At 44.6% G+C, this 59,447-nt stretch overlaps 13 non-coding genes across 13 annotated transcripts; all 13 read left to right on the top strand.

Annotated features, from left to right (window-relative positions):
• The first annotated feature begins 2,378 nt into the window (after window positions 1-2,378).
• Window positions 2,379-2,492, top strand: LOC140308104 (U5 spliceosomal RNA). Its single transcript, XR_011916080.1, has one exon. It is a non-coding gene; the product is annotated as a U5 spliceosomal RNA (small nuclear RNA).
• Window positions 2,493-2,777: 285 nt separating this feature from the next.
• On the top strand, window positions 2,778-2,968 carry LOC140308191 (U2 spliceosomal RNA). Its single transcript, XR_011916159.1, has one exon. It is a non-coding gene; the product is annotated as a U2 spliceosomal RNA (small nuclear RNA).
• Window positions 2,969-3,379: 411 nt separating this feature from the next.
• On the top strand, window positions 3,380-3,493 carry LOC140308103 (U5 spliceosomal RNA). The gene has a single exon (XR_011916079.1). It is a non-coding gene; the product is annotated as a U5 spliceosomal RNA (small nuclear RNA).
• Window positions 3,494-3,801: 308 nt separating this feature from the next.
• Window positions 3,802-3,992, top strand: LOC140307882 (U2 spliceosomal RNA). The gene has a single exon (XR_011915906.1). It is a non-coding gene; the product is annotated as a U2 spliceosomal RNA (small nuclear RNA).
• A 411-nt stretch (window positions 3,993-4,403) lies between these two features.
• On the top strand, window positions 4,404-4,517 carry LOC140308259 (U5 spliceosomal RNA). Its single transcript, XR_011916222.1, has one exon. It is a non-coding gene; the product is annotated as a U5 spliceosomal RNA (small nuclear RNA).
• A 28,510-nt stretch (window positions 4,518-33,027) lies between these two features.
• LOC140308102 (U5 spliceosomal RNA) lies at window positions 33,028-33,141 on the top strand. The gene has a single exon (XR_011916078.1). It is a non-coding gene; the product is annotated as a U5 spliceosomal RNA (small nuclear RNA).
• A 285-nt stretch (window positions 33,142-33,426) lies between these two features.
• On the top strand, window positions 33,427-33,617 carry LOC140307881 (U2 spliceosomal RNA). Its single transcript, XR_011915905.1, has one exon. It is a non-coding gene; the product is annotated as a U2 spliceosomal RNA (small nuclear RNA).
• A 411-nt stretch (window positions 33,618-34,028) lies between these two features.
• On the top strand, window positions 34,029-34,142 carry LOC140308258 (U5 spliceosomal RNA). The gene has a single exon (XR_011916221.1). It is a non-coding gene; the product is annotated as a U5 spliceosomal RNA (small nuclear RNA).
• Window positions 34,143-52,021: 17,879 nt separating this feature from the next.
• LOC140308380 (U5 spliceosomal RNA) lies at window positions 52,022-52,135 on the top strand. The gene has a single exon (XR_011916332.1). It is a non-coding gene; the product is annotated as a U5 spliceosomal RNA (small nuclear RNA).
• A 291-nt stretch (window positions 52,136-52,426) lies between these two features.
• LOC140308117 (U2 spliceosomal RNA) lies at window positions 52,427-52,617 on the top strand. Its single transcript, XR_011916092.1, has one exon. It is a non-coding gene; the product is annotated as a U2 spliceosomal RNA (small nuclear RNA).
• A 411-nt stretch (window positions 52,618-53,028) lies between these two features.
• LOC140308101 (U5 spliceosomal RNA) lies at window positions 53,029-53,142 on the top strand. Its single transcript, XR_011916077.1, has one exon. It is a non-coding gene; the product is annotated as a U5 spliceosomal RNA (small nuclear RNA).
• Window positions 53,143-53,450: 308 nt separating this feature from the next.
• On the top strand, window positions 53,451-53,641 carry LOC140307880 (U2 spliceosomal RNA). Its single transcript, XR_011915904.1, has one exon. It is a non-coding gene; the product is annotated as a U2 spliceosomal RNA (small nuclear RNA).
• A 411-nt stretch (window positions 53,642-54,052) lies between these two features.
• LOC140308257 (U5 spliceosomal RNA) lies at window positions 54,053-54,166 on the top strand. Its single transcript, XR_011916220.1, has one exon. It is a non-coding gene; the product is annotated as a U5 spliceosomal RNA (small nuclear RNA).
• The last annotated feature ends 5,281 nt before the right edge of the window (window positions 54,167-59,447 follow it).

Here is a 59,447-nt window from a genome sequence, read left to right as displayed (position 1 = left end):
GCTTTTGATGATGTATGGACCGGCATTCTTACCTTTTCTAACACATTTTTCAGCAATTATGGTCGGAGATTCACACCTACTCAGAGCCGAACACCTCCGTTCCTCACTTCCTAACTTTTCTTAACTGCTTTTTACAAACTTTGGTTGGACGTTCAAACCTTCTTGTAGCCGAACACATCCACAGCTGCTTTTGATGATGTATGGTTGGGTATTCGCACCTTTTTTTTACCCATTTTTCAGTAATTATGGGTGGACATTCACACCTTCTTGCAGCTGAACACCTCCTCTCCCACTTATGATCATGTGCGGTTTGATTTTCAAAATTTTTACTTTAATTTTTTCTAGCAATTATTGATGGACATTCAGACCTTCTTGCAGCTGAACAACTCCGCTCCCGCTATTGATTGTGTACAGTCGGGTATTTTAACCTTTTCTTACCCGCTTTTTACCAACTATGGTCGGACATTCATAACTTCTTACAACGGAACACCTCCGCTCCTTATTTTGATGATGTATGGTTGGGCATTCAAACCTACTTGTTGCCCGCTTTTCATTAATTATGGGTGGACATTCACACCTTGTCGCAGCCAAACACCTCCGCTCCCTGTTTTGATGGTGTATAATGGTGGACATTCGCACCTTTTCTCACCCGCTTTTTACTATGGTCGGCCATTCACAGCTTCCTCTCCACCATACTTGTATGGTGGGATATTCACACCCACTTGCATCCGAAGACCTCCGCCCCCACTTTTGTTGATATTTAGTCGGTCATTCGCACCTTACCCGCTTTTGGCAAACTATGGCCTTCTTGCAGCCAAACACCTGATCTCGCTTTTGATGATGTAAGGTTGGGCATTCAGACCTTGCTTCACCTACTTTTCACCAAATATAGTCGGACATTCACACATTCTTGCAGCCGAACACTTCCGCTCCACTTTTGAGTGTTCTATGTAGCATTCACACCTTTTTCTTCACCGCATTTTATAGATAATGGTTGGAAATTCTCACCCACTCTCATCTGAAGACCTCTCCTCCCGCTTTTGTTAATGTATAGTCGGGCATGAGAACCTTTTCTTACCCGCTTTTTACAAATTATGGTTGGACATTCACACCTACTTGCAGCCGAATACTGATACTGATCCTCCCGTAATAAAATGGTCGGATCTTATCAAACACACTTTGTTTCTTGTGACAATCAAGTCAGCGAAACAGCGTATACACGTCAAGACACTGAATCAAGTTTGCCACAAGAACTCATAAGTTTGGCAGTATTGCTCTGCCGTCAGCAATCATACACCCATTTTATTTTCGTGAGACATGTGCAGGCACCTGTTCATCTACTGTTCTATCACTATGAATTAGTTTATCTATTATCAATAAGGATACTTCTACAACTACTATCAAAGTATGTCCGGACTTCTTATGTTGTCAGTTGCTATATATGAATAAGTGGGTAGCTACTGACAAGCATTAAGCATGTCACACAGCCCAAACATATAACATTTCAGGACACACCACACAGTTAACAACCACAGTGAAGCGTGTCAAAGCCCAAACATGTAACATTCAACGGGACACTTACACAACACATTCAAATCAAACAGTCAGACAACATACAAGAACATATACCCCAGCCGGCATTGCTCCCTGCCTATTTTCCTACAGCTCACTATGTGTGCGCACACCTTTATTCACAAACTCTTCAACTTATACTCTTTTACCAAAGCTGCTACAGCTCGTTTGGCCGAATACCCTTAGATCCTATTTCGGTGAATTTGACATCTGCCTTACATGTAACAGATTAGCGATTTAGTTTGAGTGAAGGAATTCATTTTATAGCAAAATCCCAAATCGTGAAGAACTCATGAAAGTAAGCTTATTCTCGGATTCATGAAACTTTAGATTTGCTCTGTCTTTTACTGCAAAGTACAACGTTGTTTTTTTTGTTTAAATCTTTCTAGACATGGTAAATATGAAGGACAAAGCAGTTTTAACATAGTTTGAGTGAAGGAATTCATTTTATAGATAAAATCCCAAGAGTCTGCTGAGAATCAAGAATGAATGCGAAGTAGACTTTAACACGGCTCTAGGAGCGAGCCGAGTGTGGGCTAACCGGGAGAATTGCTTGAAAGAAACGCGACACCGAATGAGCGGTCAGAACAAAGCCTCAATACGGTTTTCCCGTGGTGTTTTTGTTGCTGCCTTGTCTTTTGCACAGAGTAAAAGACAAGGCAGCCATCGAATAGGGCCCGATTGTTCCTACTTGGTCAGCCGAGGAGCAAGGGGGGGAGCAAGCGTCTCAACCAAGCAAAGCTCACCATGGGGAAGGTGGCTATGCCAACTAGCCTGATGCCCTGCTCCCGCAGTGATGGATAATCGTACTCTGGTTTCTCTTCATAACGTACAAGTCTTTCGCCTTTTACTAAAGACTTCCGTGGAAAGCAGCACTAATGAGTTGTTTCTATTTTTGGCAGGCTTTACCTTTGCGGGTGAAGCCCTTTCCGTCTGTGCAAAAGAAATCTTGTTACTGTGCAGAGTGACTTCTCTGAGTAGAGTCGCCTTACTTGTTGCAACTGTGCCGATGTTGCTTGGATGGTGCTTGCTGGAGCGTGCGGGAGTGCAAAGTTATACCATTTAAAAGGGCTGAAGAGTGCTCAGTGCAGCGGGTGGGCGGAGGTGCAAAGTGACACTCTGGCCACCTATGGCCATAAAAAGAACACCGCTACAAGTGCGCATTGTGCCAGGAAGGGCCCTTGGACGTGAACCAGTGGACAGATATCACTTCTCGGCCTTTTGGCTAAGATCAAGTGTAGTACCTGTTCTTATCAGTTTAATATCTGATATGGCCTTTGTACGAGGACTACATATTAAATTGATTTTTAGCAATAGGAGTTGAAAAAGGAGCTTGCTCCGTTCACTCCAAGCATCGACCCGGTACTGCAGTGCCGCTGGGAACGGTGCGCTCTTCTCTGCTCTTGTGAAAAAGCAAACAGTGCTGCAGGATGGAAGTTTCAGGGAGCCCAAGATGAAACTTTCTTTTAGTCTGCTGAGAAAAGAGAGTGAATGCGAAGTAGACTTTAACACAGCTCTGGGGGCAAGCCGAGTGCGGGCTAACCGGGAGAATTACTTGAAAGAAACGCGACACTGAATGAGCGGTCAGAACAAAGCCTCAATACAGTGTTCCCGTGGTGTTTGTGGCTGCCTTGTCTTTTGCACAGAGTAAAAGACAAGGCAGCCATCGAATAGGGCCCGATTTTTCCTACTTGGTCAGCCGAGGATCATGGAGGGGGAGCAAGCGTCTCAACCAAGCAAAGCTCACCATGGGGAAGGTGGCTATGCCAACTAGCCTGATGCCCTGCTCCCGCAGTGACGGATAATCGTACTCTGGTTTCTCTTCATAACGTACAAGTCTTTCGCCTTTTACTAAAGACTTCCGTGGAAAGCAGCACTAATGAGTTGTTTCTATTTTTGGCAGGCTTTACCTTTGCGGGTGAAGCCCTTTCCGTCTGTGCAAAAGAAATCTTGTTACTGTGCAGAGTGACTTCTCTGAGTAGAGTTGCCTTACTTGTTGCGACTGTGCCGATGTTTGAAGCTGGAGTGCAACGTTGTTGCTTGGATGGTGCTTGCTGGAGCGTGCGGGAGTGCAAAGTTATACCATTTAAAAGGGCTGAAGAGTGCTCAGTGCAGCGGGTGGGCGGAGGTGCAAAGTGACACTCTGGCCACCTATGGCCATAAAAAGAACACAGCTACAAGTGTGCATTGTGCCAGGAAGGGCCCTCGGACGTGAACCAGTGGACAGTTATCGCTTCTCGGCCTTTTGGCTAAGATCAAGTGTAGTACCTGTTCTTATCAGTTTAATATCTGATATGGCCTTTGTACGAGGACTACATATTAAATGGATTTTTAGCAATAGGAGTTGAAAAAGGAGCTTGCTCCGTTCACTCCAAGCATCGACCCGGTACTGCAGTGCCGCTGGGAACGGTGCGCTCTTCTCTGCTCTTGTGAAAAAGCAAACAGTGGTGCAGGATGGAAGTTTCAGGGAGCCCAAGATGAAACTTTCTTTTAGTCTGCTGAGAAAAGAGAGTGAATGCGAAGTAGACTTTAACACAGCTCTGGGGGCGAGCCGAGTGCGGGCTAACCGGGAGAATTGCTTGAAAGAAACGCGACACTGAATGAGCGGTCAGAACAAAGCCTCAATACGGTGTTCCCGTGGTGTTTGTGGCTGCCTTGTCTTTTGCACAGAGTAAAAGACAAGGCAGCCATCGAATAGGGCCCGATTTTTCCTACTTGGTCAGCCGAGGAGCAAGGAGGGGGAGCAAGCGTCTCAACCAAGCAAAGCTCACCATGGAGAAGGTGGCTATGCCAACTAGCCTGATGCCCTGCTCCCGCAGTGACAGATAATCGTACTCTGGTTTCTCTTCATAATGTACAAGTCTTTCGCCTTTTACTAAAGACTTCCGTGGAGAGCAGCACTAATGAGTTGTTGCTATTTTTGGCAGGCTTTACCTTTGCGGGTGAAGCCCTTTCTGTCTGTGCAAAAGAAATCTTGTTACTGTGCAGAGTGACTTCTCTGAGTAGAGTTGCCTTACTTGTTGCGACTGTGCCGATGTTTGAAGCTGGAGTGCAAAGTTGTTGCTTGAATGGTGCTCGCTGGAGCGTGCGGGAGTGCAAAGTTATACCATTTAAAAGGGCTGAAGAGTGCTCAGTGCAGCGGGTGGGCGGAGATGCAAAGTGACACTCTGGCCACCTCGAAAACCGAGGTTACATCCAGTACCAGGGGCAGCCCAAGCTCTGCCGCAAGTGTGGTGAGCATGGGCACCTGGTTGAGGCTTGTACCAAGGTGATATGTGGGAAGTGCAGAGAAATTGGGGACACTTTTGGAGAGTGTCCAAATGGCAGGAAATGTAATCTCTGTGGAGAATTAAATCACCTCTTCTGAGATTGCCCTAAATCTTTTGCCAACAAATTAAAGACGGTAAAGCCACAGTCAAGCCAACAAAGAGAAGGACCAGAGGTGGCAGTTGGTGAACAAAGTGAAGAGGTTGACCCAATAAATTCAAACTTCCCGCTAAAAGCTTGGATTGGAAGTGAGGAGCAAAAAGGAGAGGGGCCTGTAGAGGCCTCACCACTCAGTGCTGAAGTCTGTGAGAATTCACAGGCAGAGGGTGGAGCTAAGCTAAATGAGGAGGAAGAGCAGACAGGTGAGTCTAGTGAAGGTACTCACCTCCCCGAAGGTCAACAGCCGAGGAGGACGGCATCTGAGTTGTCCTCTGATTCCCTTTAGCTCTGCAATCAACCCCCAGGGACTCAAAGTTAAATGCAACATTGCATCAGAGGCCAACACGAGAGTCCGAAAAGGAGAGCTATTTTCCCAAGAAATAACCTGAGTGTGTAATTTGTTTTGATAACTTAGAAAAACGAAAATGACATACCTACTTTCCTTTATCCTTTTAATGGTTCTCACCTTCTCAACACTAAATGTGAGAAGTGTGAAATCAAAGACAAGAGCCCAGAGTATTATATCCTTCTTAGACTCCATAAAATCAGATGTGTTTTTAATACAAGAATGTGGACTACCTTTTTTGAAAAACCATAGACAATGGGAGGAAATGTGGCCCAATTTATCGATATGGAGTGGCTCAAATCAAATTAAAAATGATGGTGTGGCCATTCTAATTAAAAATCCGCATGTTCTGGTGCGAGACGGACGGGCACTTTTAGCACACTTGAATTTTATGGGGCAAGACTTTAACCTCTTAAATATTTATGGTTTCAATGGAAAAAATGACAGGTATGACCTTTTAGAAGATTACTCACAAACGGGTAAGAAATGGTAGTATTGCCAGACAATACATGATCAAAACAGGGAGCGGAGGTGGTTCAGCTGCAAGGTGTGAATTTCTGACTAAAGTTTGTAAAAAGCGCGTAAGACAAGGTGCGAATGCCCAACAATGTATGATCAAAAGAGGGAGCGGAGGTTTTCGGCTGCAAGGTCTGAATGTCCAACCATAATTTGTAAAAACCGGGGAAGAAAAGGCTCGAAAGCCCGACTATACACCATCAAAAGCGGGAGCGGAGGTGTTCAGCTGCAAGAAGGTGTGAATGTCCGACCATAGTTGGTAAAAAGCGGGTAAGAAAAGGTTAAAATGCCCGACTGTACACCATCAAAAGCGGAAGCGGAGGTGTTCGGCTTCAAGAAGACGTGAACCTCCGAACAAAGTTTGTAAAAAGCAGTTAAGAAAAGGTTCGAATATCCAACCAAACATAATCAAAAGCGGGAGCAGAGCTTTTCGACTGCAAGTAGGTGTGAATGTCAGATCATGATTTGCAAAAAGCTGATGAGAAAGGGTGAGAATGCCCGACTATACACCATCAAATGCGGTAGCGGAGTTGTTTGTCTGTGAGTAGGTGTGAATCTGCGACCATAATTGCTGAAAAATGTGTTAGAAAAGGTAAGAATGCCGGTCCATACATCATCAAAAGCGAGAGAGGTGGTGTTCTGCTGAAAGTAGGTGTGAATGTCCAGCCATAATTACTCACAAACGGGTAAGAAAAGGTAGTATTGCCAGACCATACATGATCAAAACAGGGAGCGGAGGTGGTTCAGCTGCAACGTGTGAATGTCTGACTATAGTTTGTAAAAAGCGGGTAAGACAAGGTGCGAATGCCCGACAATGTATAATCAAAAGAGGGAGCGGAGGTGTTCGGCTGCAAGGTCTGAATGTCCAACCATAATTTCTAAAAACCAGGTAAGAAAAGGCTCAAAAGCCCGACTTTACACCATCAAAAGCGGGAGCGGAGGTGTTCAGCTGCAACGTGTGAATGTCTGACTATAGTTTGTAAAAAGCGGGTAAGACAAGGTGCGAATGCCCGACAATGTATAATCAAAAGAGGGAGCGGAGGTGTTCGGCTGCAAGGTCTGAATGTCCAACCATAATTTCTAAAAACCGGGTAAGAAAAGGCTCAAAAGCCCGACTTTACACCATCAAAAGCGGGAGCGGAGGTGTTCAGCTGCAAGAAGGTGTGAATGTTCGACTAAAGTTTGTAAAAATCTGGTAAGACAAGGTATGAATGTCCGACAATGTATGATCAAAAGCGGGAGCGGAGATGTTCAGCTGCAAGAAGGTCTGAATGTCCATCAATAATTGCTAGAAAAAATTAAAGTAAAAATTTCGAAAATCAAACCGCACATGATCATAAGTGGGAGAGGAGGTGTTCAGCTGCAAGAAGGTGTGAATGTCCACCCATAATTCCTTAAAAATGGGTAAAAAAAAGGTGCGAATACCCAACCATACATCATCAAAAGCAGGTGTTAATGTCAGATCATAATTTGCAAAAAGCTGATGAGGGTGAGAATGCCCGACTATACACCATCAAATGCGGGAGCGGAGTTGTTTGTCTGTGAGTAGGTGTGAATCTCCGACCATAATTGCTGAAAAATGTGTTAGAAAAGGTAAGAATGCCGGTCCATACATCATCAAAAGCGAGAGAGGTGGTGTTCTGCTGAAAGTAGGTGTGAATGTCCAGCCATAATTACTCACAAACGGGTAAAAAAAAGTAGTATTGCCAGACCATACATGATCAAAACAGGGAGCGGAGGTGGTTCAGCTGCAAGAAGGTGTGAATGTCTGACTAAAGTTCAAATATATTAACAAAAGCGGGAGGAGAGGTCTTCGGATAGATTGGTTGAGAATTTCCAACCATAATCTATAAAATGCGGTGAAAAAAAGGTGTGATAGAACCCTAAAAGGTGGAGCGGAAGTGTTCGGCTGCAAGAAGGTGTGAATGTCCGACTATATTTGGTGAAAAGCAGGTGAAGCAAGGTCTGAATGCCCAACCTTACATCATCAAAAGTGAGATCAGAGGTGTTTGGCTGCAAGAAGGCCATAGTTTGCCAAAAGCGGGTAAGGTGCGAATGACCGACTAAATATCAACAAAAGTGGGGGCGGAGGTCTTCGGATGCAAGTGGGTGTGAATATCCCACCATACAAGTATGGTGGAGAGGAAGCTGTGAATTGCTGACCATAGTTTGCAAAAAGCGGGTGAGAAAAGGTGCGAATGTCCAACCATACACCATCAAAACAGGGAGCGGAGGTGTTTGGCTGCGACAAGGTGTGAATGTCCACCCATAATTAATGAAAAGCGGGCAAGAAGTAGGTTCGAATGCCCAACCACTCATCATCAAAAGCAGGAGTGGATGTGTTCGGCTATAAAAAGGTTTGAATGTCCGAGCATAATTTGTAAAAAGCGGGTAAGAAAAGGTTCGAATGCCCGAACATACACCATCAAAAGAGGGAGCGGAGGTGTTCCGCTGTAAGAAGGTGTGAATGTCCGACCAGAGTTGGTAAAAAGCGGGTAAGAAAAGGTTAAAAAACCCGACTGTACACAATCAATAGCGGGAGCAGATGTGTTCGGCTACAAGAAGGTGTGACAGTCCGACCATGGTTTGTAAAAAGCGGGTAAGAAAAGGTGCAAATGCCCGACAATGTATGATCAAAAGAGGGAGCGGAGCTTTTCGGCTACAAGAAGGTTTGAATGTCCGACCATAGTTTGTAAAAAGCGGGTAAGAAAAGGTTCGAATGCCCGACTATACACCATCAAAAGCGGAAGCGGAGGTGTTCCGCTGTAGACGGTGTGAATGTCCGACCATAGTTGGTAAAAAGCGGGTAAGAAAAGGTTAAACTACACGACTGTACACAATCAATAGCGGGAGTGGAGTTGTTCGGCTACAAGAAGGTGTGAAAGTCCGACCATGGTTTGTAAAAAACGGGTAAGAAAAGGTTCGAATTCCCGAATATATACCATCAAAAGCGGAAGCGGAGGTGTTCGGTTGCAAGAAGGTGTGAACGTCCGACCAAAGTTTGTAAAAAGCAGTTAAGAAAAGGTTCGAATATCCAACCAAACAAAATCAAAAGCAGGAGCAGAGCTGTTCGACTGCAAGTAGGTGTGAATGTCCAGCCATAATTACTCACAAACGGGTAAGAAAAGGTAGTATTGCCACTCCATACATGATCAAAACAGGGAGCGGAGGTGGTTCAGCTGCAACATGTGAATGTCTGACTATAGTTTGTAAAAAGCGGGTAAGACAAGGTGCGAATGCCCGACAATGTATGATCAAAAGTGGGAGCGGAGGTGTTCGGCTGCAAGGTCTGAATATCCAACCATAATTTCTAAAAACCGGGTAAGAAAAGGCTCGAAAGCCCGACTTTACACCATCAAAAGCGGGAGCGGAGGTGTTCAGCTGCAAGAAGGTGTGAATGTTCGACTAAAGTTTGTAAAAATCTGGTAAGACAAGGTATGAATGTCCGACAATGTATGATCAAAAGCGGGAGCGGAGGTGTTCATCTGCAAGCAGGTCTGAATGTCCATCAATAATTGCTAGAAAACATGAAAGTAAAAATTTCTAAAATCAAACCACACATGATCATAAGTGGGAGAGGAGGTGTTCAGCTGCAAGAAGGTGTGAATATCCACCCATAATTCCTGAAAAATGGGTAAAAAAAAGGTGCGAATGCCCAACCATACATCATCAAAAGCAGCTGTGGATGTGTTCGGCTACAAGAAGGTGTGAACGTCCAACCAAAGTTTGTAAAAAGCAGTTAAGAAAAGGTTCGAATATCCAACCAAACATAATCAAAAGCGGGAGCAGAACTCTTCGACTGCAAGTAGGTGTGGATGTCAGATCATAATTTGCAAAAAGCTGATGAGAAAGGGTGAGAATGCCCGACTATACACCATCAAATGCGGGAGCGGAGTTGTTTGTCTGTGAGTAGGTGTGAATCTGCGACCATAATTGCTGAAAAATGTGTTAGAAAAGGTAAGAATGCCGGTCCATACATCATCAAAAGCGAGAGAGGTGGTGTTCTGCTGAAAGTAGGTGTGAATGTCCAGCCATAATTACTCACAAACGGGTAAGAAAAGGTAGTATTGCCAGACCATACATGATCAAAACAGGGAGCGGAGGTGGTTCAGCTGCAACGTGTGAATGTCTGACTATAGTTTGTAAAAAGCGGGTAAGACAAGGTGCGAATGCCCGACAATGTATAATCAAAAGAGGGAGCGGAGGTGTTCAGCTGCAAGAAGGTGTGAATGTTCGACTAAAGTTTGTAAAAATCTGGTAAGACAAGGTGCGAATGCCCGACAATGTATGATCAAAAGCGGGAGCGGAGGTGTTCAGCTGCAAGAAGGTCTGAATGTCCATCAATAATTGCTAGAAAAAAATAAAGTAAAAATTTCGAAAATCAAACCGCACATGATCATAAGTGGGAGAGGAGGTGTTCAGCTGCAAGAAGGTGTGAATGTCCACCCATAATTGCTGAAAAATGGGTAAAAAAAAGGTGCGAATACCCAACCATACATCATCAAAAGCAGGTGTTAATGTCAGATCATAATTTGCAAAAAGCTGATGAGAAAGGGTGAGAATGCCCGACTATACACCATCAAATGCGGGAGCGGAGTTGTTTGTCTGTGAGTAGGTGTGAATCTCCGACCATAATTGCTGAAAAATGTGTTAGAAAAGGTAAGAATGCCGGTCCATACATCATCAAAAGCGAGAGAGGTGGTGTTCTGCTGAAAGTAGGTGTGAATGTCCAGCCATAATTACTCACAAACGGGTAAAAAAAAGTAGTATTGCCAGACCATACATGATCAAAACAGGGAGCGGAGGTGGTTCAGCTGCAAGAAGGTGTGAATGTCCGACTAAAGTTCAAATATATTAACAAAAGCGGGAGGAGAGGTCTTCGGATGAGAGTGGTTGAGAATTTCCAACCATAATCTATAAAATGCGGTGAAAAAAAGGTGTGATAGAACACTAAAAGGTGGAGCGGAAGTGTTCGGCTGCAAGAAGGTGTGAATGTCCGACTATATTTGGTGAAAAGCAGGGGAAGCAAGGTCTGAATGCCCAACCTTACATCATCAAAAGCGAGATCAGAGGTGTTTGGCTGCAAGAAGGCCATAGTTTGCCAAAAGCGGGTAAGGTGCGAATGACCGACTAAATATCAACAAAAGTGGGGGCGGAGGTCTTCGGATGCAAGTGGGTGTGAATATCCCACCATACAAGTATGGTGGAGAGGAAGCTGTGAATTGCTGACCATAGTTTGCAAAAAGCGGGTGAGAAAAGGTGCGAATGTCCAACCATACGTGATCAAAACAGGGAGCGGAGGTGTTTGGCTGCGACAAGGTGTGAATGTCCACCCATAATTAATGAAAAGCGGGCAAGAAGTGGGTTCGAATGCCCAACCACACATCATCAAAAGCAGGAGTGGATGTGTTCGGCTATAAGAAGGTTTGAATGTCCGAGCATAGTTTGTAAAAAGCGGGTAAGAAAAGGTTCGAATGCCCGAACATACACCATCAAAAGAGGGAGCGGAGGTGTTCCGCTGTAAGAAGGTGTGAATGTCCGACCAGAGTTGGTAAAAAGCGGGTAAGAAAAGGTTAAAAAAACCCGACTGTACACAATCAATAGCGGGAGCAGATGTGTTCGGCTACAAGAAGGTGTGACAGTCCGACCATGGTTTGTAAAAAGCGGGTAAGAAAAGGTGCAAATGCCCGACAATGTATGATCAAAAGAGGGAGCGGAGCTTTTCGGCTACAAGAAGGTTTGAATGTCCGACCATAGTTTGTAAAAAGCGGGTAAGAAAAGGTTCGAATGCCCGACTATACACCATCAAAAGAGGGAGCGGAGGTGTTCCGCTGTAAGAAGGTGTGAATGTCCGACCAGAGTTGGTAAAAAGCGGGTAAGAAAAGGTTAAAAAAACCCGACTGTACACAATCAATAGCGGGAGCAGATGTGTTCGGCTACAAGAAGGTGTGACAGTCCGACCATGGTTTGTAAAAAGCGGGTAAGAAAAGGTGCAAATGCCCGACAATGTATGATCAAAAGAGGGAGCGGAGCTTTTCGGCTACAAGAAGGTTTGAATGTCCGACCATAGTTTGTAAAAAGCGGGTAAGAAAAGGTTCGAATGCCCGACTATACACCATCAAAAGCGGAAGCGGAGGTGTTCCGCTGTAGACGGTGTGAATGTCCGACCATAGTTGGTAAAAAGCGGGTAAGAAAAGGTTAAACTACACGACTGTACACAATCAATAGCGGGAGTGGAGTTGTTCGGCTACAAGAAGGTGTGAAAGTCCGACCATGGTTTGTAAAAAACGGGTAAGATAATGTTCGAATTCCCGAATATATACCATCAAAAGCGGAAGCGGAGGTGTTCGGTTGCAAGAAGGTGTGAACGTCCGACCAAAGTTTGTAAAAAGCAGTTAAGAAAAGGTTCGAATATCCAACCAAACAAAATCAAAAGCAGGAGCAGAGCTGTTCGACTGCAAGTAGGTGTGAATGTCCAGCCATAATTACTCACAAATGGGTAAGAAAAGGTAGTATTGCCACTCCATACATGATCAAAACAGGGAGCGGAGGTGGTTCAGCTGCAACGTGTGAATGTCTGACTATAGTTTGTAAAAAGCGGGTAAGACAAGGTGCGAATGCCCGACAATGTATGATCAAAAGAGGGAGCGGAGGTGTTCGGCTGCAAGGTCTGAATATCCAACCATAATTTCTAAAAACCGGGTAAGAAAAGGCTCGAAAGCCCGACTTTACACCATCAAAAGCGGGAGCGGAGGTGTTCAGCTGCAAGAAGGTGTGAATGTTCGACTAAAGTTTGTAAAAATCTGGTAAGACAAGTTATGAATGCCCGACAATGTATGATCAAAAGCGGGAGCGGAGGTGTTCAGCTGCAAAGAAGGTCTGAATGTCCATCAATAATTGCTAGAAAACATGAAAGTAAAAATTTCTAATATCAAACCGCGCATGATCATAAGTGGGAGAGGAGGTGTTCAGCTGCAAGAAGGTGTGAATGTCCATCAATAATTGCTAGAAAACATGAAAGTAAAAATTTCTAAAATCAAACCGCACATGATCATAAGTGGGAGAGGAGGTGTTCAGCTGCAAGAAGGTGTGAATGTCCACCCATAATTCCTGAAAAATGGGTAAAAAAAAGGTGCGAATGCCCAACCATACATCATCAAAAGCAGCTGTGGATGTGTTCGGCTACAAGAAGGTGTGAACGTCCAACCAAAGTTTGTAAAAAGCAGTTAAGAAAAGGTTCGAATATCCAACCAAACATAATCAAAAGCGGGAGCAGAACTGTTCGACTGCAAGTAGGTGTGGATGTCAGATCATAATTTGCAAAAAGCTGATGAGAAAGGGTGAGAATGCCCAACTATACACCATCAAATGCGGGAGCGGAGTTGTTCGTCTGTGAGTAGGTGTGAATCTCCGAACATAATTGCTGAAAAATGTGTTAGAAAAGGTAAGAATGCCGGTCCATACATCATCAAAAGCGAGAGAGGTGGTGTTCTGCTGAAAGTAGGTGTGAATGTCCAGCCATAATTACTCACAAACGGGTAAGAAAAGGTAGTATTGCCAGACCATACATGATCAAAACAGTAAGCGGAGGTGGTTCAGCTGCAAGAAGGTGTGGATGTCTGACTATAGTTTGTAAAAAGCGGGTAAGACAAGGTGCGAATGCCCGACAATGTAAGGCAAGGCAAGACAAGGCAAGTATATTTGTATAGCACAATTCAACAACAAGGTGATTCAAAGTGCTTCACAGAGACATTAAAACAGAAGAAATAAAAAGCATGATTTAAAATTTAAACAAAAGAAGGAAATAAGAACAATAGATAAAATCAGAAAAAATTATATATATGAAAGATAAAATCAATAGTTAAAACATGATTCCGTTTTGAAACTCAAGCTTATTCAAATGCAGCTGAAAATAGATGTGTCTTCAACCTGGACTTAAATACACTGAGTGTTTCAGCTGATCTGAGGCTTTCTGGGACTTTGTTCCAGACATGTGGAGCATAGAAGCTGAATGCAGCTTCTCCATGTCTGGTTTTGACTCTGGGAACTGATAAAATACCGGATCCAGATGACCTGAGGGGTCTGGAAGGTTCATAGTGGGTCAGGAGGTCACTGATGTATTTTGGTCCTTGACCATTCAGAGCTTTATAGACCAGCATCAGAACTTTAAAGTCTATCCTCTGATGGACAGGCAGCCAGTGTAAAGACTTGAGAGCTGGACTGTGATGTGCTCCACTTTTTTGGTCTTAGTGAGGACTCGAGCAGCTGAGTTCTGGATGAGCTGCAGTTGTCTAACTGACTTTTTAGGCAGACCTGTAAAGATGCTATTACAATAATCAAGCCTACTAAAGATGAATGCATGGACTAGTTTTTCCAGGTCCTGCTGAGACATCAGATCTTTTAGCCTTGATATATTCTTAAGGTGATAGTAGGCTGACTTTGTTAATGCCTTAATGTGTTTGTCCAAATTTAGGTCTGAGTCCATCACTACACCCAGATTTCTGGCCTGGTTGGTCGTTTTTAGATTTATAGATTGAAGCTCTGTGGTGACTTTCAATCGTTTATCTTTGGCTCCAAAGACATTTACCTCAGTTTTGTTTTTGTTTAGCTGGAGGAAGTTGTGGCACATCCAGTCATTAATCTCCTCAATGCATTTTCCAAGGGCCTGTACAGGCCCTCTGTCTCCTGGTGATATTGTTATATACATCTGTGTGTCATCTGCATAGCTATGGTAGTTTATTTGGTTGTTTTTTATAATCTGTGCCATTGGGAGCATGTAGATGTTAAACAGAAGAGGTCCCAGGATGGAACCTTGGAGAACTTGTGATTCTTGTCTGCTCAGATGTAAAGTTACCTATTGACACAAAGTACTTCCTGTTCTCTAAGTATGTTTTGAACCAGTTTAGTACAGTTCCGGAAAGACCAGCCCAGTTCTCCAGTTGTTTGAGTAATATATTGTGGTCAACTGTATCAAAGGCAGCACTGAGATCCAGTAAAACTAAGACTGACATTTTTCCACTGTCTGTATTCAGACATATGTCATTAAACACTTTGGTCAGAGCAGTCTCAGTGCTGTGGTGCTGTCTAAAGCCTGACTGGAAGGTATCATAGCAGTTATTTTGTGTTAAAAAGTAATTAAGCTGTTGAAAAACCGCTTTTTCAATGATCTTACTTAAAAATGGGAGATTTGAGATGGGCCTGTAGTTGTTCATTTGCGTCTTATCAAGATTGTCCTTTTTCAGCAGAGGTTTAATTACAGCTGTTTTTAGTGGCTCTGGAAACACACCTGACGTTAAGGACAGGTTCACAATCAGTAACAGATCTGACTCCAAAGTCTTTGAGACCCCTTTGAAAAAACCTGTTGGTAGGATGTCTAAACAGCAAGAGGAGGACTTCAGGTGACGTAAGATGTCCTCCAGGTCTTTACTGTTAATGGGTTGAAATAGTGTCATGGTGTTTAAACCGGTTTTCGGTGGACACAGTACATATGCTGAACCTGCTGCTGATGTACCAACTGCTTGTCTAATATTTTGGACTTTGTCTATGAAGAATTTGGCAAAGTCATTGCAGGCCATGGTGGAATGGAGTTCATTTGCCACTGACACAGGAGGGTTTGTTAGCCTGTCAACTGTAGCAAATAAGGCCCGAGCATTATGACTGTTTTTGGTGATGATGTCAGGGAAGTAGGATTTCCTTGCATTCCTCAGTTGTAAATTATAAGAGTGAAGTTTCTCTTTATAGATGTCATAATGAACCTGGAGATTTGTTTTTCTCCATCGGCGCTCAGCTTTCCGACACACTCTTTTCCCATTTTTCACCAGTGTGGAATTTCGCCATGGAGACTTCTTCCTTCCAGAGATAACCTTCACCTTAATGGGAGCAATAGTATCCATAACATTTAACATTTTAGTATTAAAGCTACTGACGAGCTCACTGACTGAACCCCCGGACAGGGCAGGTGCTAAGGAGAAAACCTGGTTAAAGATCTTACTACTGTTTTCAGTTTTGAGATCACTGCTGTTGAGACATTTGTGTGCACTGAAATCGTACTCTCAAAGAAAACACAGGAATGGTCAGACAGGCCCACATCAGACACAGTAATCTTTGAAATGCTTAGACCCTTGGAGATCACTAAGTCTAGAGTGTGCCCCCTATTGTGCGTAGGCTCTGTTATATGCTGAGTCAGCCCAAAGTTGTCCAGAGTGTTACTCAGGTCTTTAGTCCCTCTGTCCTGAGGATTGTCCATATGGATGTTAAAATCACCAACAATAATTATACAGTCAAAATCAACACAGATCATAGACAGCAGTTCACTGAGGTCTTCAGAAAAATCTGAACAGTATTTAGGGGGCCTGTAAATATTCAGAAACAGGACACTGGGTGAGGCCTTCACCTGTATAGCCATATATTCAAAGGACTGAAAACTTCCAGGAGATAACTGCTTACATTGAAAGGATTCATTGAATAAGACTGCGACCCCTCCTCCTCTCCTGCTCACTCTGGCCTCGCTGATAAAACTGTAACCAGGAGGGGTTGACTCAATAAGAACAGCAGCACTGTTATTTTGTTCCAACCAAGTTTCAGTTAAAAACATAAAATCCAGGGTGTGCTCAGTGATAAAATCATCAATTAAGAATGTTTTCCCAGCTAAAGACCTAACATTTAATAAAGCCAACTTAAGTGTTTTAGAGGTATTATTTGCCCCCTCGTGTTTGGGTGCAGTCTGTGGCACACAAGGTATGTTTACTTTATTTAAAGATCTTTTTGAGTGCAACTCTCTGTGTTTTGACTGGGTCACATTTCTCCTTCTGTCACCTAAAAGTACAGAAATTTTAAGATCTTCTAATAAACAGGGTCCCAGCTTGTCCTGGGAAAAGTCACGACTGTCAGAATTCACACAGCCTGGACCCCTCACACATCACACATCAGACTGCGGAGACAGTACATGGTGGCAGCGTGAAGGGACAGAAGGGGGTGGGGCTGGGCTCCGTCGCTTCGGCTGCTCTAGTAGGGGCGGGGCTCGGCGGGGAACCTTTGGCCGCTTTGGTGGGGGGTTTATGGGGGATAAAAAGGGATTGGGCTGGGGGGTAGATCTAAGCCCAGCATTGACCCGTTCCATCATCTCCTCAGTGAATTTCAGGTGAGGGGAGGAGGAGGGAGAAAGGGAGGGTGAGGAGCACAATGACCTGTCAGGGGTTTGGGGGGCTGGGGAAGGTCCTGGTCCTGGTCCCTGGTCCTGGTCATTAGTGCTGTTGAGAGGGTTTGGGGCAAATAAAGACCTCTCTTCTTGCCTCTGATGTCTCTCCTTTCCAAAGTTCCTCTTGGGTGGGGGCAGATGGAGTTCCTCCTCAAGGTTTCTGCTGGGATTTGTTTGTTCCTCTCTATGAGATAACTCCTTGTTTATCTCAGCCTTGGCCCCGAGCACAGATGGATGACGTAGGAAATAAAATATGTTGGAGGTGAACAGTTTCACCCCTGACTTGTTAAAATTAAATCCATTTGCCATGTATGATCAAAAGAGGGAGCGGAGGTGTTTGGCTGCAAGGTCTGAATGTCCAGCCATAATTTCTAAAAACCGGGTAAGAAAAGGCTCGAAAGCCCGACTTTACACCATCAAAAGCGGGAGCGGAGGTGTTCAGCTGCAAGAAGGTGTGAATGTTCGACTAAAGTTTGTAAAAATCTGGTAAGACAAGGTGCGAATGCCCAACAATGTATGATCAAAAGCGGGAGCGGAGGTGTTCAGCTGCAAGAAGGTCTGAATGTCCATCAATAATTGCTAGAAAACATGAAAGTAAAAATTTCGAAAATCAAACCGCACATGATCATAAGTGGGAGAGGAGGTGTTCCGCTGCAAGAAGATGTGAATATCCACCCATAATTCCTGAAAAAAGGGGAAAAAAATGGTGCGAATGCCCAACCATACATCATCAAAAGCAGCTGTAGATGTGTTCGGCTACAAGAAGGTGTGAACGTCCAACCAAAGTTTGTAAAAAGCAGTTAAGAAAAGGTTCGAATATCCAACCAAACATAATCAAAAGCGGGAGCAGAACTGTTCGACTGCAAGTAGGTGTGGATGTCAGATCCATCCATCCATCCATCATCTGCCGCTTATCCGGGGGTCGGGTCGCGGGGGCAGCAGCTTGAGCAGAGAAACCCAGACGTCTCTGTCCCCGGCCACTTCCTCCAGCTCTTCCGGGGGGACCCCGAGGCGTTCCCAGGCCAGCCGAGAGACATAGTCTCTCCAGCGTGTCCTGGGTCTTCCCCGGGGTCTCCTCCCAGTGGGACGTGCCCGGAACACCTCCCCAGGGAGGCGCCCAGGGGGCATCCTAACCAGATGCCCGAGCCACCTCATCTGACTCCTCTCAATGCGGAGGAGCAGCGGTTCTACTCCGAGCCCCTCCCGGATGACTGAGCTTCTCACCCTATCTCTAAGGGAGAGCCCAGACACCCTGCGGAGGAAACCCATTTCGGCCGCTTGTATTCGCGATCTTGTTCTTTCGGTCACTACCCACAACTCGTGACCATAGGTGAGGATGGGAACGTAGATTGACCAGTAAGTAGAGAGCTTCGCCTTCTGGCTCAGCTCCCTCTTCACAACGACGGGTCGGTGCAGAGCCCGCAACACTGCAGACGCCGCACCGATCCGCCCGTCAATCTCCCGCTCCATTCGTCCCTCACTCGTGAACAAGACCCCGAGATACTTGAACTCCTCCACTTGGGGAAGGATCTCATTCCCGACCCGGAGAGAGCATTCCACCCTTTTCCGGCTGAGAACCATAGTCTCGGATTTGGAGGTGCTGATTCTCATCCCAGCCGCTTCACACTCGGCTGCGAATCGCTCCAGTGAGAGCTGAAGGTCACGGCCTGACGACGCTAACAGAACCACATCATCTGCAAAAAGCAGAGACCCGATTCTGAGGTCGCCAAATCGGACACCCTCAACGCCCTGGCTGCGCCTAGAAATTCTGTCCATAAAAGTTAGGAACAGAATCGGTGACAAAGGGCAGCCCTGACGGAGTCCAACTCTCACCGGAAACGTATCCGACTTACTGCCGGCAATGCGGACCAAACTCTGGCACCGGTCATACAGAGACCGAACGGACCCTATCAAGGGGTCCGGCACTCCATATTCCCGGAGCACCCCCCACAGGACTCCACGAGGGACACGGTCGAACGCTTTCTCCAAGTCCACAAAACACATGTAGACTGGTTGGGCGAACTCCCATGCACCCTCCAGGATCCTGCCGAGGGTATAGAGCTGGTCCACTGTTCCACGGCCAGGACGAAAGCCACACTGCATCTCCTGAATCCGAGGCTCGATTATCCGACGGATCCTCCTCTCCAATACCCCCGAATAGACCTTACCAGGGAGGCTGAGGAGTGTGATACCCCTATAGTTGGAACACACCCTCCGGTCCCCCTTTTTAAAGAGGGGGACCACCACCCCAATCTGCCAGTCCAGAGGCACTGTCCCCGATGTCCACGCGATGCTGCAGAGGCGTGTCAGCCAAGACAGCCCTACAACATCCAGAGCCTTGAGAAACTCAGGACGGACCTCATCCACCCCCGGGGCCTTGCCACCGAGGAGCTTTTTGACCACCTCGGCAACCTCAGCCCCAGAAATGGGAGGCCCCGTCTCCGAGCTCTCCGACTCTGCCTCTTCCGAGCACGTGTTGGTAGGATTGAGGAGTTCCTCGAAGTACTCCCCCCACCGACTCACAACATCCCTAGTTGAGGTCAGCAAAGCCCCGTCCCCACTGTAAACAGTGTTGACTGTGAGCCGCTTCCCCCCCCTGAGACGCCGGATGGTGGACCAGAATCTCTTCGAGGCCGTCCGGAAATCGTTCTCCATGGTCTCACCGAACTCCTCCCAGGCCCGAGTTTTTTTCTCAGCAACCGCCGAAGCCGCAGCCCGTCTGGCCTGTCGGTACCTATCAGCTGCTTCCAGGGTCCCACTGGCCAAAAAGGCCCGATAGGACTCCTTCTTCAGCTTGACGGCTTCCCTCACCACTGGTGTCCACCAGCAGGTTCGAGGGTTGCCGCCACGACAGGCACCGACCACCTTACGGCCACAACTCCGATCAGCTGCCTCGGCAATGGAGTCACGGAACATGGCCCATTCGGACTCAATGTCCCCCACCTCCCCCGGGATATGGTTGAAGCTCTGCCGGAGGTGGGAGTTAAAGCTCCTTCTGACGGGGGATTCTGACAAACGCTCCCAGCAGACCCTCACAATACGTTTGGGCCTGCCAGGTCTGATCGGCATCCTCCCCCACCAGCGGAGCCAACTCACCACCAGGTGGTGATCAGTTGACAGCTCCGCCCCTCTCTTCACCCGAGTGTCCAGGACATACGGCCGCAAGTCCGATGATACAACCACAAAGTCGATCATCGAACTGCGGCCAAGGATGTCCTGGTGCCAAGTGCACATATGGACACCCTTATGTCTGAACATGGTGTTCGTTATGGACAGTCCATGACCAGCACAGAAGTCCAACAACATAACACCACTCTGGTTCAGATCGGGGGGGCCGTTCCTCCCAATCACACCCCTCCAGGTCTCACTGTCATTGCCCACGTGAGCATTGAAGTCCCCCAGCAGAACGAGGGAGTCTCCGGTAGGAGCATTCTCCAGTGCCTCCCCCAGAGACTCCAAAAAGGGTGGGTACTCTGAACTGCTGTTTGGCGCATAGGCACAAACAACAGTCAGGACTCGTCCCCCCACCCGAAGGCGGAGGGAGGCTACCCTCTCGTTCACTGGGGTAAACCCCAATGTACTGGCACACAGCCGGGGGGCAATAAGTATGCCCACACCTGCTCTGCGCCTCTCACCACGGGCAACTCCAGAGTGGAAGAGAGTCCAACCCCTCTCAAGAGGACTGGTTCCAGAGCCCAAGCCGTGCGTCGAGGTGAGTCCGACTATATCTAGCCGGAACCGCTCAGCCTCGCGCACCAGCTCCGGCTCCTTCCCCAACAGAGAGGTGACATTCCACGTCCCAAGAGCTAGCTTCAGTAGCCGAGGATCAGACCGCCAAGGCCTCTGCCTTCGGCCGCTACCCAGCTCACATCGCACCCGACCCCCTTGGCCCCTCCCACGGGTGGTGAGCCCGTCGGAAGGGGGACCCACGTCATCATTTCGGGCTATGCCCGACCGAGCCCCATGGGCACAGACCCGGCCACCAGGCGCCCGCTGCCGGGCCCCACCCCCGGGCCTGGCTCCGGGGGGAGGCCCCGGTGTCCCATATCCGGGCAAGGGATCACGAGGTCCAAATTTTTTGTTCATCATAAGGGGTCTTTTGAGCTGTTCTTTGTCTGGTCCCTCATCTAGGATCTGCTTGCCTTGGGTGACCCTACCAGGGGCTTAAAGCCCCGAGCAACATAGCTCCCGGACTCATTGGGGCACGCAAACTCACCCACCACGATAAGGTGACAGCTCAGGAGGGAGGGATGTCAGATCATAATTTGCAAAAAGCTGATGAGAAAGGGTGAGAATGCCCAACTATACACCATCAAATGCGGGAGCGGAGTTGTTCGTCTGTGAGTAGGTGTGAATCTCCGACCATAATTGCTGAAAAATGTGTTAGGAAAGGTAAGAATGCCGGTCCATACATCATCAAAAGCGAGAGAAGTGGTGTTCTGCTGAAAGTAGGTGTGAATGTCCAGCCATAATTACTCACAAACGGGTAAGAAAAGGTAGTATTGCCAGACCATACATGATCAAAACAGGGAGCGGAGGTGGTTCAGCTGCAAGAAGGTGTGAATGTCCGACTAAAGTTCAAATATATTAACAAAAGCGAGAGGAGAAGTCTTCGGATGAGAGTGTTTGAGAATTTCCAACCATAATCTATAAAATGCGGTGAAAAAAAGGTGTTATAGAACACTAAAAGGTGGAGCGGAAGTGTTCGGCTGCAAGAAGGTGTGAATGTCCGACTATATTTGGTGAAAAGCATGTGAAGCAAGGTCTGAATGCCCAACCTTACATCATCAAAAGCGAGATCAGAGGTGTTTGGCTGCAAGAAGGCCATAGTTTGCCAAAAGCGGGTAAGGTGCGAATGACCGACTAAATATCAACAAAAGTGGGGGCGGAGGTCTTCGGATGCAAGTGGGTGTGAATATTCCACCATACAAGTATGGTGGAGAGGAAGCTATGAATTGCTGACCATTGTTTGCAAAAAGCGGGTGAGAAAAGGTGCGAATGTCCAACCATACATGATCAAAACAGGGAGCGGACGTGTTTGGCTGCGACAAGGTTTTAATGTCCACCCATAATTAATGAATAGCGGGCAACAAGTAGGTTCCAATGCCCAACCATACATCATCAAAAGCAGGAGTGGATGTGTTCGGCTACAAGAAGGTTTGAATGTCCGAGCATAGTTTGTAAAAAGCGGGTAAGAAAAGCTTCGAATGCCCGAACATACACCATCAAAAGACAGACCGGACGTGTTCCGCTGTAAGTAGGTGTGAATGCCCAACCATAGTTGGTAAAAAGAAGGTAAGAAAAGGTTCAAATATCCGACTGTACACAATCAATAGCGGGAGCGGATGTGTTCGGCTACAAGAAGGTGTGAAAGTCTCACCATGGTTTGTAAAAAGCGGGTAAGAAAAGGTGCGAATGCCCGACAATGTATGATCAAAAGAGGGAGCGGAGGTTTTCGGCTACAAGAAGGTCTGAATGTCCGACCAAAGTTTGTAAAAAGCGGGTAAGAAAGGTTTGAATGCCCGACTATACACCATCAAAAGCGGGAGCGGAGGTGTTGCACTGTAAGACGGTGTGAATGTCTGACCATAGTTTGTAAAAAGCAGTAGGTGTGAATGTCAGATCATAATTTGCAAAAAGCTGATGAGAAAGGGTGAGAATGCCCTACTATACACCATCAAATGCGAGAGCGGAGGTGTTTGTCTGTGAGTAGGTGTGAATGTCCCACCCTAGTTGCTGAAAAATGTGTTAGAAAAGGTAAGAATGCCAGCCCATACATCATCAAAAGCGGGAGAGGTGGTGTTCGGCTGCAAGAAGGTGTGAATATCCAGCCATAATTACTCACAAACGGGTAAGAAAAGGTAAGAATACCAAACCATAAATTATCAAAAGCGGCAGCAGAGATGTTCGGCTGGTATTTATAAATGTCTAGATAGATTTGAACAAAAAACAACGTAGTATTTTGCAGTAAAAGAAAGAAAGGTTCAGAAATCCGAGAAAAAGCTTTTCATGAGTTCTGCATGATTTGGGATTTTGCTTATAAAATGCATTCCTTCAATCAAACTATGGTAAAACGGCTTTTACCTTCATATTTATCAATGTCTAGATCGACTTCAACAAAGAACAACATTAGATTTTGCAGTAGAAGAAAGAGAGACACTGAAGGATCAGGAATCCGAGAATAAGCTTATTTTCATACGTTCTGCATGATTTGGGATTTTGCTATAAAATGAATTCCTTCACTCAAACTATGTTAAAACTGCTTTTACCTTCATATTTATCAATGTCTAGATCGACTTCAACAAAGAACAACATTGTATATTGCAGTAGAAGAAAGAGCAACACTGAAGGAACAGGAATCCGAGAATAAGCTTACTTTCATACGTTCTGCATGATTTGGGATTTTATGTATAAAATGAATTCCTTCACTCAAACCAAGTGAAAACTTCTTTGTCCTTCATATTTATCAATGTCTAGATCGACTTCAACAAAGAACAACATTGTATATTGCAGTAGAAGAAAGAGAGACACTGAAGGAACAGGAATCCGAGAATAAGCTTCTTTTCATACGTTCTGCATGATTTGGGATTTTGCTATAAAATGAATTCCTTCACTCAAACTATGTTAAAACTGCTTTTAACTTCATATTTATCAATGTCTAGATCGACTTCAACAAAGAACAACATTGTATATTGCAGTAGAAGAAAGAGCAACACTGAAGGAACAGGAATCCGAGAATAAGCTTATTTTCATACGTTCTGCATGATTTCGGATTTTCCTATAAAATGAATTGCTTTGCTCAAACCAAGTTAAAATTGCTTTGTCTTCATATTTATCAATGTCAAAGCAGTTTTAACATAGTTTGAGTGAAGGAATTCATTTTAAAACAAAATCTCAAAACATGCACAACACATGAAAAGCTTATTCTCGGATTCCTGATCCTTCAGTGTTGCTATTTGTTATATTGCAAAGTACAACGTGTTTTCTTTGTTTTGTTTAAATCTATCTCGACATTGATAAATATGGAAGGACAAAGCAGGTTTAACTTGGTTTGAGCAAAGCAATTCATTTTGTAGCAAAATCCGAAATCGTGAAGAACTCATGAAAGCAAGCTTATACTCGGATTCCTGAAACTTTTAGATCTTAGATTTGCTCTTTCTTTTACTGCAAAGTACGTTGGGGTTTTTTTTTGTTTAAATCTTTCTAGACAAGGTAAATATGAAGGACAAATCAGTTTTAACATAGTTTGAGTGAAGGAATGCATTTTATAAGCAAAATCCCAAATCATGCAAAACTAACGAAAAGCTTTTTCTCGCTTTTCACTGCTTTTTACAAACTGGTCGGACGTTCACACCTTCTTGCAGCCGAACAATTCCGCTTCCACTTTTGATGGTGTATATTCGGGCATTCAAACCTTTTCTTACCCGCTTTTTACAAACCATGGTCGGACTTTCACACCTTCTTGCAGCCGAACACCACCTCTCCCGCTTTTGATGATGTATGGTCCAGCATTCTTACCTTTTCTAACACATTTTTAAGCAATTATGGTCGGACATTCACACCTACTCACAGCCAAACACTTCCGCTCCCGCATTTGATGGTGTTTAGTAAGGCATTCTCACCCTTTCTCATCAACTTTTTGCATATGATCTGATATTCACACCTACTTGCAGTCGAACACCTCTGCTTCCGCTTTTGATGGTACATATTTGGGCATTCGAGCCTTTTGTTACCCGCTTTTTACATACCATGGGTGGACTTTCACACCTTCTTGTAGCCGAACAACTCTGCTCCCGCTATTGATTGTGTACAGTCGGGTATTTTAACCTTTTCTTACCCGCTTTTTACCAACTATGGTCGGACATTCACACCTTCTTACAGCGGAACACGTCCGCTCCCTCTTTTGATGGTGTATGTTCGGGCATTCGAACCTTTTCTTACCTGCTTTTTACAAACCATGGTCGGACTTTCACACCTTCTTGTAGCCGAACACCTCCGCTCCCTCTTTTGATCATACATTGTTGGGCATTCGCACCTTGTCTTACCCGCTTTTTACAAACTATAGTCAGACATTCACACGTTGCAGCTGAACCACCTCCGCTCCCTGTTTTGATCATGTATGGTCTGGCAATACTAGCTTTTCTTACCCGTTTGTGAGTAATTATGGCTGGACATTCACACCTACTTGCAGTCGAACAGCTCTGCTCCCGCTTTTGATTTTGTTTGGTTGGATATTCGACGCTTTTCTTAACTGCTTTTTACAAACTTTGGTCGGACGTTCAAACCTTCTTGCAACCGAACACCTCCGCTTCCGCTTTTGATGGTATATATTCGGGAATTCGAACCTTTTCTTACCCGCTTTTTACAAACCATGGTCGGACTTTCACACCTTCTTGTAGCCGAACAACTCCACTCACGCTATTGATTGTGTACAGTCGGGTAGTTTAACCTTTTCTTACCCGCTTTTTACCAACTATGGTTGGACATTCACACCGTCTTACAGCGGAACACCTCCGCTTCCGCTTTTGATGGTGTATAGTCGGGCATTCGAACCTTTTCTTACCCGCTTTTTACAAACTATGGTCGGACATTCAATCCTTCTTGTAGCCGAAAAGCTCCGCTCCCTCTTTTGATCATACATTGTCGGGCATTTGCAACTTTTCTTACCCGCTTTTTACAAACCATGGTCGGACTGTCACACCTTCTTGTAGCTGAACACATCCGCTCCCACTATTGATTGTGTACAGTCAGGTTTTTTAACGTTTTCTTACCCGCTTCTTACCAACTCTGGTCGGACATTCACACCTTCTTAAAGCGGAACACGTCCGCTCCCTCTTTTGATGGTGTATGTTTGGGCATTCGAACCTTTTCATACCCGCTTTTTACAAACTATGCTCGGACATTCAAACCTTCTTGTAGCCGAACACATCCACTCCTGCTTTTGATGATGTGTGGTTGGGCATTCGAACCTACTTCTTGCCCGCTTTTCATTAATTATGGGTGGACATTCACACCTTGTCGCAGCCAAACACCTCCGCTCCCTGTTTTGATCATGTATGGTTGGACATTCGCACCTTTTCTCAACCGCTTTTTGCAAACTATGGTCAGCAATTCACAGCTTCCTCTCCACCATACTTGTATGGTGGAAGATTCACACCCACTTGCATCCGAAGACCTCCGCCCCCACTTTTGTTGATATTTAGTCGGTCATTCGCACCTTACCCGCTTTTGGCAAACTATGGCCTTCTTGCAGCCAAACACCTCTGATCTCGCTTTTGATGATGTAAGGTTGGGCATTCAGACCTTGCTTCCCCTGCTTTTCACCAAATATAGTCGGACATTCACACCTTCTTGCAGCCGAACACTTCCGCTCCACCTTTTAGTGTTCTATAACACCTTTTTTTCACCGCATTTTATAGATTATGGTTGGAAATTCTCAACCATTGTCATCCGAAGACCTCTCCTCCCGCTTTTGTTAATATATTTGAACTTTAGTCGGACATTCACACCTTCTTGCAGCTGAACCACCTCCGCTCCCTGTTTTGATCATGTATGGTCTGGCAATACTACCTTTTCTTACCCGTTTGTGAGTAATTATGGCTGGACATTCACACCTACTTTCAGCAGAACACCACCTCTCTCGCTTTTGATGATGTATGGACCGGCATTCTTACCTTTTCTAACACATTTTTCAGCAATTATGGTCGGACATTCCCACCTACTCAGAGCCGAACACCTCCGCTCCCGCATTTGATGGTGTATAGTCGGGCATTCTCACTCTTTCTCATCAGCTTTTTGCAAATTATGATCTGATATTCACAGCTGCTTTTGATAATGTATGGTTGGGCATTCGCACCTTTTTTTACCCATTTTTCAGGAATTATGGGTGGACATTCACACCGTCTTTCAGCTGAAAACATCCTCTCCCGCTTATGATCATGTGCGGTTTGATATTCGAAAATTTTCTTTCATGTTTTAAAGAAATTATTGATGGACATTCAGACCTTCTTGCAGCTGAACCCCTCTGCTCGCGCTTTTGATGGTGTATAGTAGGGCTTTCGAGCCTTTTCTTCCCGGTTTTTACAAATTATGGTTGGACATTCAGACCTTCTTGCAACCTAACACCTCCGCTCCCTCTTTTGATCATACATTGTCTGGCATTCGCACCTTGTCTTACGCGCTTTTTACAAACTTTAGTCGGACATTCAGACCTTCTTGCAGCTGAACCACCTCCGCTCCCTGTTTTGATCATGTATGGTCTGGCAATACTACCTTTTCTTACCCGTTTGTGAGTAATTTTGGCTGGACATTCACACCTACTCAAAGCCGAACAACTCCGCTACCGCATTTGATGGTGTATAGTCGGGCATTCTCACCCTTTCTCATCAGCTTTTTGCAAATTATGATCTGACATTCACACCTACTTGCAGTCGAACAGCTCTGCTCCCGCTTTTGATTATGTTTGGTTGGATATTCGAACCTTTTCTTCACTGCTTTTTACAAACTTTGTTCGGAGGTACACGTCTTCTTGAAGCCGAACACCTCCGCTTCCGCTTTTGATGGTGTATAGTCGGGCTTTCGAGCCTTTTCTTACCTGGTTTTTAGAAATTATGGTTGGACATTCAGACCTCGCAGCCGAACACCTCCGCTCCCTCTTTTGATCATACATTGTCGGTTATTCGCACCTTGTCTTACCCGCTTTTTACAAACTATAGTCAGACATTCACACGTTGCAGCTGAACCACCTCTGCTCCCTGTTTTGATTATGTATGGTCTGGCAATACTACCTTTTCTTACCCGGTTGTGAGTAATTATGGCTGGACATTCACACCTACTTGCAGTCGAACAGCTCTGCTCCCGCTTTTGATTTTGTTTGGTTGGATATTCGAACCTTTTCTTAACTGCTTTTTACAAACTTTGGTCGGACGTTCACACCTTCTTGCAGCCGAACAACTCCACTCCCGCTATTTATTGTGTACAGTCGGGTAGTTTAACCTTTTCTTACCCGCTTTTTACCAACTATGGTCGGACATTCACACCGTCTTACAGCGGAACACCTCCGCTTCCGCTTTTGATGGTGTATAGTCGGGCATGCGAACCTTTTCTTACCCGCTTTTTACAAACTATGGTCGGACATTCAAACCTTCTTGTAGCCGAAAGCCTCCGCTGCCTCTTTTGATCATACATTGTCGGGCATTCGCACCCTTTCTTACCCGCTTTTTATAAAACCATGGTCGGACTGTCACAACTTCTTGTAGCCGAACACATCTGCTCCCGCTATCGATTGTGTACAGTTGGGTTTTTTAACCTTTTCTTACCCGCTTTTTACCAGCTCTGGTCGGACATTCACACCTTCTTACAGCGGAACACGTCCGCTCCCTCTTTTGATGGTGTATTTTCGGGCATTCAAACCTTTTCTTACCCGCTTTTTACAAACTATGCTCGGACATTCAGACCTTCTTGCAGCTGAATCACCTCCGCTCCCTGTTTTGATTATGTATGGTCTGGCAATACTACCTTTTCTTACCCGTTTGTGAGTAATTATGGCTGGACATTCACACCTACTTTCAGCAGAACACCACCTCTCTCGCTTTTGATGATGTATGGACCGGCATTCTTACCTTTTCTAACACATTTTTCAGCAATTATGGTCGGACATTCCCACCTACTCAGAGCCGAACACCTCCGTTCCCGCATTTGATGGTGTATAGTCGGGCATTCTCACTCTTTCTCATCAGCTTTTTGCAAATTATGATCTGATATTCACAGCTGCTTTTGATAATGTATGGTTGGGCATTCGCACCTTTTTTTACCCATTTTTCAGGAATTATGGGTGGACATTCACACCGTCTTGCAGCTGAAAACATCCTCTCCCGCTTATGATCATGTGCGGTTTGATATTCGAAAATTTTCTTTCATGTTTTAAAGAAATTATTGATGGACATTCAGACCTTCTTGCAGCTGAACCCCTCTGCTCGCGCTTTTGATGGTGTATAGTAGGGCTTTCGAGCCTTTTCTTCCCGGTTTTTACAAATTATGGTTGGACATTCAGACCTTCTTGCAACCTAACACCTCCGCTCCCTCTTTTGATCATACATTGTCTGGCATTCGCACCTTGTCTTACGCGCTTTTTACAAACTTTAGTCGGATATTCAGACCTTCTTGCAGCTGAACCACCTCCGCTCCCTGTTTTGATCATGTATGGTCTGGCAATACTACCTTTTCTTACCCGTTTGTGAGTAATTTTGGCTGGACATTCACACCTACTCAAAGCCGAACAACTCCGCTACCGCATTTGATGGTGTATAGTCGGGCATTCTCACCCTTTCTCATCAGCTTTTTGCAAATTATGATCTGACATTCACACCTACTTGCAGTCGAACAGCTCTGCTCCCGCTTTTGATTATGTTTGGTTGGATATTCGAACCTTTTCTTAACTGCTTTTTACAAACTTTGTTCGGAGGTACACGTCTTCTTGAAGCCGAACACCTCCGCTTCCGCTTTTGATGGTGTATAGTCGGGCTTTCGAGCCTTTTCTTACCTGGTTTTTAGAAATTATGGTTGGACATTCAGACCTTGCAGCCGAACACCTCCGCTCCCTCTTTTGATCATACATTGTCGGTTATTCGCACCTTGTCTTACCCGCTTTTTGCAAACTATAGTCAGACATTCACACGTTGCAGCTGAACCACCTCTGCTCCCTGTTTTGATTATGTATGGTCTGGCAATACTACCTTTTCTTACCCGGTTGTGAGTAATTATGGCTGGACATTCACACCTACTTGCAGTCGAACAGCTCTGCTCCCGCTTTTGATTTTGTTTGGTTGGATATTCGAACCTTTTCTTAACTGCTTTTTACAAACTTTGGTCGGACGTTCACACCTTCTTGCAGCCGAACACCTCCGCTTCCGCTTTTGATAGTATATATTCGGGCATTCGAACCTTTTGTTACCCGCTTTTTACAAACCATGGGTGGACTTTCACACCTTCTTGTACCCGAACAACCCTGCTCCCGCTATTGGTGGTGTACAGTCGGGTATTTTAACCTTTTCTTACCCGCTTTTTACAAACTATGGTCGGACATTCACACCTTCTTACAGCGGAACACGTCTGCTCCACCTTTTAGTGTTCTATCACACCTTTTTTTCACCGCATTTTATGGATTATGGTTGGAAATTCTCAACCACTCTCATCCGAAGACCTCTCCTCCCGCTTTTGTGAATATATTTGAACTTTAGTCGGACATTCACACCTTCTTGCAGCTGAACCACCTCCGCTCCCTGTTTTGATCATGTATGATCTGGCAATACTACATTTTCTTACCTGTTTGTGAGTAATTATGGCTGGACATTCACACCTACTTTCAGCAGAACACCACCTCTCTCGCTTTTGATGATGTATGGACCGGCATTCTTACCTTTTCTAACACATTTTTCAGCAATTATGGTCGGAGATTCACACCTACTAACAGACGAACAACTCCGCTCCCGCATTTGATGGTGTATAGTTGTTGTTTTGCAAATTATGATCTGACATTCACACTTACTTGCAGTCGAACAGTTCTGCTCCCGCTTTTGATTATGTTTGGTTGGATATTCGAAACTTTTCTTAACTGCTTTTTACAAACTTTGGTTGGACGTTCAAACCCTCTTGTAGCCGAACACATCCACAGCTGCTTTTGATGATGTATGGTTGGGTATTCGCACCTTTTTTTTACCCATTTTTCAGTAATTATGGGTGGACATTCACACCTTCTTGCAGCTGAACACCTCCTCTCCCACTTATGATCATGTGCGGTTTGATTTTCAAAATTTTTACTTTAATTTTTTCTAGCAATTATTGACGGACATTCAGACCTTCTTGCAGCTGAACAACTCCGCTCCCTCTTTTGATCATAAATTGTCGGGCATTCGAACCTTTTCTTACCCGCTTTTTACAAAACTTGGTCGGACTTTCACACCTTTTAGTAGCCGAACAACTCCGCTCCCGCTATTGATTGTGTACAGTCGGGTATTTTAACCTTTTCTTACCCGCTTTTTACCAACTATGGTCGGACATTCATAACTTCTTACAACGGAACACCTCCGCTCCTTATTTTGATGATGTATGGTTGGGCATTCAAACCTACTTGTTGCCCGCTTTTCATTAATTATGGGTGGACATTCACACCTTGTCGCAGCCAAACACCTCCGCTCCCTGTTTTGATGGTGTATAATGGTGGACATTCGCACCTTTTCTCACCCGCTTTTTACTATGGTCGGCCATTCACAGCTTCCTCTCCACCATACTTGTATGGTGGGATATTCACACCCACTTGCATCCGAAGACCTCCGCCCCCACTTTTGTTGATATTTAGTCGGTCATTTGCACCTTACCCGCTTTTGGCAAACTATGGCCTTCTTGCAGCCAAACACCTGATCTCGCTTTTGATGATGTAAGGTTGGGCATTCAGACCTTGCTTCACCTACTTTTCACCAAATATAGTTGGACATTCACACCTTCTTGCAGCCGAACACTTCCGCTCCACTTTTGAGTGTTCTATGTAGCATTCACACCTTTTTCTTCACCGCATTTTATAGATTATGGTTGGAAATTCTCACCCACTCTCATCCGAAGACCTCTCCTCCCGCTTTTGTTAATGTATAGTCGGGCATGAGAACCTTTTCTTACCCGCTTTTTACAAATTATGGTTGGACATTCACACCTACTTGCAGCCGAATACTGATACTGATCCTCCAGTAATAAAATGGTCGGATCTTATCAAACACACTTTGTTTCTTGTGACAATCAAGTCAGCGAAACAGCGTATACACGTCAAGACACTGAATCAAGTTTGCCACAAGAACTCATAAGTTTGGCAGTATTGCTCTGCCGTCAGCAATCATACACCCATTTTATTTTCGTGAGACATGTGCAGGCACCTGTTCATCTACTGTTCTATCACTATGAATTAGTTTATCTATTATCAATAAGGATACTTCTACAACTACTATCAAAGTATGTCCGGACTTCTTATGTTGTCAGTTGCTATATATGAATAAGTGGGTAGGTACTGACAAGCATTAAGCATGTCACACAGCCCAAACATATAACATTTCAGGACACACCACACAGTTAACAACCACAGTGAAGCGTGTCAAAGCCCAAACATGTAACATTCAACGGGACACTTACACAACACATTCAAATCAAACAGTCAGACAACATACAAGAACATATACCCCAGCCGGCATTGCTCCCTGCCTATTTTCCTACAGCTCACTATGTGTGCGCACACCTTTATTCACAAACTCTTCAACTTATACTCTTTTACCGAAGCTGCTACAGCTCGATTGGCCGAATACCCTTAGATCCTATTTCGGTGAATTTGACATCTGCCTTACATGTAACAGATTAGCGATTTAGTTTGAGTGAAGGAATTCATTTTATAGCAAAATCCCAAATCGTGAAGAACTCATGAAAGTAAGCTTATTCTCGGATTCATGAAACTTTAGATTTGCTCTGTCTTTTACTGCAAAGTACAACGTTGTTTTTTTTGTTTAAATCTTTCTAGACATGGTAAATATGAAGGACAAAGCAGTTTTAACATAGTTTGAGTGAAGGAATTCATTTTATAGATAAAATCCCAAGAGTCTGCTGAGAAACAAGAATGAATGCGAAGTAGACTTTAACACGGCTCTAGGAGCGAGCCGAGTGTGGGCTAACCGGGAGAATTGCTTGAAAGAAACGCGACACCGAATGAGCGGTCAGAACAAAGCCTCAATACGGTTTTCCCGTGGTGTTTTTGTTGCTGCCTTGTCTTTTGCACAGAGTAAAAGACAAGGCAGCCATCGAATAGGGCCCGATTGTTCCTACTTGGTCAGCCGAGGAGCAAGGGGGGGAGCAAGCGTCTCAACCAAGCAAAGCTCACCATGGGGAAGGTGGCTATGCCAACTAGCCTGATGCCCTGCTCCCGCAGTGACGGATAATCGTACTCTGGTTTCTCTTCATAACGTACAAGTCTTTCGCCTTTTACTAAAGACTTCCGTGGAAAGCAGCACTAATGAGTTGTTTCTATTTTTGGCAGGCTTTACCTTTGCGGGTGAAGACCTTTCCGTCTGTGCAAAAGAAATCTTGTTACTGTGCAGAGTGACTTCTCTGAGTAGAGTCGCCTTACTTGTTGCGACTGTGCCGATGTTGCTTGGATGGTGCTTGCTGGAGCGTGCGGGAGTGCAAAGTTATACCATTTAAAAGGGCTGAAGAGTGCTCAGTGCAGCGGGTGGGCGGAGGTGCAAAGTGACACTCTGGCCACCTATGGCCATAAAAAGAACACCGCTACAAGTGTGCATTGTGCCAGGAAGGGCCCTCGGACGTGAACCAGTGGACAGTTATCGCTTCTCGGCCTTTTGGCTAAGATCAAGTGTAGTACCTGTTCTTATCAGTTTAATATCTGATATGGCCTTTGTACGAGGACTACATATTAAATGGATTTTTAGCAATAGGAGTTGAAAAAGGAGCTTGCTCCGTTCACTCCAAGCATCGACCCGGTACTGCAGTGCCGCTGGGAACGGTGCGCTCTTCTCTGCTCTTGTGAAAAAGCAAACAGTGGTGCAGGATGGAAGTTTCAGGGAGCCCAAGATGAAACTTTCTTTTAGTCTGCTGAGAAAAGAGAGTGAATGCGAAGTAGACTTTAACACAGCTCTGGGGGCGAGCCGAGTGCGGGCTAACCGGGAGAATTGCTTGAAAGAAACGCGACACTGAATGAGCGGTCAGAAAAAAGCCTCAATACGGTGTTCCCGTGGTGTTTGTGGCTGCCTTGTCTTTTGCACAGAGTAAAAGACAAGGCAGCCATCGAATAGGGCCCGATTTTTCCTACTTGGTCAGCCGAGGAGCAAGGAGGGGGAGCAAGCGTCTCAACCAAGCAAAGCTCACCATGGGGAAGGTGGCTATGCCAACTAGCCTGATGCCCTGCTCCCGCAGTGACAGATAATCGTACTCTGGTTTCTCTTCATAATGTACAAGTCTTTCGCCTTTTACTAAAGACTTCCGTGGAGAGCAGCACTAATGAGTTGTTGCTATTTTTGGCAGGCTTTACCTTTGCGGGTGAAGCCCTTTCTGTCTGTGCAAAAGAAATCTTGTTACTGTGCAGAGTGACTTCTCTGAGTAGAGTTGCCTTACTTGTTGCGACTGTGCCGATGTTTGAAGCTGGAGTGCAAAGTTGTTGCTTGAATGGTGCTCGCTGGAGCGTGCGGGAGTGCAAAGTTATACCATTTAAAAGGGCTGAAGAGTGCTCAGTGCAGCGGGTGGGCGGAGATGCAAAGTGACACTCTGGCCACCTCGAAAACCGAGGTTACATCCAGTACCAGGGGCAGCCCAAGCTCTGCCGCAAGTGTGGTGAGCATGGGCACCTGGTTGAGGCTTGTACCAAGGTGATATGTGGGAAGTGCAGAGAAATTGGGGACACTTTTGGAGAGTGTCCAAATGGCAGGAAATGTAATCTCTGTGGAGAATTAAATCACCTCTTCTGAGATTGCCCTAAATCTTTTGCCAACAAATTAAAGACGGTAAAGCCACAGTCAAGCCAACAAAGAGAAGGACCAGAGGTGGCAGTTGGTGAACAAAGTGAAGAGGTTGACCCAATAAATTCAAACTTCCCGCTAAAAGCTTGGATTGGAAGTGAGGAGCAAAAAGGAGAGGGGCCTGTAGAGGCCTCACCACTCAGTGCTGAAGTCTGTGAGAATTCACAGGCAGAGGGTGGAGCTAAGCTAAATGAGGAGGAAGAGCAGACAGGTGAGTCTAGTGAAGGTACTCACCTCCCCGAAGGTCAACAGCCGAGGAGGACGGCATCTGAGTTGTCCTCTGATTCCCTTTAGCTCTGCAATCAACCCCCAGGGACTCAAAGTTAAATGCAACATTGCATCAGAGGCCAACACGAGAGTCCGAAAAGGAGAACTAGTTTCCCAAGAAATAACCTGAGTGTGTAATTTGTTTTGATAACTTAGAAAAACGAAAATGACATACCTACTTTCCTTTATCCTTTTAATGGTTCTCACCTTCTCAACACTAAATGTGAGAAGTGTGAAATCAAAGACAAGAGCCCAGAGTATTATATCCTTCTTAGACTCCATAAAATCAGATGTGTTTTTAATACAAGAATGTGGACTACCTTTTTAGAAAAACCATAGACAATGGGAGGAAATGTGGCCCAATTTATCGATATGGAGTGGCTCAAATCAAATTAAAAATGATGGTGTGGCCATTCTAATTAAAAATCCGCATGTTCTGGTGCGAGACGGACGGGCACTTTTAGCACACTTGAATTTTATGGGGCAAGACTTTAACCTCTTAAATATTTATGGTTTCAATGGAAAAAATGACAGGTATGACCTTTTAGAAGATTACTCACAAACGGGTAAGAAATGGTAGTATTGCCAGACAATACATGATCAAAACAGGGAGCGGAGGTGGTTCAGCTGCAAGGTGTGAATTTCTGACTAAAGTTTGTAAAAAGCGCGTAAGACAAGGTGCGAATGCCCAACAATGTATGATCAAAAGAGGGAGCGGAGGTTTTCGGCTGCAAGGTCTGAATGTCCAACCATAATTTGTAAAAACCGGGGAAGAAAAGGCTCGAAAGCCCGACTATACACCATCAAAAGCGGGAGCGGAGGTGTTCAGCTGCAAGAAGGTGTGAATGTCCGACCATAGTTGGTAAAAAGCGGGTAAGAAAAGGTTAAAATGCCCGACTGTACACCATCAAAAGCGGAAGCGGAGGTGTTCGGCTTCAAGAAGACGTGAACCTCCGAACAAAGTTTGTAAAAAGCAGTTAAGAAAAGGTTCGAATATCCAACCAAACATAATCAAAAGCGGGAGCAGAGCTTTTCGACTGCAAGTAGGTGTGAATGTCAGATCATGATTTGCAAAAAGCTGATGAGAAAGGGTGAGAATGCCCGACTATACACCATCAAATGCGGTAGCGGAGTTGTTTGTCTGTGAGTAGGTGTGAATCTGCGACCATAATTGCTGAAAAATGTGTTAGAAAAGGTAAGAATGCCGGTCCATACATCATCAAAAGCGAGAGAGGTGGTGTTCTGCTGAAAGTAGGTGTGAATGTCCAGCCATAATTACTCACAAACGGGTAAGAAAAGGTAGTATTGCCAGACCATACATGATCAAAACAGGGAGCGGAGGTGGTTCAGCTGCAACGTGTGAATGTCTGACTATAGTTTGTAAAAAGCGGGTAAGACAAGGTGCGAATGCCCGACAATGTATAATCAAAAGAGGGAGCGGAGGTGTCCGGCTGCAAGGTCTGAATGTCCAACCATAATTTCTAAAAACCGGGTAAGAAAAGGCTCAAAAGCCCGACTTTACACCATCAAAAGCGGGAGCGGAGGTGTTCAGCTGCAACGTGTGAATGTCTGACTATAGTTTGTAAAAAGCGGGTAAGACAAGGTGCGAATGCCCGACAATGTATAATCAAAAGAGGGAGCGGAGGTGTTCGGCTGCAAGGTCTGAATGTCCAACCATAATTTCTAAAAACCGGGTAAGAAAAGGCTCAAAAGCCCGACTTTACACCATCAAAAGCGGGAGCGGAGGTGTTCAGCTGCAAGAAGGTGTGAATGTTCGACTAAAGTTTGTAAAAATCTGGTAAGACAAGGTATGAATGTCCGACAATGTATGATCAAAAGCGGGAGCGGAGATGTTCAGCTGCAAGAAGGTCTGAATGTCCATCAATAATTGCTAGAAAAAATTAAAGTAAAAATTTCGAAAATCAAACCGCACATGATCATAAGTGGGAGAGGAGGTGTTCAGCTGCAAGAAGGTGTGAATGTCCACCCATAATTCCTTAAAAATGGGTAAAAAAAAGGTGCGAATACCCAACCATACATCATCAAAAGCAGGTGTTAATGTCAGATCATAATTTGCAAAAAGCTGATGAGAAAGGGTGAGAATGCCCGACTATACACCATCAAATGCGGGAGCGGAGTTGTTTGTCTGTGAGTAGGTGTGAATCTCCGACCATAATTGCTGAAAAATGTGTTAGAAAAGGTAAGAATGCCGGTCCATACATCATCAAAAGCGAGAGAGGTGGTGTTCTGCTGAAAGTAGGTGTGAATGTCCAGCCATAATTACTCACAAACGGGTAAAAAAAAGTAGTATTGCCAGACCATACATGATCAAAACAGGGAGCGGAGGTGGTTCAGCTGCAAGAAGGTGTGAATGTCCGACTAAAGTTCAAATATATTAACAAAAGCGGGAGGAGAGGTCTTCGGATAGATTGGTTGAGAATTTCCAACCATAATCTATAAAATGCGGTGAAAAAAAGGTGTGATAGAACACTAAAAGGTGGAGCGGAAGTGTTCGGCTGCAAGAAGGTGTGAATGTCCGACTATATTTGGTGAAAAGCAGGTGAAGCAAGGTCTGAATGCCCAACCTTACATCATCAAAAGTGAGATCAGAGGTGTTTGGCTGCAAGAAGGCCATAGTTTGCCAAAAGCGGGTAAGGTGCGAATGACCGACTAAATATCAACAAAAGTGGGGGCGGAGGTCTTCGGATGCAAGTGGGTGTGAATATCCCACCATACAAGTATGGTGGAGAGGAAGCTGTGAATTGCTGACCATAGTTTGCAAAAAGCGGGTGAGAAAAGGTGCGAATGTCCAACCATACACCATCAAAACAGGGAGCGGAGGTGTTTGGCTGCGACAAGGTGTGAATGTCCACCCATAATTAATGAAAAGCGGGCAAGAAGTAGGTTCGAATGCCCAACCACTCATCATCAAAAGCAGGAGTGGATGTGTTCGGCTATAAAAAGGTTTGAATGTCCGAGCATAATTTGTAAAAAGCGGGTAAGAAAAGGTTCGAATGCCCGAACATACACCATCAAAAGAGGGAGCGGAGGTGTTCCGCTGTAAGAAGGTGTGAATGTCCGACCAGAGTTGGTAAAAAGCGGGTAAGAAAAGGTTAAAAAACCCGACTGTACACAATCAATAGCGGGAGCAGATGTGTTCGGCTACAAGAAGGTGTGACAGTCCGACCATGGTTTGTAAAAAGCGGGTAAGAAAAGGTGCAAATGCCCGACAATGTATGATCAAAAGAGGGAGCGGAGCTTTTCGGCTACAAGAAGGTTTGAATGTCCGACCATAGTTTGTAAAAAGCGGGTAAGAAAAGGTTCGAATGCCCGACTATACACCATCAAAAGCGGAAGCGGAGGTGTTCCGCTGTAGACGGTGTGAATGTCCGACCATAGTTGTTAAAAAGCGGGTAAGAAAAGGTTAAACTACACGACTGTACACAATCAATAGCGGGAGTGGAGTTGTTCGGCTACAAGAAGGTGTGAAAGTCCGACCATGGTTTGTAAAAAACGGGTAAGAAAAGGTTCGAATTCCCGAATATATACCATCAAAAGCGGAAGCGGAGGTGTTCGGTTGCAAGAAGGTGTGAACGTCCGACCAAAGTTTGTAAAAAGCAGTTAAGAAAAGTTTCGAATATCCAACCAAACAAAATCAAAAGCAGGAGCAGAGCTGTTCGACTGCAAGTAGGTGTGAATGTCCAGCCATAATTACTCACAAACGGGTAAGAAAAGGTAGTATTGCCACTCCATACATGATCAAAACAGGGAGCGGAGGTGGTTCAGCTGCAACGTGTGAATGTCTGACTATAGTTTGTAAAAAGCGGGTAAGACAAGGTGCGAATGCCCGACAATGTATGATCAAAAGTGGGAGCGGAGGTGTTCGGCTGCAAGGTCTGAATATCCAACCATAATTTCTAAAAACCGGGTAAGAAAAGGCTCGAAAGCCCGACTTTACACCATCAAAAGCGGGAGCGGAGGTGTTCAGCTGCAAGAAGGTGTGAATGTTCGACTAAAGTTTGTAAAAATCTGGTAAGACAAGGTATGAATGTCCGACAATGTATGATCAAAAGCGGGAGCGGAGGTGTTCATCTGCAAGCAGGTCTGAATGTCCATCAATAATTGCTAGAAAACATGAAAGTAAAAATTTCTAAAATCAAACCACACATGATCATAAGTGGGAGAGGAGGTGTTCAGCTGCAAGAAGGTGTGAATATCCACCCATAATTCCTGAAAAATGGGTAAAAAAAAGGTGCGAATGCCCAACCATACATCATCAAAAGCAGCTGTGGATGTGTTCGGCTACAAGAAGTTGTGAACGTCCAACCAAAGTTTGTAAAAAGCAGTTAAGAAAAGGTTCGAATATCCAACCAAACATAATCAAAAGCGGGAGCAGAACTCTTCGACTGCAAGTAGGTGTGAATGTCAGATCATAATTTGCAAAAAGCTGATGAGAAAGGGTGAGAATGCCCGACTATACACCATCAAATGCGGGAGCGGAGTTGTTTGTCTGTGAGTAGGTGTGAATCTGCGACCATAATTGCTGAAAAATGTGTTAGAAAAGGTAAGAATGCCGGTCCATACATCATCAAAAGCGAGAGAAGTGGTGTTCTGCTGAAAGTAGGTGTGAATGTCCAGCCATAATTACTCACAAACGGGTAAGAAAAGGTAGTATTGCCAGACCATACATTATCAAAACAGGGAGCGGAGGTGGTTCAGCTGCAACGTGTGAATGTCTGACTATAGTTTGTAAAAAGCGGGTAAGACAAGGTGCGAATGCCCGACAATGTATAATCAAAAGAGGGAGCGGAGGTGTTCAGCTGCAAGAAGGTGTGAATGTTCGACTAAAGTTTGTAAAAATCTGGTAAGACAAGGTGCGAATGCCCGACAATGTATGATCAAAAGCGGGAGCGGAGGTGTTCAGCTGCAAGAAGGTCTGAATGTCCATCAATAATTGCTAGAAAAAAATAAAGTAAAAATTTCGAAAATCAAACCGCACATGATCATAAGGGGGAGAGGAGGTGTTCAGCTGCAAGAAGGTGTGAATGTCCACCCATAATTGCTGAAAAATGGGTAAAAAAAAGGTGCGAATACCCAACCATACATCATCAAAAGCAGGTGTTAATGTCAGATCATAATTTGCAAAAAGCTGATGAGAAAGGGTGAGAATGCCCGACTATACACCATCAAATGCGGGAGCGGAGTTGTTTGTCTGTGAGTAGGTGTGAATCTCCGACCATAATTGCTGAAAAATGTGTTAGAAAAGGTAAGAATGCCGGTCCATACATCATCAAAAGCGAGAGAGGTGGTGTTCTGCTGAAAGTAGGTGTGAATGTCCAGCCATAATTACTCACAAACGGGTAAGAAAAAGTAGTATTGCCAGACCATACATGATCAAAACAGGGAGCGGAGGTGGTTCAGCTGCAAGAAGGTGTGAATGTCCGACTAAAGTTCAAATATATTAACAAAAGCGAGAGGAGAAGTCTTCGGATGAGAGTGTTTGAGAATTTCCAACCATAATCTATAAAATGCGGTGAAAAAAAGGTGTTATAGAACACTAAAAGGTGGAGCGGAAGTGTTCGGCTGCAAGAAGGTGTGAATGTCCGACTATATTTGGTGAAAAGCATGTGAAGCAAGGTCTGAATGCCCAACCTTACATCATCAAAAGCGAGATCAGAGGTGTTTGGCTGCAAGAAGGCCATAGTTTGCCAAAAGCGGGTAAGGTGCGAATGACCGACTAAATATCAACAAAAGTGGGGGCGGAGGTCTTCGGATGCAAGTGGGTGTGAATATTCCACCATACAAGTATGGTGGAGAGGAAGCTATGAATTGCTGACCATTGTTTGCAAAAAGCGGGTGAGAAAAGGTGCGAATGTCCAACCATACATGATCAAAACAGGGAGCGGACGTGTTTGGCTGCGACAAGGTTTTAATGTCCACCCATAATTAATGAATAGCGGGCAACAAGTAGGTTCCAATGCCCAACCATACATCATCAAAAGCAGGAGTGGATGTGTTCGGCTACAAGAAGGTTTGAATGTCCGAGCATAGTTTGTAAAAAGCGGGTAAGAAAAGCTTCGAATGCCCGAACATACACCATCAAAAGACAGACCGGACGTGTTCCGCTGTAAGTAGGTGTGAATGCCCAACCATAGTTGGTAAAAAGAAGGTAAGAAAAGGTTCAAATATCCGACTGTACACAATCAATAGCGGGAGCGGATGTGTTCGGCTACAAGAAGGTGTGAAAGTCTCACCATGGTTTGTAAAAAGCGGGTAAGAAAAGGTGCGAATGTATGATCAAAAGAGGGAGCGGAGGTTTTCGGCTACAAGAAGGTCTGAATGTCCGACTAAAGTTCAAATATATTAACAAAAGCGAGAGGAGAAGTCTTCGGATGAGAGTGTTTGAGAATTTCCAACCATAATCTATAAAATGCGGTGAAAAAAAGGTTTTATAGAACACTAAAAGGTGGAGCGGAAGTGTTCGGCTGCAAGAAGGTGTGAATGTCCGACTATATTTGGTGAAAAGCATGTGAAGCAAGGTCTGAATGCCCAACCTTACATCATCAAAAGCGAGATCAGAGGTGTTTGGCTGCAAGAAGGCCATAGTTTGCCAAAAGCGGGTAAGGTGCGAATGACCGACTAAATATCAACAAAAGTGGGGGCGGAGGTCTTCGGATGCAAGTGGGTGTGAATATTCCACCATACAAGTATGGTGGAGAGGAAGCTATGAATTGCTGACCATTGTTTGCAAAAAGCGGGTGAGAAAAGGTGCGAATGTCCAACCATACATGATCAAAACAGGGAGCGGACGTGTTTGGCTGCGACAAGGTTTTAATGTCCACCCATAATTAATGAATAGCGGGCAACAAGTAGGTTCCAATGCCCAACCATACATCATCAAAAGCAGGAGTGGATGTGTTCGGCTACAAGAAGGTTTGAATGTCCGAGCATAGTTTGTAAAAAGCGGGTAAGAAAAGCTTCGAATGCCCGAACATACACCATCAAAAGGCAGACCGGACGTGTTCCGCTGTAAGTAGGTGTGAATGCCCAACCATAGTTGGTAAAAAGAAGGTAAGAAAAGGTTCAAATATCCGACTGTACACAATCAATAGCGGGAGCGGATGTGTTCGGCTACAAGAAGGTGTGAAAGTCTCACCATGGTTTGTAAAAAGCGGGTAAGAAAAGGTGCGAATGTATGATCAAAAGAGGGAGCGGAGGTTTTCGGCTACAAGAAGGTCTGAATGTCCGACCAAAGTTTGTAAAAAGCGGGTAAGAAAGGTTTGAATGCCCGACTATACACCATCAAAAGCGGGAGCGGAGGTGTTGCACTGTAAGACGGTGTGAATGTCTGACCATAGTTTGTAAAAAGCAGTAGGTGTGAATGTCAGATCATAATTTGCAAAAAGCTGATGAGAAAGGGTGAGAATGCCCTACTATACACCATCAAATGCGAGAGCGGAGGTGTTTGTCTGTGAGTAGGTGTGAATGTCCCACCCTAGTTGCTGAAAAATGTGTTAGAAAAGGTAAGAATGCCAGCCCATACATCATCAAAAGCGGGAGAGGTGGTGTTCGGCTGCAAGAAGGTGTGAATATCCAGCCATAATTACTCACAAACGGGTAAGAAAAGGTAAGAATACCAAACCATAAATTATCAAAAGCGGCAGCAGAGATGTTCGGCTGGTATTTATAAATGTCTAGATAGATTTGAACAAAAAACAACGTAGTATTTTGCAGTAAAAGAAAGAAAGGTTCAGAAATCCGAGAAAAAGCTTTTCATGAGTTCTGCATGATTTGGGATTTTGCTTATAAAATGCATTCCTTCAATCAAACTATGGTAAAACGGCTTTTACCTTCATATTTATCAATGTCTAGATCGACTTCAACAAAGAACAACATTAGATTTTGCAGTAGAAGAAAGAGAGACACTGAAGGATCAGGAATCCGAGAATAAGCTTATTTTCATACGTTCTGCATGATTTGGGATTTTGCTATAAAATGAATTCCTTCACTCAAACTATGTTAAAACTGCTTTTACCTTCATATTTATCAATGTCTAGATCGACTTCAACAAAGAACAACATTGTATATTGCAGTAGAAGAAAGAGCAACACTGAAGGAACAGGAATCCGAGAATAAGCTTACTTTCATACGTTCTGCATGATTTGGGATTTTATGTATAAAATGAATTCCTTCACTCAAACCAAGTGAAAACTTCTTTGTCCTTCATATTTATCAATGTCTAGATCGACTTCAACAAAGAACAACATTGTATATTGCAGTAGAAGAAAGAGAGACACTGAAGGAACAGGAATCCGAGAATAAGCTTCTTTTCATACGTTCTGCATGATTTGGGATTTTGCTATAAAATGAATTCCTTCACTCAAACTATGTTAAAACTGCTTTTAACTTCATATTTATCAATGTCTAGATCGACTTCAACAAAGAACAACATTGTATATTGCAGTAGAAGAAAGAGCAACACTGAAGGAACAGGAATCCGAGAATAAGCTTATTTTCATACGTTCTGCATGATTTCGGATTTTCCTATAAAATGAATTGCTTTGCTCAAACCAAGTTAAAATTGCTTTGTCTTCATATTTATCAATGTCAAAGCAGTTTTAACATAGTTTGAGTGAAGGAATTCATTTTAAAACAAAATCTCAAAACATGCACAACACATGAAAAGCTTATTCTCGGATTCCTGATCCTTCAGTGTTGCTATTTGTTATATTGCAAAGTACAACGTGTTTTCTTTGTTTTGTTTAAATCTATCTCGACATTGATAAATATGGAAGGACAAAGCAGGTTTAACTTGGTTTGAGCAAAGCAATTCATTTTGTAGCAAAATCCGAAATCGTGAAGAACTCATGAAAGCAAGCTTATACTCGGATTCCTGAAACTTTTAGATCTTAGATTTGCTCTTTCTTTTACTGCAAAGTACGTTGGGGTTTTTTTTTGTTTAAATCTTTCTAGACAAGGTAAATATGAAGGACAAATCAGTTTTAACATAGTTTGAGTGAAGGAATGCATTTTATAAGCAAAATCCCAAATCATGCAAAACTAACGAAAAGCTTTTTCTCGCTTTTCACTGCTTTTTACAAACTGGTCGGACGTTCACACCTTCTTGCAGCCGAACAATTCCGCTTCCACTTTTGATGGTGTATATTCGGGCATTCAAACCTTTTCTTACCCGCTTTTTACAAACCATGGTCGGACTTTCACACCTTCTTGCAGCCGAACACCACCTCTCCCGCTTTTGATGATGTATGGTCCAGCATTCTTACCTTTTCTAACACATTTTTCAGCAATTATGGTCGGACATTCACACCTACTCACAGCCAAACACTTCCGCTCCCGCATTTGATGGTGTTTAGTCAGGCATTCTCACCCTTTCTCATCAACTTTTTGCATATGATCTGATATTCACACCTACTTGCAGTCGAACACCTCTGCTTCCGCTTTTGATGGTACATATTTGGGCATTCGAACCTTTTGTTACCCGCTTTTTACATACCATGGGTGGACTTTCACACCTTCTTGTAGCCGAACAACTCTGCTCCCGCTATTGATTGTGTACAGTCGGGTATTTTAACCTTTTCTTACCCGCTTTTTACCAACTATGGTCGGACATTCACACCTTCTTACAGCGGAACACGTCCGCTCCCTCTTTTGATGGTGTATGTTCGGGCATTCGAACCTTTTCTTACCTGCTTTTTACAAACCATGGTCGGACTTTCACACCTTCTTGTAGCCGAACACCTCCGCTCCCTCTTTTGATCATACATTGTTGGGCATTCGCACCTTGTCTTACCCGCTTTTTACAAACTATAGTCAGACATTCACACGTTGCAGCTGAACCACCTCCGCTCCCTGTTTTGATCATGTATGGTCTGGCAATACTAGCTTTTCTTACCCGTTTGTGAGTAATTATGGCTGGACATTCACACCTACTTGCAGTCGAACAGCTCTGCTCCCGCTTTTGATTTTCTTTGGTTGGATATTCGACGCTTTTCTTAACTGCTTTTTACAAACTTTGGTCGGACGTTCAAACCTTCTTGCAGCCGAACACCTCCGCTTCCGCTTTTGATGGTATATATTCGGGAATTCGAACCTTTTCTTACCCGCTTTTTACAAACCATGGTCGGACTTTCACACCTTCTTGTAGCCGAACAACTCCACTCACGCTGTTGATTGTGTACAGTCGGGTAGTTTAACCTTTTCTTACCCGCTTTTTACCAACTATGGTTGGACATTCACACCGTCTTACAGCGGAACACCTCCGCTTCCGCTTTTGATGGTGTATAGTCGGGCATTCGAACCTTTTCTTACCCGCTTTTTACAAACTATGGTCGGACATTCAATCCTTCTTGTAGCCGAAAAGCTCCGCTCCCTCTTTTGATCATACATTGTCGGGCATTTGCAACTTTTCTTACCCGCTTTTTACAAACCATGGTCGGACTGTCACACCTTCTTGTAGCTGAACACATCCGCTCCCACTATTGATTGTGTACAGTCAGGTTTTTTAACGTTTTCTTACCCGCTTCTTACCAACTCTGGTCGGACATTCACACCTTCTTAAAGCGGAACACGTCCGCTCCCTCTTTTGATGGTGTATGTTTGGGCATTCGAACCTTTTCTTACCCGCTTTTTACAAACTATGCTCGGACATTCAAACCTTCTTGTAGCCGAACACATCCACTCCTGCTTTTGATGATGTGTGGTTGGGCATTCGAACCTACTTCTTGCCCGCTTTTCATTAATTATGGGTGGACATTCACACCTTGTCGCAGCCAAACACCTCCGCTCCCTGTTTTGATCATGTATGGTTGGACATTCGCACCTTTTCTCAACCGCTTTTTGCAAACTTATGGTCAGCAATTCACAGCTTCCTCTCCACCATACTTGTATGGTGGAAGATTCACACCCACTTGCATCCGAAGACCTCCGCCCCCACTTTTGTTGATATTTAGTTGGTCATTCGCACCTTACCCGCTTTTGGCAAACTATGGCCTTCTTGCAGCCAAACACCTCTGATCTCGCTTTTGATGATGTAAGGTTGGGCATTCAGACCTTGCTTCCCCTGCTTTTCACCAAATATAGTCGGACATTCACACCTTCTTGCAGCCGAACACTTCCGCTCCACCTTTTAGTGTTCTATAACACCTTTTTTTCACCGCATTTTATAGATTATGGTTGGAAATTCTCAACCATTGTCATCCGAAGACCTCTCCTCCCGCTTTTGTTAATATATTTGAACTTTAGTCGGACATTCACACCTTCTTGCAGCTGAACCACCTCCGCTCCCTGTTTTGATCATGTATGGTCTGGCAATACTACCTTTTCTTACCCGTTTGTGAGTAATTATGGCTGGACATTCACACCTACTTTCAGCAGAACACCACCTCTCTCGCTTTTGATGATGTATGGACCGGCATTCTTACCTTTTCTAACACATTTTTCAGCAATTATGGTCGGACATTCCCACCTACTCAGAGCCGAACACCTCCGCTCCCGCATTTGATGGTGTATAGTCGGGCATTCTCACTCTTTCTCATCAGCTTTTTGCAAATTATGATCTGATATTCACAGCTGCTTTTGATAATGTATGGTTGGGCATTCGCACCTTTTTTTACCCATTTTTCAGGAATTATGGGTGGACATTCACACCGTCTTTCAGCTGAAAACATCCTCTCCCGCTTATGATCATGTGCGGTTTGATATTCGAAAATTTTCTTTCATGTTTTAAAGAAATTATTGATGGACATTCAGACCTTCTTGCAGCTGAACCCCTCTGCTCGCGCTTTTGATGGTGTATAGTAGGGCTTTCGAGCCTTTTCTTCCCGGTTTTTACAAATTATGGTTGGACATTCAGACCTTCTTGCAACCTAACACCTCCGCTCCCTCTTTTGATCATACATTGTCTGGCATTCGCACCTTGTCTTACGCGCTTTTTACAAACTTTAGTCGGACATTCAAACCTTCTTGCAGCTGAACCACCTCCGCTCCCTGTTTTGATCATGTATGGTCTGGCAATACTACCTTTTCTTACCCGTTTGTGAGTAATTTTGGCTGGACATTCACACCTACTCAAAGCCGAACAACTCCGCTACCGCATTTGATGGTGTATAGTCGGGCATTCTCACCCTTTCTCATCAGCTTTTTGCAAATTATGATCTGACATTCACACCTACTTGCAGTCGAACAGCTCTGCTCCCGCTTTTGATTATGTTTGGTTGGATATTCGAACCTTTTCTTCACTGCTTTTTACAAACTTTGTACGGAGGTACACGTCTTCTTGAAGCCGAACACCTCCGCTTCCGCTTTTGATGGTGTATAGTCGGGCTTTCGAGCCTTTTCTTACCTGGTTTTTAGAAATTATGGTTGGACATTCAGACCTCGCAGCCGAACACCTCCGCTCCCTCTTTTGATCATACATTGTCGGTTATTCGCACCTTGTCTTACCCGCTTTTTACAAACTATAGTCAGACATTCACACGTTGCAGCTGAACCACCTCTGCTCCCTGTTTTGATTATGTATGGTCTGGCAATACTACCTTTTCTTACCCGGTTGTGAGTAATTATGGCTGGACATTCACACCTACTTGCAGTCGAACAGCTCTGCTCCCGCTTTTGATTTTGTTTGGTTGGATATTCGAACCTTTTCTTAACTGCTTTTTACAAACTTTGGTCGGACGTTCACACCTTCTTGCAGCCGAACAACTCCACTCCCGCTATTTATTGTGTACAGTCGGGTAGTTTAACCTTTTCTTACCCGCTTTTTACCAACTATGGTCGGACATTCACACCGTCTTACAGCGGAACACCTCCGCTTCCGCTTTTGATGGTGTATAGTCGGGCATGCGAACCTTTTCTTACCCGCTTTTTACAAACTATGGTCGGACATTCAAACCTTCTTGTAGCCGAAAGCCTCCGCTGCCTCTTTTGATCATACATTGTCGGGCATTCGCACCCTTTCTTACCCGCTTTTTATAAAACCATGGTCGGACTGTCACAACTTCTTGTAGCCGAACACATCTGCTCCCGCTATCGATTGTGTACAGTTGGGTTTTTTAACCTTTTCTTACCCGCTTTTTACCAGCTCTGGTCGGACATTCACACCTTCTTACAGCGGAACACGTCCGCTCCCTCTTTTGATGGTGTATTTTCGGGCATTCAAACCTTTTCTTACCCGCTTTTTACAAACTATGCTCGGACATTCAGACCTTCTTGCAGCTGAATCACCTCCGCTCCCTGTTTTGATTATGTATGGTCTGGCAATACTACCTTTTCTTACCCGTTTGTGAGTAATTATGGCTGGACATTCACACCTACTTTCAGCAGAACACCACCTCTCTCGCTTTTGATGATGTATGGACCGGCATTCTTACCTTTTCTAACACATTTTTCAGCAATTATGGTCGGACATTCCCACCTACTCAGAGCCGAACACCTCCGTTCCCGCATTTGATGGTGTATAGTCGGGCATTCTCACTCTTTCTCATCAGCTTTTTGCAAATTATGATCTGACATTCACACCTACTTGCAGTCGAACAGCTCTGCTCCCGCTTTTGATTATGTTTGGTTGGATATTCGAACCTTTTCTTAACTGCTTTTTACAAACTTTGTTCGGAGGTACACGTCTTCTTGAAGCCGAACACCTCCGCTTCCGCTTTTGATGGTGTATAGTCGGGCTTTTGAGCCTTTTCTTACCTGGTTTTTAGAAATTATGGTTGGACATTCAGACCTTGCAGCCGAACACCTCCGCTCCCTCTTTTGATCATACATTGTCGGTTATTCGCACCTTGTCTTACCCGCTTTTTGCAAACTATAGTCAGACATTCACACGTTGCAGCTGAACCACCTCTGCTCCCTGTTTTGATTATGTATGGTCTGGCAATACTACCTTTTCTTACCCGGTTGTGAGTAATTATGGCTGGACATTCACACCTACTTGCGGTCGAACAGCTCTGCTCCCGCTTTTGATTTTGTTTGGTTGGATATTCGAACCTTTTCTTAACTGCTTTTTACAAACTTTGGTCGGACGTTCACACCTTCTTGCAGCCGAACACCTCCGCTTCCGCTTTTGATAGTATATATTCGGGCATTCGAACCTTTTGTTACCCGCTTTTTACAAACCATGGGTGGACTTTCACACCTTCTTGTACCCGAACAACCCTGCTCCCGCTATTGGTGGTGTACAGTCGGGTATTTTAACCTTTTCTTACCCGCTTTTTACAAACTATGGTCGGACATTCACACCTTCTTACAGCGGAACACGTCTGCTCCACCTTTTAGTGTTCTATCACACCTTTTTTTCACCGCATTTTATGGATTATGGTTGGAAATTCTCAACCACTCTCATCCGAAGACCTCTCCTCCCGCTTTTGTGAATATATTTGAACTTTAGTCGGACATTCACACCTTTTTGCAGCTGAACCACCTCCGCTCCCTGTTTTGATCATGTATGATCTGGCAATACTACATTTTCTTACCTGTTTGTGAGTAATTATGGCTGGACATTCACACCTACTTTCAGCAGAACACCACCTCTCTCGCTTTTGATGATGTATGGACCGGCATTCTTACCTTTTCTAACACATTTTTCAGCAATTATGGTCGGAGATTCACACCTACTAACAGACGAACAACTCCGCTCCCGCATTTGATGGTGTATAGTTGTTGTTTTGCAAATTATGATGTGACATTCACACTTACTTGCAGTCGAACAGTTCTGCTCCCGCTTTTGATTATGTTTGGTTGGATATTCGAAACTTTTCTTAACTGCTTTTTACAAACTTTGGTTGGACGTTCAAACCCTCTTGTAGCAGAACACATCCACAGCTGCTTTTGATGATGTATGGTTGGGTATTCGCACCTTTTTTTTACCCATTTTTCAGTAATTATGGGTGGACATTCACACCTTCTTGCAGCTGAACACCTCCTCTCCCACTTATGATCATGTGCGGTTTGATTTTCAAAATTTTTACTTTAATTTTTTCTAGCAATTATTGATGGACATTCAGACCTTCTTGCAGCTGAACAACTCCGCTCCCTCTTTTGATCATAAATTGTCGGGCATTCGAACCTTTTCTTACCCGCTTTTTACAAAACTTGGTCGGACTTTCACACTTTTTAGAAGCCGAACAACTCCGCTCCCGCTATTGATTGTGTACAGTCGGGTATTTTAACCTTTTCTTACCCGCTTTTTACCAACTATGGTCGGACATTCATAACTTCTTACAACGGAACACCTCCGCTCCTTATTTTGATGATGTATGGTTGGGCATTCAAACCTACTTGTTGCCCGCTTTTCATTAATTATGGGTGGACATTCACACCTTGTCGCAGCCAAACACCTCCGCTCCCTGTTTTGATGGTGTATAATGGTGGACATTCGCACCTTTTCTCACCTGCTTTTTACTATGGTCGGCCATTCACAGCTTCCTCTCCACCATACTTGTATGGTGGGATATTCACACCCACTTGCATCCGAAGACCTCCGCCCCCACTTTTGTTGATATTTAGTCGGTCATTCGCACCTTACCCGCTTTTGGCAAACTATGGCCTTCTTGCAGCCAAACACCTGATCTCGCTTTTGATGATGTAAGGTTGGGCATTCAGACCTTGCTTCACCTACTTTTCACCAAATATAGTCGGACATTCACACCTTCTTGCAGCCGAACACTTCCGCTCCACTTTTGAGTGTTCTATGTAGCATTCACACCTTTTTCTTCACCGCATTTTATAGATTATGGTTGGAAATTCTCACCCACTCTCATCCGAAGACCTCTCCTCCCGCTTTTGTTAATGTATAGTCGGGCATGAGAACCTTTTCTTACCCGCTTTTTACAAATTATGGTTGGACATTCACACCTACTTGCAGCCGAATACTGATACTGATCCTCCCGTAATAAAATGGTCGGATCTTATCAAACACACTTTGTTTCTTGTGACAATCAAGTCAGCGAAACAGCGTATACACGTCAAGACACTGAATCAAGTTTGCCACAAGAACTCATAAGTTTGGCAGTATTGCTCTGCCGTCAGCAATCATACACCCATTTTATTTTCGTGAGACATGTGCAGGCACCTGTTCATCTACTGTTCTATCACTATGAATTAGTTTATCTATTATCAATAAGGATACTTCTACAACTACTATCAAAGTATGTCCGGACTTCTTATGTTGTCAGTTGCTATATATGAATAAGTGGGTAGCTACTGACAAGCATTAAGCATGTCACACAGCCCAAACATATAACATTTCAGGACACACCACACAGTTAACAACCACAGTGAAGCGTGTCAAAGCCCAAACATGTAACATTCAACGGGACACTTACACAACACATTCAAATCAAACAGTCAGACAACATACAAGAACATATACCCCAGCCGGCATTGCTCCCTGCCTATTTTCCTACAGCTCACTATGTGTGCGCACACCTTTATTCACAAACTCTTCAACTTATACTCTTTTACCGAAGCTGCTACAGCTCGATTGGCCGAATACCCTTAGATCCTATTTCGGTGAATTTGACATCTGCCTTACATGTAACAGATTAGCGATTTAGTTTGAGTGAAGGAATTCATTTTATAGCAAAATCCCAAATCGTGAAGAACTCATGAAAGTAAGCTTATTCTCGGATTCATGAAACTTTAGATTTGCTCTGTCTTTTACTGCAAAGTACAACGTTGTTTTTTTTGTTTAAATCTTTCTAGACATGGTAAATATGAAGGACAAAGCAGTTTTAACATAGTTTGAGTGAAGGAATTCATTTTATAGATAAAATCCCAAGAGTCTGCTGAGAAACAAGAATGAATGCGAAGTAGACTTTAACACGGCTCTAGGAGCGAGCCGAGTGTGGGCTAACCGGGAGAATTGCTTGAAAGAAACGCGACACCGAATGAGCGGTCAGAACAAAGCCTCAATACGGTTTTCCCGTGGTGTTTTTGTTGCTGCCTTGTCTTTTGCACAGAGTAAAAGACAAGGCAGCCATCGAATAGGGCCCGATTGTTCCTACTTGGTCAGCCGAGGAGCAAGGGGGGGAGCAAGCGTCTCAACCAAGCAAAGCTCACCATGGGGAAGGTGGCTATGCCAACTAGCCTGATGCCCTGCTCCCGCAGTGATGGATAATCGTACTCTGGTTTCTCTTCATAACGTACAAGTCTTTCGCCTTTTACTAAAGACTTCCGTGGAAAGCAGCACTAATGAGTTGTTTCTATTTTTGGCAGGCTTTACCTTTACCTTTGCGGGTGAAGCCCTTTCCGTCTGTGCAAAAGAAATCTTGTTACTGTGCAGAGTGACTTCTCTGAGTAGAGTCGCCTTACTTGTTGCAACTGTGCCGATGTTGCTTGGATGGTGCTTGCTGGAGCGTGCGGGAGTGCAAAGTTATACCATTTAAAAGGGCTGAAGAGTGCTCAGTGCAGCGGGTGGGCGGAGGTGCAAAGTGACACTCTGGCCACCTATGGCCATAAAAAGAACACCGCTACAAGTACGCATTGTGCCAGGAAGGGCCCTTGGACGTGAACCAGTGGACAGATATCACTTCTCGGCCTTTTGGCTAAGATCAAGTGTAGTAACTGTTCTTATCAGTTTAATATCTGATATGGCCTTTGTACGAGGACTACATATTAAATTGATTTTTAGCAATAGGAGTTGAAAAAGGAGCTTGCTCCGTTCACTCCAAGCATCGACCCGGTACTGCAGTGCCGCTGGGAACGGTGCGCTCTTCTCTGCTCTTGTGAAAAAGCAAACAGTGGTGCAGGATGGAAGTTTCAGGGAGCCCAAGATGAAACTTTCTTTTAGTCTGCTGAGAAAAGAGAGTGAATGCGAAGTAGACTTTAACACAGCTCTGGGGGCAAGCCGAGTGCGGGCTAACCGGGAGAATTACTTGAAAGAAACGCGACACTGAATGAGCGGTCAGAACAAAGCCTCAATACAGTGTTCCCGTGGTGTTTGTGGCTGCCTTGTCTTTTGCACAGAGTAAAAGACAAGGCAGCCATCGAATAGGGCCCGATTTTTCCTACTTGGTCAGCCGAGGATCATGGAGGGGGAGCAAGCGTCTCAACCAAGCAAAGCTCACCATGGGGAAGGTGGCTATGCCAACTAGCCTGATGCCCTGCTCCCGCAGTGACGGATAATCGTACTCTGGTTTCTCTTCATAACGTACAAGTCTTTCGCCTTTTACTAAAGACTTCCGTGGAAAGCAGCACTAATGAGTTGTTTCTATTTTTGGCAGGCTTTACCTTTGCGGGTGAAGCCCTTTCCGTCTGTGCAAAAGAAATCTTGTTACTGTGCAGAGTGACTTCTCTGAGTAGAGTCGCCTTACTTGTTGCGACTGTGCCGATGTTTGAAGCTGGAGTGCAACGTTGTTGCTTGGATGGTGCTTGCTGGAGCGTGCGGGAGTGCAAAGTTATACCATTTAAAAGGGCTGAAGAGTGCTCAGTGCAGCGGGTGGGCGGAGGTGCAAAGTGACACTCTGGCCACCTATGGCCATAAAAAGAACACCGCTACAAGTGTGCATTGTGCCAGGAAGGGCCCTCGGACGTGAACCAGTGGACAGTTATCGCTTCTCGGCCTTTTGGCTAAGATCAAGTGTAGTACCTGTTCTTATCAGTTTAATATCTGATATGGCCTTTGTACGAGGACTACATATTAAATGGATTTTTAGCAATAGGAGTTGAAAAAGGAGCTTGCTCCGTTCACTCCAAGCATCGACCCGGTACTGCAGTGCCGCTGGGAACGGTGCGCTCTTCTCTGCTCTTGTGAAAAAGCAAACAGTGGTGCAGGATGGAAGTTTCAGGGAGCCCAAGATGAAACTTTCTTTTAGTCTGCTGAAAAAAGAGAGTGAATGCGAAGTAGACTTTAACACAGCTCTGGGGGCGAGCCGAGTGCGGGCTAACCGGGAGAATTGCTTGAAAGAAACGCGACACTGAATGAGCGGTCAGAACAAAGCCTCAATACGGTGTTCCCGTGGTGTTTGTGGCTGCCTTGTCTTTTGCACAGAGTAAAAGACAAGGCAGCCATCGAATAGGGCCCGATTTTTCCTACTTGGTCAGCCGAGGAGCAAGGAGGGGGAGCAAGCGTCTCAACCAAGCAAAGCTCACCATGGGGAAGGTGGCTATGCCAACTAGCCTGATGCCCTGCTCCCGCAGTGACAGATAATCGTACTCTGGTTTCTCTTCATAATGTACAAGTCTTTCGCCTTTTACTAAAGACTTCCGTGGAGAGCAGCACTAATGAGTTGTTGCTATTTTTGGCAGGCTTTACCTTTGCGGGTGAAGCCCTTTCTGTCTGTGCAAAAGAAATCTTGTTACTGTGCAGAGTGACTTCTCTGAGTAGAGTTGCCTTACTTGTTGCGACTGTGCCGATGTTTGAAGCTGGAGTGCAAAGTTGTTGCTTGAATGGTGCTCGCTGGAGCGTGCGGGAGTGCAAAGTTATACCATTTAAAAGGGCTGAAGAGTGCTCAGTGCAGCGGGTGGGCGGAGATGCAAAGTGACACTCTGGCCACCTCGAAAACCGAGGTTACATCCAGTACCAGGGGCAGCCCAAGCTCTGCCGCAAGTGTGGTGAGCATGGGCACCTGGTTGAGGCTTGTACCAAGGTGATATGTGGGAAGTGCAGAGAAATTGGGGACACTTTTGGAGAGTGTCCAAATGGCAGGAAATGTAATCTCTGTGGAGAATTAAATCACCTCTTCTGAGATTGCCCTAAATCTTTTGCCAACAAATTAAAGACGGTAAAGCCACAGTCAAGCCAACAAAGAGAAGGACCAGAGGTGGCAGTTGGTGAACAAAGTGAAGAGGTTGACCCAATAAATTCAAACTTCCCGCTAAAAGCTTGGATTGGAAGTGAGGAGCAAAAAGGAGAGGGGCCTGTAGAGGCCTCACCACTCAGTGCTGAAGTCTGTGAGAATTCACAGGCAGAGGGTGGAGCTAAGCTAAATGAGGAGGAAGAGCAGACAGGTGAGTCTAGTGAAGGTACTCACCTCCCCGAAGGTCAACAGCCGAGGAGGACGGCATCTGAGTTGTCCTCTGATTCCCTTTAGCTCTGCAATCAACCCCCAGGGACTCAAAGTTAAATGCAACATTGCATCAGAGGCCAACACGAGAGTCCGAAAAGGAGAACTAGTTTCCCAAGAAATAACCTGAGTGTGTAATTTGTTTTGATAACTTAGAAAAACGAAAATGACATACCTACTTTCCTTTATCCTTTTAATGGTTCTCACCTTCTCAACACTAAATGTGAGAAGTGTGAAATCAAAGACAAGAGCCCAGAGTATTATATCTTTCTTAGACTCCATAAAATCAGATGTGTTTTTAATACAAGAATGTGGACTACCTTTTTAGAAAAACCATAGACAATGGGAGGAAATGTGGCCCAATTTATCGATATGGAGTGGCTCAAATCAAATTAAAAATGATGGTGTGGCCATTCTAATTAAAAATCCGCATGTTCTGGTGCGAGACGGACGGGCACTTTTAGCACACTTGAATTTTATGGGGCAAGACTTTAACCTCTTAAATATTTATGGTTTCAATGGAAAAAATGACAGGTATGACCTTTTAGAAGATTACTCACAAACGGGTAAGAAATGGTAGTATTGCCAGACAATACATGATCAAAACAGGGAGCGGAGGTGGTTCAGCTGCAAGGTGTGAATTTCTGACTAAAGTTTGTAAAAAGCGCGTAAGACAAGGTGCGAATGCCCAACAATGTATGATCAAAAGAGGGAGCGGAGGTTTTCGGCTGCAAGGTCTGAATGTCCAACCATAATTTGTAAAAACCGGGGAAGAAAAGGCTCGAAAGCCCGACTATACACCATCAAAAGCGGGAGCGGAGGTGTTCAGCTGCAAGAAGGTGTGAATGTCCGACCATAGTTGGTAAAAAGCGGGTAAGAAAAGGTTAAAATGCCCGACTGTACACCATCAAAAGCGGAAGCGGAGGTGTTCGGCTTCAAGAAGACGTGAACCTCCGAACAAAGTTTGTAAAAAGCAGTTAAGAAAAGGTTCGAATATCCAACCAAACATAATCAAAAGCGGGAGCAGAGCTTTTCGACTGCAAGTAGGTGTGAATGTCAGATCATGATTTGCAAAAAGCTGATGAGAAAGGGTGAGAATGCCCGACTATACACCATCAAATGCGGTAGCGGAGTTGTTTGTCTGTGAGTAGGTGTGAATCTGCGACCATAATTGCTGAAAAATGTGTTAGAAAAGGTAAGAATGCCGGTCCATACATCATCAAAAGCGAGAGAGGTGGTGTTCTGCTGAAAGTAGGTGTGAATGTCCAGCCATAATTACTCACAAACGGGTAAGAAAAGGTAGTATTGCCAGACCATACATGATCAAAACAGGGAGCGGAGGTGGTTCAGCTGCAACGTGTGAATGTCTGACTATAGTTTGTAAAAAGCGGGTAAGACAAGGTGCGAATGCCCGACAATGTATAATCAAAAGAGGGAGCGGAGGTGTTCGGCTGCAAGGTCTGAATGTCCAACCATAATTTCTAAAAACCGGGTAAGAAAAGGCTCAAAAGCCCGACTTTACACCATCAAAAGCGGGAGCGGAGGTGTTCAGCTGCAACGTGTGAATGTCTGACTATAGTTTGTAAAAAGCGGGTAAGACAAGGTGCGAATGCCCGACAATGTATAATCAAAAGAGGGAGCGGAGGTGTTCGGCTGCAAGGTCTGAATGTCCAACCATAATTTCTAAAAACCGGGTAAGAAAAGGCTCAAAAGCCCGACTTTACACCATCAAAAGCGGGAGCGGAGGTGTTCAGCTGCAAGAAGGTGTGAATGTTCGACTAAAGTTTGTAAAAATCTGGTAAGACAAGGTATGAATGTCCGACAATGTATGATCAAAAGCGGGAGCGGAGATGTTCAGCTGCAAGAAGGTCTGAATGTCCATCAATAATTGCTAGAAAAAATTAAAGTAAAAATTTCGAAAATCAAACCGCACATGATCATAAGTGGGAGAGGAGGTGTTCAGCTGCAAGAAGGTGTGAATGTCCACCCATAATTCCTTAAAAATGGGTAAAAAAAAGGTGCGAATACCCAACCATACATCATAAAAAGCAGGTGTTAATGTCAGATCATAATTTGCAAAAAGCTGATGAGAAAGGGTGAGAATGCCCGACTATACACCATCAAATGCGGGAGCGGAGTTGTTTGTCTGTGAGTAGGTGTGAATCTCCGACCATAATTGCTGAAAAATGTGTTAGAAAAGGTAAGAATGCCGGTCCATACATCATCAAAAGCGAGAGAGGTGGTGTTCTGCTGAAAGTAGGTGTGAATGTCCAGCCATAATTACTCACAAACGGGTAAAAAAAAGTAGTATTGCCAGACCATACATGATCAAAACAGGGAGCGGAGGTGGTTCAGCTGCAAGAAGGTGTGAATGTCTGACTAAAGTTCAAATATATTAACAAAAGCGGGAGGAGAGGTCTTCGGATAGATTGGTTGAGAATTTCCAACCATAATCTATAAAATGCGGTGAAAAAAAGGTGTGATAGAACACTAAAAGGTGGAGCGGAAGTGTTCGGCTGCAAGAAGGTGTGAATGTCCGACTATATTTGGTGAAAAGCAGGTGAAGCAAGGTCTGAATGCCCAACCTTACATCATCAAAAGTGAGATCAGAGGTGTTTGGCTGCAAGAAGGCCATAGTTTGCCAAAAGCGGGTAAGGTGCGAATGACCGACTAAATATCAACAAAAGTGGGGGCGGAGGTCTTCGGATGCAAGTGGGTGTGAATATCCCACCATACAAGTATGGTGGAGAGGAAGCTGTGAATTGCTGACCATAGTTTGCAAAAAGCGGGTGAGAAAAGGTGCGAATGTCCAACCATACACCATCAAAACAGGGAGCGGAGGTGTTTGGCTGCGACAAGGTGTGAATGTCCACCCATAATTAATGAAAAGCGGGCAAGAAGTAGGTTCGAATGCCCAACCACTCATCATCAAAAGCAGGAGTGGATGTGTTCGGCTATAAAAAGGTTTGAATGTCCGAGCATAATTTGTAAAAAGCGGGTAAGAAAAGGTTCGAATGCCCGAACATACACCATCAAAAGAGGGAGCGGAGGTGTTCCGCTGTAAGAAGGTGTGAATGTCCGACCAGAGTTGGTAAAAAGCGGGTAAGAAAAGGTTAAAAAACCCGACTGTACACAATCAATAGCGGGAGCAGATGTGTTCGGCTACAAGAAGGTGTGACAGTCCGACCATGGTTTGTAAAAAGCGGGTAAGAAAAGGTGCAAATGCCCGACAATGTATGATCAAAAGAGGGAGCGGAGCTTTTCGGCTACAAGAAGGTTTGAATGTCCGACCATAGTTTGTAAAAAGCGGGTAAGAAAAGGTTCGAATGCCCGACTATACACCATCAAAAGCGGAAGCGGAGGTGTTCCGCTGTAGACGGTGTGAATGTCCGACCATAGTTGTTAAAAAGCGGGTAAGAAAAGGTTAAACTACACGACTGTACACAATCAATAGCGGGAGTGGAGTTGTTCGGCTACAAGAAGGTGTGAAAGTCCGACCATGGTTTGTAAAAAACGGGTAAGAAAAGGTTCGAATTCCCGAATATATACCATCAAAAGCGGAAGCGGAGGTGTTCGGTTGCAAGAAGGTGTGAACGTCCGACCAAAGTTTGTAAAAAGCAGTTAAGAAAAGTTTCGAATATCCAACCAAACAAAATCAAAAGCAGGAGCAGAGCTGTTCGACTGCAAGTAGGTGTGAATGTCCAGCCATAATTACTCACAAACGGGTAAGAAAAGGTAGTATTGCCACTCCATACATGATCAAAACAGGGAGCGGAGGTGGTTCAGCTGCAACGTGTGAATGTCTGACTATAGTTTGTAAAAAGCGGGTAAGACAAGGTGCGAATGCCCGACAATGTATGATCAAAAGTGGGAGCGGAGGTGTTCGGCTGCAAGGTCTGAATATCCAACCATAATTTCTAAAAACCGGGTAAGAAAAGGCTTGAAAGCCCGACTTTACACCATCAAAAGCGGGAGCGGAGGTGTTCAGCTGCAAGAAGGTGTGAATGTTCGACTAAAGTTTGTAAAAATCTGGTAAGACAAGGTATGAATGTCCGACAATGTATGATCAAAAGCGGGAGCGGAGGTGTTCATCTGCAAGCAGGTCTGAATGTCCATCAATAATTGCTAGAAAACATGAAAGTAAAAATTTCTAAAATCAAACCACACATGATCATAAGTGGGAGAGGAGGTGTTCAGCTGCAAGAAGGTGTGAATATCCACCCATAATTCCTGAAAAATGGGTAAAAAAAAGGTGCGAATGCCCAACCATACATCATCAAAAGCAGCTGTGGATGTGTTCGGCTACAAGAAGTTGTGAACGTCCAACCAAAGTTTGTAAAAAGCAGTTAAGAAAAGGTTCGAATATCCAACCAAACATAATCAAAAGCGGGAGCAGAACTCTTCGACTGCAAGTAGGTGTGGATGTCAGATCATAATTTGCAAAAAGCTGATGAGAAAGGGTGAGAATGCCCGACTATACACCATCAAATGCGGGAGCGGAGTTGTTTGTCTGTGAGTAGGTGTGAATCTGCGACCATATT

This window comes from Leuresthes tenuis, unplaced genomic scaffold (genome assembly GCF_036924035.1).
Source record: "Leuresthes tenuis unplaced genomic scaffold, fLeuTen1.0.hap1 SCAF_5, whole genome shotgun sequence".
Taxonomy (NCBI): Eukaryota; Metazoa; Chordata; class Actinopteri; order Atheriniformes; family Atherinopsidae; genus Leuresthes; species Leuresthes tenuis.
This window is presented reverse-complemented; position numbering and strand designations above follow the sequence as displayed.